General features: G+C 45.0%; 5 protein-coding genes across 7 annotated transcripts; all 5 read right to left on the reverse strand.

Annotated features, from left to right (window-relative positions):
- Positions 1-24517: 24517 nt before the first annotated feature.
- Positions 24518-26221, reverse strand: gadd45ga (growth arrest and DNA-damage-inducible, gamma a). The gene is made up of 4 exons (XM_056418229.1): positions 26085-26221; positions 25884-25985; positions 25541-25751; positions 24518-25352 (listed from the first exon to the last, which is right to left on the reverse strand). Exons 1-4 carry the CDS (start codon positions 26135-26137, stop codon positions 25239-25241), a joined length of 480 nt encoding a protein of 159 aa, XP_056274204.1. The 5' UTR covers positions 26138-26221; the 3' UTR covers positions 24518-25238.
- A 2814-nt stretch (positions 26222-29035) lies between these two features.
- creb3l3l (cAMP responsive element binding protein 3-like 3 like) lies at positions 29036-35529 on the reverse strand. Its single transcript, XM_056418220.1, has 10 exons — positions 35435-35529; positions 33931-34071; positions 33369-33768; positions 33118-33218; positions 32895-32987; positions 31884-31990; positions 31556-31624; positions 31360-31444; positions 31157-31250; positions 29036-30996 (listed from the first exon to the last, which is right to left on the reverse strand). The coding sequence occupies exons 2-10, from the start codon at positions 34069-34071 to the stop codon at positions 30608-30610; spliced, it is 1479 nt and encodes a 492-aa protein (XP_056274195.1). The 5' UTR covers positions 35435-35529; the 3' UTR covers positions 29036-30607.
- Positions 35530-37231: 1702 nt separating this feature from the next.
- Positions 37232-44034, reverse strand: nim1ka (NIM1 serine/threonine protein kinase a). The gene is made up of 6 exons (XM_056418221.1): positions 42497-44034; positions 41787-42154; positions 40908-41020; positions 39678-39799; positions 39411-39557; positions 37232-38870 (listed from the first exon to the last, which is right to left on the reverse strand). The coding sequence occupies exons 2-6, from the start codon at positions 42089-42091 to the stop codon at positions 38100-38102; spliced, it is 1458 nt and encodes a 485-aa protein (XP_056274196.1). The 5' UTR covers positions 42092-42154; positions 42497-44034; the 3' UTR covers positions 37232-38099.
- A 5688-nt stretch (positions 44035-49722) lies between these two features.
- Positions 49723-55516, reverse strand: znf131 (zinc finger protein 131). Of its 2 annotated transcripts, none has more exons than XM_056418217.1 (9): positions 55418-55516; positions 53550-53703; positions 53361-53462; positions 53073-53217; positions 52793-52901; positions 52476-52670; positions 51996-52371; positions 51735-51865; positions 49723-50666 (listed from the first exon to the last, which is right to left on the reverse strand). In XM_056418217.1, the coding sequence occupies exons 2-9, from the start codon at positions 53692-53694 to the stop codon at positions 50139-50141; spliced, it is 1731 nt and encodes a 576-aa protein (XP_056274192.1). In that variant the 5' UTR covers positions 53695-53703; positions 55418-55516; the 3' UTR covers positions 49723-50138. The 2 variants fall into 2 exon arrangements, with proteins under 2 accessions (XP_056274192.1, XP_056274193.1); XM_056418218.1 differs by lacking the exon at positions 55418-55516 and adding an exon at positions 55185-55226.
- An 8754-nt stretch (positions 55517-64270) lies between these two features.
- Positions 64271-67871, reverse strand: LOC130196257 (uncharacterized). Of its 2 annotated transcripts, none has more exons than XM_056418223.1 (3): positions 67312-67871; positions 65817-65928; positions 64271-65580 (listed from the first exon to the last, which is right to left on the reverse strand). In XM_056418223.1, the coding sequence occupies exons 1-3, from the start codon at positions 67522-67524 to the stop codon at positions 64619-64621; spliced, it is 1287 nt and encodes a 428-aa protein (XP_056274198.1). In that variant the 5' UTR covers positions 67525-67871; the 3' UTR covers positions 64271-64618. The 2 variants fall into 2 exon arrangements, with proteins under 2 accessions (XP_056274198.1, XP_056274197.1); XM_056418222.1 differs by lacking the exon at positions 67312-67871 and adding an exon at positions 66018-66500.
- Positions 67872-70417: the final 2546 nt, after the last annotated feature.

The raw sequence follows: 70417 nt of genomic DNA on the forward strand, positions 1-70417 counted from the left end.
GCAACGGCACGAGATGTTTAGAAGTGAGAGAAAACCGTGTTTCTTACCCTGCAAACACGACGTAGCCTCAACTGCAGACCTCGCACATATTAAAGCTAATATTACTAACTTTAGACTTTCTGCATGTTCACGCTGGGCTTTAAAATCTGGACAGTGAGGGCGCGGTCACACCAGACGCAACTTCTAAAAGCGCAGCCGCGCCAAAAACGCCTCGGCAAAGACTCGCCGGGAAAAACAGTGTTGAGCGGACCTGCGTGCGCAACCAACGCTCACGATATAAATAAAAAAAGAACGGAAAGAGTACGGCGAATACCACCATCTATTCCCGTGAATTGCGTCTCGATGACGAGCGCTTTCAGTTGCACTTCCGACCGAGCGGGAGTCAGTCGGAGTCGTGTTTCTATTAAAGTTGAGAATATTTAAACTTTTAAGCGTGCCGCGCTGCATTTCAAAGGCGCGTCTGAAAGGCGGGAATAGGGAATCGATGGTTTTGCTAGCGTCGCGTTTTTGAGAGGCGCGTCTAGTGTGATCGTGCCCGAAAGGTGCGTTCACAACAAAAGCGCGACCGAATCCCATGTAAAGTCAACGTACAGACGCGCCTGGCTGCGATAGATGCGATATTTACCCGGGCGGCGCGTTTGGGGCGACGCTATGTGAGCGACGCGTTTTCAGCGGCGCAATTTTCGCCCCGAGTTGAAATATTTCAACTTTGAGGCGGTCGTCTCGCAACTCGGGCCAATCAGCTCTTGAGTTCCGCTCTCGTAGCCCTGGAAGCGGAAGTCTTTCACACGTAACAGTAACTTCATCGGTGAAAGTGACCGAGCTGAGTGAGCCTACGGGTGATGTCATGAACCCAAACACGAGGGCGTCAGTGTGTGGGACGTCCACGACAAATATAAAGCAGAACTAGTGGTTAGTTATTCTGGTGGATGAAGGAGATGATAACGGTCTTTACGGAGACGAGACACGGAGATAAGCCCCGCCCCTCGCGGAGCGTCTCGACGCTCATGGCGCGAACGCGGTGGATGGTCGAGCGAGTAAACTCACACGAAAAAAATCTCTTCGCTTTTGGCGTGAACTTGGCTGGAGGAGCTCGTTAATGGGAGCGGCCCCTGCTGAACTCGACGGAGCCACCGAGCGAGTGTGAAGCCGCTCGCTGCTCATTTCTACGTGTTAAAGCCGTCAACGCGGTGGCAAACATGTCGCTCCGCGCCGGCTCGGTATTTGACAGACCCTCGCAGCACTTTCCACAGGAGACGTGTGACTGAAGGGTCTGTTGTCAGTTGGTTGCCATAAAAAACAACACGCAATTCTAATTGGACAACATGTATTGCATGACATTAATTTTTCGGCATATTCAATATTATCAACTCAAGTGGCGTCACCTTCTCGTCACTCTTCTGTTATTACTCACTTATTACTGTATTGTGACGTGTGTGTGTTTGAATGAAGGCTGTAGATTTGTACACTGTGTCGCTTTTGTATTTTAACATGCTTAACAACACAATGTTTGACTCTCTATATAAAAACACGGCGGTAGGAGTTTTAACGATGTGTTTCAATTCGTTCATTAGAATTTATCACAGCTCCGATTTGTTGTGTTATCGGTTGCATTTTATCTATGGCAACATTTTCAATATAATTTGTGTTTAGTTCTTAGTCACTTCCAGTGAAATTTATCATTTAAATGCACTGTATTGGCTATTATCATCAACTTTAACCCTCAAATATTAATGTGAGTGATGTTGGCATTTGAAATCCAGTTGACCTTTCAACATAAAGTCAAATGGGTTCATACATTGTATGAAGTGGTTAATAGAAATAAAAGTCCTTGTACATCTTACTTCCTGATAAAATGTGTACGTTGTTTCAAGTAAGTAAGACTTGTTTGTATGACTCAGGTCTGACATAACTCTGTTTTGGTCATAACACAACACGGCGCAGGTCACCGGGGTCGGCGTGGCTGATCAATGAGAGTAGCTGAATGGAAACATGAACTTAGGTAGTAACCTTTCAGCTTTCTGCAGTAACCAACTTTCTTAAAGGTTAGGGACAGGTGACCGAAACAGACTCTCCGGAAACAAGTGAAGACAAATAAGTTCCTCTCGGAGAAAAACAGTGAGTGAGCTCTGATTGGTTGTGTGCCCTCAGGAGGACAGAGGACCAATTTTGTTTTTTTTGGCCTGCATGCAGCTCTAATCTTGATAATAATGTAACATGTGTATAGCCATGACTTAGCTTATACGGTTATCTTACTTAAATGACTAAATGAAAACTGTTGGAAGAATTTGCGATATTCTCAAAACAGGTTTACAACTCACAACTCCACCGCCTTTTAATATCGATTATGTCACTGTTTAACAATACTTTAAGAACGCAGCATTTAGCTGAAAGCAAACAACGTTTTGATTGTCAGTATGCTCAGATATGGGTTCAGAAATGTATACGCAATGATGCAATGACCCCCCCCCCCCCTGCCCTCGCAAGGGGCTGCAGAAGCAGACAGACAGAGCTTTGGACCTGACCCTTACACAAACACAGAGTATACAAGGTTTTATCTAGATTTTGACAAATCTTTTAAATCATAAGAGGTTTCTATTCATCCGGCTGCACACTGAAGCAAAGCACTGAGGGATTATTAGAAAACTAAATCACAGATTGCAAATGTAGCATGAGCTTAAATTGCCTCAGGGGAATTTGAATTAAATAACACGCCAAATTCTGAAGTCATTTCATATATTACATCTGCTCTTTTATTGGGCTGTGGCAATAGACGCTCAAGGACTCAAGGAAGACAGATAACGTGGAATAAAGAACCAGAGAGTCCCCGTGGCCGAGGACGATGGGGGGAATTGTGAAGCCCTTTGAGGCAAATCTGTCACTTTTGATGTTGGGCCATATAAAATAAACTGAATTGAACTGAATTGAGGGGTCAAACAGACACAGGAGAATGTCAATGTTGACCTATTCACGTTGGCCTATGTAGTAACGCATAGATGGGTTTTACATTGTAGTGACTCGAATAGCCCGGTGTGTCTCCTACAGGCGCTGAAGGTGTGTGACGGTTTCAGGCGGCGACTGGTTACGTCACGAAAGTGAACCGAAAACTCAATGTGCCGCTATCCTGCTATGACTGCCATTAGAGACCGTTACAAGCGTAATTCGCACCCGATGATCTCATATCCGTATGCAACATATTCGGAGGATCATATCAACCTGCAGCATAGAACTTCCCTGTCTCCAGATCTTTGTGTTCATCTGATGCACAAGCCTATACGCGTGCAGACACATGGCGCAACAAGACAAATGCTGTTTGTCTAAGAAGCCGTTCCAGACACGAGCGTTGCTCTTCCCCTTGACACTATTCAACCCTCAGAGGATAATATCCTATTCATAGGTGGAAACATGACATCACCTTCTTCTGGCTGCAGTATCGGTAATCTCCCTTAACAGGAGATACAAGGGGTACAGACAGGTCTTTCTTCAGAGATAGGTAGTACAGTGCAGCAGTCAGAGAAAGAACACATCGGAGTTCTCCTCACAGGGAACGCTCACAGCTCGTCAACTCCCCGTATGAATCAGCCATTATCTCGCCAACCGGCACCGTGTCCTGAGACAAGAGCCTATTCTCTCCACATGCGTCTCGGGACGGAAAAAGAAAAAAGGCCGCACACTCACAGTCTGTGCAGACACTCACAGATTAGGCCGTGTGTGAGGCTGTTGTGTTGGTATCAGATGATGCTGACCGCATCACAGCTGGGAGCTCGTGTGTTTGGTATGTTGTCGGCACCGTCGGAATCCACTCACCTTCACAAAGCGTTCAGAAACCTGTCCGAGGAAGACGGCAAAACTGCAAAATAATAATACGATTTTTGCAAAAGTGGATAATATAATTATAAATGAAATATATATATACACTACCGTTCAAAAGTTTGGGGTCACCCAGACAATTTTGTGTCTTCCATGAAAAATCACACTTTTATTTATCAAATGAATATAAAATGTAGTCAAGACATTGACAAGGTTAGAAATAATGATTAATATTTGAAGTATTAATTTTGTTCTACAAACTTCAAGCTCAAAGGAAGGCCAGTTGTATAGCTTATATCACCAGCATAACTGTTTTCAGCTGTGCTAACATAATTGCACAAGGGTTTTCTAATCAGATATTAGTCTTCTAAGGCGATTAGCAAACACAATGTACCATTAGAACACTGGAGTGATAGTTGATGGAAATGGGCCTCTATACACCTATGGAGATATTTCATTAGAAACCAGACACTTCCACCTTGAATATTTATTTACCACATTAACAATGTATAGAGTGTATTTTTTATTAATTTAATGTTATCTTTATTGAAAAAACAGTGCTTTTCTTTGAAAAATAAAGACATTTCTCGGTGACCCCAAACTTTTGAACGTTAGTGTATATAAAACTATTTTCTGTACTTGTTCAACCAACCATGATACCAGGAACCTGCAAGAGCATATTCCTGAGTTCATGGAGGTTAGATAATGCTCCTCCTGTCCCTGACAGTCAAACTGTCCTTTACTCACTTGGAGGGCTCTGGCAAGGGGGGGGGGGGGGGGGAGAGAGGGTCGGTTGGGGTGAGGGGGGGGGGTTAACAATCCCTTCTTTTTGTTGCACATCTCTCACCAACTGTACGAAAACCACCAGAAACCAGATCCCTTTTCAGGCAGCTGTCGCGTGCAGCTGGTAACCCGAGACCCGGCTCACCGAGAGGCTTTTAATTCCGCACATGTGGCACTACCTGTCCAGTGTGGATTTGAAGATTTTATGCGCGTGGGGCAGCTGCTTAGGCTTGTAAGGCTCGACGAGAGGGTGGGGGGGGGGGGGAGGGGTTGTAAAAGTACCCCTCTCGATCTCTTAGATCTCGAACTGATATCTCCATTTGTATCCTGTCGCCGTACAGGCGGTTATCCGTCTATCCATTCCTGGTGATTAGCCACATGTGTTTGAACATGTCAAGAAAAAGAGAGAGAGAGAGCGAGTAAAGTGGAGCTCTCTCACCCCGAGTGTGCCTGTGTTTATGAAACTTTACCACTGGCTGCTGCCACACAGTAGGTCCTCCAGAGACACTGCACAGAGGGCTTAGTGAGCTGATGGGGGGGGGGAGGGCAGGGGAGGGAGGGTCGGGACTAATGAGCTTGTGCTAGTATTGGCGAATGTGTAAATGTAATGCATGTGCGGCCCGCGCATGAACGATGGACGTATAAATGGACTCTGAGGTGCGAGACTCGCTCCAGGGATCTTCTGGCAGATCGGTTTCAAGGACGTTTACTGAGGTTTCCTGGAAAACTCATTTGGATACTTTGTTGCATGTTGCCACGAACGTAACGTCTCAAAATATTAGTTTTTGTCATAAGAGGGCAGATTGTACGGAGACATGCACGTCCACACCGCAGAGTGGATTAGCTGCAACACCAAAGTAAATATAGAAAGATAATGCACAAAGAACTGGACGACTTCACTTCCAAGGTTTTTATTTGACGAGAACATGTTGTTTGTTTGTTCTCTTCCCACGTTAGAAGGGAAACATGTCGCACTACCCGGAAAGCAAGAGACGCGGAGTGCTAAGATAGTAACCTTACCCTCTCGGTTGCACTCCTGGGCCCTGAGTCGGCCCCTCGGGTCGAGGACACTGCCACACTGGAGATGGTTTATTCTCAGCGACATTAAAAGAATCCAAAAAAAACGAGAAAAAAAACCTTTGATGAACTGAAGTTTTTGTTTACGGAATTCAGGGTAATCCCGGGTGAGCAATTGATATACAAGTGATCATTTTAGGTGTCAAGTATTCCTAAAATGTTAAACTCACCTCCTCTTCAACGGAGCGTTTTCCGATCCAGGGTGCGTGCCGCGCTTTCCGAAATGACGCTGTCGTTCGGGGTTTCGGAGATCAACCGCCGCCGCCGTGCGACAGCCATCGCCTCCAGGGGGCGCTCACACGCACTTGAAAGCGCGCTTGTCCTCGTATATATCGCTCCTTTAACTCTGACCACTGCTTACTCACTTGCATCCCCCCGGCGTGTGTGAGGCCACGCACAAAGCGCTACTTAGACTGTTAAGGAGCGTATCAAGTTTATATGGGGCGGCAGGTCGAGACGCAGAAAGAATCGGCGTGCAGTTTTAACTTCCGAGCCCTTTTCCTCATCAGATTACTCGCTCTGCAGCTGGTCGTGGGTTTCGCCGTGTGTGCACTCAGCCGCACTCGACTTCCCTCGGCCCTCTTTTTCTTTTTCCTCAGAACAGTTTACAGCCGGGGGTCTGGCAGCCACTTCAAACGAACGCGCCTGCCCCCGCGTGCCACTGAGGAGGTGAACGCAGGTGACTGAAGTAAATGGTAAAGAGTGTGTGCCGACCCCGGGGCGTTTAACGCAGTTCTCTTGAGCAGGCCCTCTGCCTGCCTGTGGTCATAGAGCGCCGGTTACACTGTGTGACCAGTGTACAGAACACGCTGCTCAAGAGGCCCCCGACTTTATGACCTTCTGTCACGTCAACAAGCTGACCTCAAAGGATCTCAAACCATCCTTCCTTCTATATAGCTGAGCTTTTTAATATATAAAAGAAAAGTCCCTCCAAATGAGTTTCGAATGTGAAATCCAAGTTCAGAGCATTACTCACACAACAACAAAGGGTTATTCACGACAAACAACATGAGCCAAATGTTCCTCTCCACGGTGTGTCTGAACAGAAACACTCTCAGTCTAGTTTGACAAAATACTCTTAACTCAAGGACCGAATAACTCCCTTTTTATTTTTGTTATAAAACTGAGGGAATACATTTGTGATGGAGACCGTTCTGATGTCATTTTTTAATGAGTATGACAAAATAATCTAATGTAATCAGGGGTTTTTTAGCTCACTAAAAGTTGAATTTCTGGAAATGATAAGCTAACGGTGACGCTTTTCCTTTCTGTGCTGTGACTCCATCGCTTCTCTTTGTAGAAGAGTTCTACATCCTGTTCTCCGCCTGTGGAGGAGAACAGGATGTAGGTACGGTCCGCTCTGCTGAGAAAAAAAAAAGGACGTCTGGCTCACATTAGATGCGTGTTCGCCCGACAATTACATCAAAGTCACGTCGCATTAGCCAGAAGGAAGAAGAAAAAAAATCAAAGGAAGAAAAATCTCACTTCAGTAAATTGGCTGCATTTAATGTGTTTGTGTTTGCACGTTGAGTTTTTTTGGAAAGCCGAAGCAGCACATGTTTTGAAATAATAGTTTTCAAAGTCTCCACGCCACTCAAAGGAGGCCCTTCACGTGTGATGGCGCTCCAGCGGCTTTGTGCCGTGGAACAGTGTTCGAGCTTATCTGCCCTTTAATGTGATTAATCCCCCAGCAAATGTATCATCTGATCAAGGATTACACTCCATCGCTTTGTTGTCTTTTCACTCAGAGAAGATCTCCCGAAGCTCTAATACGTCAACTAATCTGTATCCAGAAGTAAATCAATGACAGACAAAAGCACTATATTCCACTGTAGCGCCGCGTGACAGACGATCACCGGAGTTATTTTAACTCACTCATCTCTTTAACAAAGACCAAAACTCCCTGACGCATGATCAAAGAACTTGTCCTTCTCGAGATCTTCTTTTTTCCCCTCCCGTTCAGACTTCAAAGCTCTCAAACATCTTACGATCTGCTGATGAACACCCCAAAAAAAACGGAGGGGGGGGGCTTGCTGTCTAGCTGGATGGTGAAAAGCTGGCAGCAAACATGAACACAACCTCAGCTGGTGGTGTGCTTGCCGCATGTCTGCTTTCTTGGTCTGTCTGTCTTTCTTTCTCTTTCTCTCTCTCTCTCTGGTGCCAGAATCTATGCATTTGTGTGCAGGTGACAGAGTGATGAGTCAGCATGGACTTTCCAGTCTCTCCTCTGATCTCTTTGGAAGTCACCTTGCAATGCTTTTTTCCTGGCAGCTGCTGCAAACACACACACACACACACACACACATTGACAACCCTTTCTCTCATTTCTGTGAAAGACCAGATTTTCACACAGGCATTCATCACCCTCTTTCTTCTCCTCTACACGCGACCTCTTCCCTGAAGCAGGGGGCTCGCAGCCCCGCGGTCAGGCCAGCGGAATCCCCCCTCGCGGGTTTCGAGGGTTGAGGCCGCCTCACGTCTCGGAGGAGCGCGAGGCTGACCTTTCACCCTTTCCCTCCTCCTGTCTCGGCTTCGCGGTCTCGCGTGGACCGGTTGAGTGTACCGTTACCTAGGTGTGAGAGTGCGCCAACGCCGAGTCCGGTTTCACACCCGGACCTGAACCCTCGCCGAGAAATACTGCGCGTTTGTCAGATATGGCCGAGGAAACAAAACACCCCGCGCCCGAGCTGCAAGAAGCCCACGACGCCTCGAGGAGATGGTGTTGAATCCTCCGATGCACTCGCTCACCTGTCACATGTGCTCGTGCACCGTGTCGCACATGTGCCGTACAGGAACAAGTGCACGAGCAGGTTCGGTTAACGACCGCTCGCACATTCCTCGCGGGAAAACACTTTCAACTTTTCAGAGGCCTTTTCTTCTTTTAATCCGCTTCCAAGAACCCCCGAAGGAATGCACACTAATTCATTTCACCCCACGTCTGATTGCGCAGATGCGGCGGTTAATTGCCGTTACATTGTTCCGTTCGAGTTATCGCTCAGGTTTATGAATCATGTACCCAGGTGCTCAAGCAAAGCTCACGTCTCAGAGTGTTCATGCGGGTGGAGCCGGGGGGAAGCTGAACTCTGCACTCAGCACTTCTCGAAATCTTTGCCTGGAAACAATCTCGGTCCATCAGCACGAGGCTTTATGAAAAGAGCCGCTGCCCACCTTCACCTCCTTGTTTACACGTGTATATCAAATGTAGCACTGTATTGATTTTAGAGCGGGGTTCGGTATGTGCACAGCTGGGTATGCTGTTCAGTGTTTGCACCAAACACACACACACACACACCTGGCTTTGTTGCGGGCAATCTAACGCAACATATTTTGTATTAAGACTCAAAATGTTGCCTCGGGGCACTGTAAACTCAGCTAGCGTGTCGGTTTTGTGTTTGCGCGTCTGCTTCTCACTGTCTGTCTACTCCTGCCCGTGTGATGCCTCCAAGCTTTAAAGAAACAGCTGGACTGAGAACACTTTTCTTTTCTTTGTTCATGTGTGTAAAGGAGCCGACCACCACTTGATGCTTTTTGAAGGACATGGAGAGACAATTGTTGCAGATTGTTTCGGGATTAGAGGCCATTTCTGACAACGGAGAAGACACGTAGCGCGAAGACAACGCGGAGATACGCCAACTTATTTTTTTCAAATCCTTACGTGTGCCTTCCTTGTAAGTTAGATCATGATGAGGTCATCCGGGTGAGGTCATGCACGTCGTCAAAAGGCAGACAGTTGGTCCGTGCTGATTAGATCAGCCAGCCAAAGCACAACGCACAAAGAGCTGGCGGTGGATTGAAGACCGCGAGGGACAGGAAAGACGGGTTCTCCCTCCAACTGCAATTAGCCGGTGTGTTGCTGTACATTCACAAGGGCGGGCTCTTAATGCACGTGTCTTGTTAACTCTGAGCTTTTAGCGGTTGAGACGGGTACGGAGACGACGACGCCGGCTCGGCAGCAAGCCAAGGCGTCCGACAGGTAGACGCAGGTACGAAGTCAGGTGGTGAGACAGACAGGCAGATTGTTATCAGCCATGATGAAGCGACAATGTTGTGGGTGCAAACAGTGCAGACGGCGGAGCGCAATGACAATCACGATCCCTTGGCAGCGCAACACTCTGCATCCATACGTGTGTGTTACAACACATACACAAAAGCAGAAGCGTGCCTTCTATTTGTCGTGAACAGGTGTGTGTGTGTGTGTGTGTGTGTGTGTGTGTGTGTGTGTGTGTGTGTGTGTGTGTGTGTGTGTGTGTGTGTGTGTGTGTGTGTGTGTCGATACCAAGCTGACAAGTTTGCAGTCGAAACAGACGGCGGAGTGTGTCGGGAAAATGAGACCAGGTGCCCGGGTTCCTCTGTGTCAAAGGCCACCACTGAGATGGTTTCTCTCTGCTTGTTAATCATCATTCCGTGGTGAATACGGGCGTCACGTGATCACGCTTTTCATCAGCATGGTGATGGAAATGGAGTGGCACTAAGAGATAGCAACGGGTTTGTTATTTTTTTCTTGTGTCAGTATCTGAATCAAGAGAGCGGTGGATTGTATGTTAAACGACCTGTTCTCAGAACGTCTGTCTCGTCACTCCTTGAATCAATCATCGTAATCATAATAATAATTATAATAGAGTGCACACTTGCAGCTGAGGAGGCCGTGTGCAAAGCGGCAAACAGCAGAATGATTTCTATTTGCAGGTTGTTTTCATGAGATTATCAGAGGATGGCTGAGGGGGATATTAGTTCAAAGGTTTAAAAAAAAAAAAATTAAAAGACACAGTATTATATTTGGATTGTACAAAATATGCCGTGGATGAATGACTGTCCAGGTAACTATTCTTGGACACAGCATGTGAGTTCCAAACATTTTGCATTGGCACAACTATACTAATATGTTGGTAATAACTCGTTAATAACTTAATAACTATAAATTACACAAACGTATAGTTTAGATCTCGCAGCTAATGTAAATACAGCAGAGTCATGCACGATTGCGTCGAGATTGTAATGTTTCTATTTCAATATGATGAATAATGCAGCTCCAGCAAACAGCCGGAAGAAAGGTCACCGCATCTCTGAGCATCCATGCTGTATCTTTTCATCGGGGTCCAGGTGACTGAAGCTGCCAAACAACTTTGGGATTTTTGTATCCATTTCTCTCAAATAGTGTACTTCCTTGCTTTTAAACTAAACGTGCACACAAGAGCACAATAAACACATTAATACATGCTTTGCCCTGTTTACTTTATAATTACCTGCCGCACAGTTTTCGATGGTATCTGCCAACCACGCAGAATATTTCCTTTGACAGCTGCCGGTGGAATTAACCTCCACTTACGAATGTGTTTTTTATAAAAATCCACCTCAATGGACATAGCTGTTCCAAACCTCGCTCTATTCAAGATCCAAACTTTTTGAAGAGCACGGTCAACTATGAAGTGAAGACTCGGCGGCGACCGGCTCGAGGCCCGGAGGCTCGAGGCCCGGACCCCAACGAGGACGTGATCGCCGCGGCGTTTCGTCGCGCTGCACATTAAGTTGCTCCACAACAACAATAAAATGCAACGTTGACACGCGGTCTGACGCCCGTCGTCTCGTTCCCCTTTTCCGCAGGAAGCTTCCTCCCAGCTGATCGACCCGCCGCTCCCACGGCAGACTCCGGATCAGCTCGGACAAACCCGACAGTTGCTGCTGTTGGTGTAACTTTGAACACATTCTCTGGCATCCCCTGAATGAGCCATTCACTGGCGGTCATTATCCCGCTCTCACTGCCCATGAGGGGTCAAATAACCTCATGTAACACATTTTCTTTTCTTTTCTTTTTTTTTTAAAGGAAGCATTGTTCTCCATTTACTTTTCCTCGCCGAGTTACGCGTGGAGACAAACGACTTTTTGGTCCCTGGCTAATAGCAATGTGTGCGGAAAACAAACGGGCAGACAAAGGCCGCGTAATTGAATCAACCGTCGTTCTAATTTCTGGGGCATCCCTCACCCTAATTAAGCATCGCTCGTCCCTCAATAGAGCTGACACTCCGGATCAGACTGACGTGTTGCCTTGGCAACCAGGGTCAGTGGTTGAGGAGGGTGAAGAGGAGGAGGAGGACAGGAGTGTGGAGGGTGTAAAGACAATCTACATCCAACAGTCAGCTGGCAGTCAGCTCTTGCGTTAGCCTCTGATGAAAGCAGCTCCACAAAGCACGGGGGGAAAGACGTTGCACAATCGTCTGTGAAGGTCACGGAGCCTCAAAACACTATTTACGATGTGTCGTGCATCGTCTCTACGGTGAGAATCCCATCTCGTCAATCTCCTTCACGCCGTTAATCTCCATTACCTGTATTTCGCAAACATATGACACAATGCTCCTCGAAGGCTTTTGACCTCCAGCGCCGTGCGCTGCTCAAACTTCTTCTGCAAAACGGGGCTTTTTTCTCTCGATCGGGCCCTCGCCGCTGTGCAAATATCGAGTTTTCCGCGGACCCTCGGATGACTCCTCTGCGTCGACACACTGTGGCTCTGCCGTTATGTCTTAATAAATCAACATGAATACAAACCGGGCTCTGGAGGCAGTGAAAGTCTGTGGGCCTCCCTCCTATCGGTCCAGCCAGACTGCTCTTTTTTCCCCATTTGGGGTGAAGTGTGCCGCTATTTATGTCTTGGCAGAAATCCACACCCATCTATTTCAAAAGCCCTTTATTTATTTTTTCTCCCCCAGCACACACGCGCCCGCGAGCGCACGCTCGTGCAGGAGAAGTGGAGCCCTTATCCTCCGTCAGAGCCTTGTGTTTTTGAAAGGGCCTGGCTCAGATATCCTATAGGCAGGAGGAACAGCTGTCGCTAAGCCACCGTCGCTGGCACCCAAAACTCTCCGTGTCTGTCCGCTGTCTCCATGCTGCCGTCTAGCCTTCGGACCGACTGTCGCTGGCCACTTTCCCCGTCTGTCTTCTCCTTTTATCTCTCCGACTCACCCTCATTCCCTCAAATTACACCGCATTTAACGGGGTTTCCTTTGGTTTTTACATGGGGGGGGGGGGGGGGGGGGTTACGAGAAACAGAAAAGAAATAGGGTATGAATAAGAAAAAGACACAGAGATGGGACAAAGAAGGGAAGAGGTCCTCCTCTCCGTTCATCGAGCGCGAGGCCTCAGCCTTACGTCCCCCTTACGGCCACACACACACACACACACACACACATACACACACTCCACCCCAGCCACCCTCTAATCTGCACTGTTCCACCCTGAGGGCCTGAGGCTGGGGCAGCTGCTACTGATGGAGCCAGAGAGCCAGCTGTCCTCACACACACACACACACACATACACAAACACACTCCTTCACTCATTCATTTAGGACAATGGGGCCGGGATAGGGGGGGGCGTGTGTGGCTCATGATTTTGGAGTGTGCCATAGTCATATGGGGGGGGGGGGGGGTCTCACAGTCAGTAAAGTGTTTTTTATGTCCGCTTTGTGTCTCGGCAACAGTTGGCAGCACGTGTGTCAATGACACGCCTCTCAGCTTTATTGTCCATGAAGTCGGAGAGTTTTTGGGGTGACCCGGGATAAAACACCCACTGACACACTTACAGAAGACATAAGAGGATGCGTACAAGCAAACAAAGGAGCGCGTGTGGGGAGACAGTTACAGGACACAACCCTCACAAGCATAAAAATAAATGAAAACATGCCGTTTGCTCTGCCGGTTGCTGTGATTTCATCATCTTGCAACATCTGCAGGAGACCTGTTTGTTTTCAGTAGCCTTGAAGAAAAAGGAAAATTGCTCTCTAACACAGAGCTCATGCGTGAGTTTGCTTCTCCCCGTGTAATAACGGCGAGAAATTAAGGAGGACAAAGCGAGGGCATTAAGTTAGTGCATGTCTGACTTTAAAGATGAACTTCTCAGCAGAGCTTCGGAAAGCAACACATCAATTGATTCGGTCTCCTGGTCCTGATTGGTTCATCTCTATCTCCAACTGCTTCAGTTTCTGGCTCCGGCTGCGATTGGTTCCCCCCGCTCTCCCCATCTCCGATTGGCTCAGCCGGCGATTGCGCTCAGCTTCTGGCGGAGCATCCGTCTGGAGAGAGCGCTGTGATTTGCCCTTGGCTGTGCGCTCATCAGAGTCAGAAGGTTTTTTTCTCAAAACATGCAGCTGCTTTGGAGACATGGTGAAAGCCAAGCGTGTGTTTGCATGGAGGCGGATTTGCCTGAGTGGGTGCACGAGGTGGGTGGATAGCAACTGAAACGCCATATGGCTGATGACACATCGACACTCGCTTGTTCTCCTACACGCACACCTGACGGCCACCTCACACCTGCCGCGCTCACTATGGATGAGTAAGATCCACATCAAAAGGAAGCATGCCCTCGGGTGTGTGTGTGTGTGTCTAAAACCATGTGTGTGTTTGAAGAGACATTCAGTGCTTCTTAATCTACGGGCAACAAAGAGTATTTGTTTTTGAAAGAGAGACAACTCATGTCTGGCTTTGTCTGGATGGGAGAGCTGAAAGGACGAGTAAGCATACTGCACGCACGCTCACTAAATATAGATTTTTATAGTACACTATACCTGGAGAGGAGGAGGAGGAGGAGGAGGAGGAGGAGGATGGCAGCCTGTGTGGGGCTATGGTTGCTTTTAAGTGTGAAAGGGAGCCATGTGCTGCACTCAAGAAAGAGAAAGAAAGAAAGAATGAATCAGGGCTCCTCACTATCTCGTGGATCTCCGCATTACGGCCTTTTAAATACGTCTGCCGAGACGCCCCTTCATCGCTCGTAGGAATGAAAGTTCCCTGACGCTCGTACGTGACTCCACAGCCGCCCACCGACCTACGCGCACACACACACAGACGCTCACATACGCAATCCAAGCGGGGCGCTCAGAGGCAGGCTTCTGTCGGCTCGCCCACAAAGACAACAGAGTCTGCCTTTGTCACTTTCCAAATCGGACGTCAGTGAGAGTTTGCCTTGCCCCAGGGCTGTGAATAAAACGTGCCCACACAGAGCTGCATAGTAGTGACCACACACACACACACACACAGTGCACACAATACAAGATACTGTAAAAGATATTATTATTCAATAACGATAAACAGCTGATGCCAAGCTTCCTAATTCCTCCTCCTCACAGGCATGCAGTGCAGTGCTTCTGCACATCGGCACCAACAGACTCACTCGTTCATCCGAAGTGACGACGTGACAGATTCCCCTTTGTCTCGCAAACCCGAGCGAGCTCGCGACCTTACGCACGCGTCTGCAAAACAGACGGGCTCAGAGTCGATGGCCAGCCGTTGCTGGGTAGAGTTAAGGAGGATGATGTGGTTGGCTTAGCCCCCTTTTCTTTGCGTCCTCAAACGATAGATGCGACACTCTGATGTTAGACCCGGGAGAAAAAGAGCCTGCTTTGTTTATTGGTGGGTTGTTTTTTTCTCGCTTACATTCTCTACGACAAATGCGGGACAACAAACTGGTTGCCGGGGGCAGCAAACGTCTCACGTTTCTGGCGTGGCTTTAACGAAACCAGTACCTTGAATCGGGAAGAGACTTGTTTTTGGTGATTCTCCAGACATCACCTGTATAGGTTTCTGTCCGGACCGCCGCTGTAGATCGACTGTCACTCAATTACTCCGTCGGCCCCCGGTGTTCTCGTGGTTAAGCGAAACGTGATTGCGCTCGCATGCTTTGTGTGGACGGAAAGAAAGAGACGGAGAGAAGTGTGGATACACTGATTAGATTACCGCTATCCGGCCCCGAGGGCGCATTCATCTGACGAGCTGCTCGATGATTTCAGACAGAAGGAACAAAGGATGGACAGAGATAACAAAGACGCCCCTGTTTTAAGGAAATAAACTGGAAAAACACAGACTCACGCACTATTATGAAGCCCCTGTTTACTCGCCGCAGCTGCATCCTGTGAGGCAGGTAGCACGTGGCTCCTGCCGTGTACGTCGATTCTCACACACACACACACACACAGACATACAAACGTGCACATGAAAACACGGACACCGCATACACTCCTTTTCAATCTTTACACCTCTGCAAATATATGAAGATGTTTGCAGATCGCTGGTACAGCTAAACAATCACAATGAGTCCACACTTGGCTTGGATTTTGTTTGTGTTGGCCACAGTTTTATAAATGGGTCGACGGCCCGGCTTCTGTTTTCTGTGTGCGCTCACGGTGATAAAGTGAGTGTTGACTGGAAGACAACGGGTTCCTGGCGGTAACGGAGTCTACAACAGGTGACGGGACCAGCAATCAGGCCCTGCCATAACAATAACAGCTGTGTAAGGAAAACATGCTCATGACCACATGAACACTCGCGCATGTGCAAACACGAAAACACACACACACACACACACACACACTCACGCACGCACAGCCTCTACAGGAGCCGGAGGTCGAGAAATGAAAATGATGAAAACGTTTCTGCCACAAAAAAATAAATAATATTAGACCTTAAGGAGCACGTTGGGTATTCATCACAAACAAAACACACACACACAGACAAACAGATGCACACACATAATAAACTCCTCACAGACTCGGAGATTAGACTGTTGGGTTGTAATTGGCTCAGCGGCGTGTGTTTGTTAGATCCATGGTATTATTGCTCAGTGTGTTTTATTTTTTGAGAGTGCTGATTAAAAAATCCCTGTCAACACACTGCCAGATAGATACCACTGTTTTATTAATTCACACATGTACACACAAACCCTCACACACACCCCCACACACACACACTAATCCCCGTCCTCCCATTGGCTGCTCCGGGAGCCCTGTTTCCAAAGCAACATTGGAATGCCTGGTGTGTGGCTCCGCCCCTTTCAGGAAGGAACTGCATGTAAACAAAGCCGACATGTGCGGCTGACTCCCTGGTAAACGCTGTGTGCAGACAGACTGAGGCTGACCGCCTGTTACATGCAATCCTGCTGCCTGTGTGTTGTTTTCTGAACATATTGTTTGTGTGTGACTTCATGACTTTAAACAGGCTGTAAAAACTGTACTTTGTTATCATTGTATTATTGTGGTTATAGTATTCTTCTTCTTCTTTTTTCACTTCTACTTCTTCTTTCTTCTTCTTTTAATTTGTAGTAGTAGTAGTAGTAGTAGTAGCAGTAGTAGTAGTAGTAGCAGTAGCAGTAGTAGTAGTAGTAGCAGTAGTAGTAGTAGTAGTAGTAGTAGGCCTAGTAGTATTAGTAGTAGTAGTAGGTATATTATCATTGTTATCAATGTTATTAATATTAAATGCATGATAGGGAACCAGAATGTGTGCCGCCAGTCAACAACAGTCCCACGTCAGTGTTGGACCTCGGGTTCCGAGGGTCAGCGACCTGTCCGTCCCCCCGGCGTCACACCGCCCCTCCACCCTCGTCAACTTACGGGATTTTCAGTCACATTGGTGTGTTTACTTCTTTCTGCCCAGATAGCACAACGTGGCCTTTCCTCTGCAGGCCGCCGTGCTACACGGTATCCAAAGTTCAGGAGGCTTGGTACAACAACAGCGCAGACGCCTTCGCTACGGCTTCAGTGGCTGGACCATAAAGACCTCCCCTCTGAGTGGAAACACAAGGAGGAAGAATAACAAGGTTATTGAAGCGCATGACAGCAGATAAACACGTTCATAGCAGTGACCAAAATACCCACACAAGCCAAAACGCCTATCCCATGGAGCAAGAACTCCCAGCAGCCAATCGTATTTCTGTTACCAGCAGCAACAACCTCCTGTTCACGCCGGCCTGCAGCGATTGGCCGGTGCCCGAGCCTAGGAGAGCAGCCCCTTCCCATCCTCACACCCCCCCCCCCCCTCCTCCTCTCCACCCGCTCTCCCCCATCTCTGCCTGTCTCTCCATGGCTGCAGATTAAGTAACACCGGGAAAAACAAAAATATCTTATTTTTGTTTTGCATCGATGACGGCGCGTGCACAAACAAATGTGGAGATGGGAAGGTGTGTGTGTGTGTGTGTGTGTGTGTGCTGTGGTGGCACGGAGCAATGCAGAGGTGCAGAGATAGGAGAGTGGGAGAGGAGGCGGGATCGAGGGGAACCGCTGTTGCCATGCACCCTCAGTGTGTTACTGGGTTAAGTATGGTATGTTGCTATGAGAAGAAAAAAAAGTGCAAGGATGAGGGGCAATTGCATCACTCCCTTGAAAAGTCCTTGAAAAACATGTCTCTCCCCCCTTCTTTGTGTGCCCGGTGCGAAGATTCTGATTGCACTTTCAAATCGTCCTCTGGGAGGAATCTCATTGAAATGCTGCACGTGTGCAAACGCGCTAATGTCCTCCCGCGCACGCAGGAGACTCGGACGCAATTCCTCGGTGTAGTTTTTTCGGTCGTGACTCAAAAATCGTTCTTTTCGGTGCGTGATCTGTGTTCGTCAGCTGCGATGAGACCCGTTGTTCCTCTTCGCTGCCGGCAGTTCAGTCCCAAAAAAAAAAAATGTAAAAGAGGGAGAACTCTCAGCCAGCTGCTGCTTGTTTTCGATCTGCCAGTGCGGCTGTATAGTCATACAGTCGAGCATTAGATAAGATATGCTTCCAAGAACATGGTCAGCCCAGGTCTGGGATTATTATGCAACGCCTCAGTGGTCCAAGAAGCATGCTTTTTTTGTTTTGCACCTCCTAAGAAAACATTTGAACCCAAGGGGCGCGCAGGGGAACCCGAAAACATGTTGTGGCCCAGTCCAGTCTCTCTCTCTCTCTCTCTCTCTGGGTTTCTAATGAGAAGGGAGGCAGTCACACTGTTTGCTCTGTGCTCTGGGCCTCTCACCCCCTCTCCCTCTCATGTAAAAAGGTCATGCTGCCTTGACACCTCTCCACTGGCTGTATACCCAGAGCACTATGAACTTCCTCAAAAGAGGGAAAGCGCAGCTTCTCTTTACAGTTTATTTTTATTTTTGTCTTTTACGACTAAACAATTAATGCACAAGAAGACAGAGTCTTCCTGTTTCTATTCTTCTTCTTCTTCTTCTTCTTCTTCCATGTTTCCGCGTGTGCATGCACCACATGTCGGCGTGCTCCGTCGTTGCCCCTGAATGAAAACGATCCCCGCGATGCGTTGCGTTGCTATTTCAGACGCACACCCCTTTGTTTCGGCCCGACGTGCTTGTCCCGCGTCGGCGTGATGGAATGTGGAATTTACGCCATGCATGCGATGCGTCTATCTCTCTTTTTTTGGGACACTTTTTCCTATCTTGTCCTTGAATCAACCCAGTCGCCCCGGTCTGCCCCTCTCTACATGTCTGCGAGCCCGGGGGACACGGCAGAGACCGTATATCATCAGATACAACAACAACAACAAATAGTTTGCAACTTCCCTACATTGTGTCGGTCTGTCGGGCAGCACTCGTCTCCCCTCTTTCTTCTCCAGGCTGCACTTCTATGGCCATGCCTTCCGGCCTGCTGCTCGATCCACGCGGATTGCAATGCTATGAGATGTGTGTGGGGGGGGGGGGATTCCTGGCATGGCTCTGAGTACATGTGCTTCTGGGAGGATAAGCTCAGCTATGTCAGTAATGCGTCGAGGTTGCAGGCTGCTCCCCATATTTGGCAAATCACTTAGCGTCGCCCCTTCCTCAGCCAGACGGGCAGCTACAGAGCAAAGCAGAAAATATGAATAGAATGCCGAGGCAGATAGTGGGCGAGAGGGAAACCGTGCGCGTGAGAAACTCACGCCGGCATTCATTAAATGCCGCGCCCAGTGGATGATAACAAAATGCGTGGTTTATTTTCAGCCACCCCGATAATTATATTTGACTCGTTTTCTGTTCTTTTTTTCACATTCTGTCCTCGTCTTCCCCTCTTCTGTTCTGTGTCAAATCAGGTGAGACGTTAAGACTCTGAGCCGCTTCGAATGTCCTGAAATAGCCTTTTGCCTTTTGCCTTTTGCCTTTTGCACTTAACTAGTCGCAGTTTATGTAAAGGGACGCGCTCACATCAAATGACTCCTTTTGGACTTGGCTCGCATTCTTTGGGGTTTACTTGTGTAACCCTTCTTTTTTTTGTTTTGTTATTTCACCATTTGCATAATTGTTGTGCTGCTTCAGTTCATCTGAAATATCCGGAAGTGGAATCAAGTAAGAATTCTGACGCTTGGAACATGTGGTCTAAGTTTGGCTGTTGTCGCTGCTATCATGGCTCCTATTATACGCAGGATTTGTTTTTTTAAACCCGGCGACCACAGCTTTATGAAGAAGGAAAACGCAATGAAGGCACACACATAATCTTGTTTATACTAACAGTGAATAAATTGCATTCAGATATCCCCCATTTCATCCAGTCAAATCCACCCAGTTGCTCCTGAAACCAGCACCATGATGCAATCCCAGGGCAATTTTTTTGCAGACGTACCAATTTGAAAACAAACATCCAAATGATGATGTGCTGCACAAACACTCGAGGGATTATTTGCCCAATTTAAAAACGCACTGCATAGCGGAGATACGATTCTCTCAATGGTTTCAAATGAAGAGCAATATTTCACCCTAATAGCAGTCAGTGTGTGTCATGACCTAATCGACAATGACCTGCTGTGTGTGTGTGTGTGTGTGTGTGTCACTCTACTCCCCAAGGGGACACGGTGTATAAGTGTAGGTCAGGTGTGCGTGTTGGTAACCTGGTCACCCTCCCCTTGGCTCACACACACTGACACACATACACACACACACACACACACTCACACACAGCTGTTTGCCTCTGATTACAGGCTCTAAAGAAACACAACCGCAATCACTTCTTCTGAACTTGATCATGTGATCCCAGGTGCCTTGTGTGTGTGTGTGTGTGTGTGTGTGTGTGTGTGTACCTCAGTACCTCGCAAACCACAAACGTCAGAAACCAACCTCCGTCAGATCACACACGGAGAGACTTTGAGTGAGTGATTTATTTGTGTGTGTGTGTGTGTGTGTGTGTGTGTGTGTGTGTGTGTGCGTGTGAGAGTGTGCGTGTGCGTGCATGCTGCTGAACTGGAATCAACCTGATTTCCCTGCGCTGTGAATCTCAGAACCTCTGAAAGTTGCACATTGTGCTGGCTCACTACGTGAGCTCACTGTAGAGAGTGACACATACTTTAGATTAGAGACACCCAACACCAGCCATCCGTCCATCCATCCATCCATCTATCTCTCTCCTCTGCCTGCCAGAGCCAGCTGAGCCATGAGCTCATGGTACCAATGTGACCATCGAGAGAGAGAGAGAGGCTCAGAGCTGCCGGCCAGCTCATCGTGTAATCTCATCTCGCCGTGGTTACTGTAAGTGAGATGGAGAAGGGAATGGGAAGAAGGGACCACAGTTCCCATGAAAGTAATGGCTCTGGGAAGGGCGGAGGATCACTCCACCAAAGTCCCTCCGAAGCGTTTAGGATTTACTGTTCAAATCAGCAGTCTGGGAATCATGTCCCAATATGGAAACACATACTGTAAAAAAATGTTTGCCCCAGGGTTAAAGTAAACAGCAAACATCATGTCGTAATATAACACCCCCAGAGCAAAACAATTTAGAGCCGAGCGTAGTGAAAAATGTCTTTCAGACTAAATAATTGCTCAGACAGAAAACAGCGGCCAAGAATGAGTTTATGAGTTCATTCGATTCAAATCGCTCAATAATTCTGCTCTGAAATACGACAGAGGAATTGTTAAATAGTTTGGGAGGTTAAGCTTCGGCCCCTGTAAAGAACTTTGTTCTTTCTGTATGGATTAAACAGACATATAATCGGTCTATTTGTGAGATTTAAAAGTGCTGGAAGGTGTATTTTACCCGGCTAACTGTTTCCCACTGTTCCCAGTCTTCCGCCCCATATGACCAGACGTGGGTGTGGTATCACTCCTTCTACCTAAATCTCGACAAGTGTGAGTGGATAAGCCCATATCTCCCGAATCGGACAACAATGCCGTTAAAGAACGCAAATGACCCGTTGCCTTTAACGCTCTTGGTAAATGTTGTGTCTGTAGTGGTCGACCCATCGGGGGTGAACTTAAGATTCTGTCTGGCCCTCATGTGAAAGTGAGGAAAAGTCATTATCAGCGCTTAGAAAAACCGTCTGGTGGAAAGCGCTCTGGAGGAAAACTGCAGCGAGATGTTTGCCATCTTTCCGTGCCACGGTTGAAAATACACTCATGGTTCCAGAACAGATGAGCACACATCAGTCTGGTCTCCCTTCCAGTCTGGGGAGCTGCGGCTCAGACAGCCGCGCTGCCACAACAGTCTGGGCGGCTTCTCCAGGGGGACAATATGTTTGTTAACTGCATATAAATAGAAGAAGCAGCAGTGGAGGTCCAACCTTCTCTTCCTCCTCTTCCTCTTCTTCCTATTCTTCTTCTTTTACATTACATTACATGTCATTTAGCAGACGCTTTTATCCAAAGCGACTTACAATCAATAATGTTTATATGGATGTAAGAACGGTGAACTCCTTTTTGGTTTTCAAGGGAATTATTTATAAAACAATTCTTGAGAGTTATAAATGTAATTAAAAACGTATTAATATGGAAGATATATGTGGTAGTATATATAAATATATTTTGTTTTTTATTTTCTTCTTTATTTTATATTAATTTTCTGATTTATTTTGATTTCAATTTAGGATAGGAATTTATAAGCATTTTTTTGCTTCTATCTATATCTTTTCAGTCTTTCTCTTTTGTATATTATATAGGATATTATTGTATTGTATTTGATTTGATTGACTGAATAAAAAATACAAACAAACAATACAAACAAACAATAAGTGCATTCAACCTAGAGTCTTCTTCTTCTTCTTCTTCTTCTTCTTCTTTTCTTTTTCTTCTTCTTCTTCTTTGGGTCTCTGCCGGCCCACACAGGCCCTACACCTGTCGCCCAGAGGAACATAGCGTGAACAACAGGCATGTGGTTGTTGTTGTTGTTGGTGTTGTTTAGTCCTGCATGGGCCCGACAGGAGCTGCTGCTGCCTACGGAGAAAACAAAGGAGAATTTGATCAATCACAAAGAGCTCAAACGTACCGGTTCAGCAAAGTAGGTCAAGAACGAAGTCAACAATACACTTAGCCCTTTATTTTTATTACCGTACGCTGGGAAAACGCTTCCTTCAACATTCATATTATTGAAGGAAATGGCTCTTATCTGGGTCATTAAAAATAGGTCCCCCCCCACCCCCCCACAAAAAAAAAAAAAAGGTCAAGATTAGACATGATTGCCTCGTGTTGCTGAAACGACGGCCCGAGGGACGTCGTCCTGCCGAGACAAAAGAATCCCGGCAGCATATTTTGGATTAGCTCATTTGAAAACTTGCAAAAAAAAAGACTTTCTCTTTTCAGTTTCGGGGGTATTTTAAAACGTGTTCTCGGTCCACGCCGGACGAGCCGGTCGTGGAAAACCTCCGTGGAATGTTCACGACAAGTCGTGTCTTAACTTTTCTTCATCTTCAACTGTCAACAGCCTTCGTGTCGGAACAGAGCAGAGCCTCGATTGCAGCGCCGCAGACAAACATTCATCACGACAACACACGTCGGGCTTCACGTCGGCCGCTCACCAGAGCGTTAATCACAATCGCAATTACAGTTTTGACAGCACATGTGAGAAGATGACTATAGTTTTGTCTTATGCCAATTTACTCCAGTTTCCCAGAGGCCTTATACCACTGCAGATATTAATTTAGGTGGAAAGTCCCTTTATTGATTCTCTCCAACTGATTCTTGTTGTGTGTGTGTGTGTGTGTAATTCTGTGTGAGGAAAGTTTCCTCTTCTCTTAGAATGCTGAGCAATTCCCTGAAATCAGTCTTAGCAGACAAGGACTGCCTCCTTTGCTGATCTGATCTCTGCCGTGAGTGAATGTGTGTGTGTGTGTGTGTGTGTGTGTGTGTGTGCATCCAGGTGTCTGTTCAGACTGGCGCGTGCACCTGCATCTCAGGTTTGACCAGCGGCTGGTGGGAGACTGCCAAGAGGAAATAGAGTGAGTTCCTCTGAAGTCGGCTCATCCCTGTGATGAGGGCCGCCTCTTTACCGTCAGCCTCGGCTCAGAGGCGACCGCAAACGCTCACACGCTTCCTCCCGAGCCGGCCGCGGATGATCTCGTTGACCCTCATTCTGCTGCAGCTCTTAACCCCTGCAGTGCACACTCTGTGCGTGCGGTTGCCCGTGGCCGTGTGCGCGCATGTCTACCGGAAGACATGACAAAAGCTCTACTTTCACCTGAATGCGTTGCATGAATTTCCCCTCACAGGATTTACACAACTGAACAGCAAAGTGTGTGTGTGTGTGTGTGTGTGTGTGACGTTGTAGATCTCCCACAAGGCCCACCTCTGGTTTGCAGAGTTCAGGTTGAGTTTCGGCAGAGAAGAAGCGGGTGGGTTGTTGACACCACGCTGTCTCCTGTTTCCACTTGGCTGCACAAAAACTTCTAACGGACACACTACCCACTGACACACAAACACACACAGACCTCTCCAGACTCAGCTGCCGGTGTGCAAGAAACAAAAGAAAATCGCTCTCCTGCATCACTCCCCCCCTTCAGCTTGGGTCCAGGCTGCAGGGGTTGTGCAAGCTGTTGTATAAGGCAGCTGGTGGTATGAGCAGTATAAGGTCAGCGCCTGGGAAGAGCACATGTCACTAGCACCATTATGTTGTAACTGCTTCGCTCTATGTTTCCTTTTAATCGCTCTCTTTCTCTCTTTCTCTCTCTGCCACCAATTTACTGTCTGCCAACCACATTTTGCACTCTGCTTCTCTTTAACTGATGTTGTGCAACACTTCCGATACTTAAAAAATATATATATATATAATCTGCTGTAACATCCCACACTGCTGCATTAAAGCTAGCCTCAGGTTCTGGAGGGTGTCCGCGTCCTGCAAGGAATCACATAGGAGAAATAACATTTCTGACGAAGAGGATGAGTTTCATTTCAATTGTTTTATTTAAAAAACAAAAAATTCAGTACAATTCAAACAATGTTGCATATTTGAAAGTCTAAATAATTGTCCGTGAGTAGCGGTCACAGGCTCGGACACAGCGCAGATCGGGATTTGCAAGCAAAGTAAAGTCTGTGCTTTATTCCAAGAAGTCCCCGATAGCTGTGCTGGGAAAGAAAAGTCAAAGTCCATTGAGACATTTTCAGACGCCTTCTTCCGGACCGGCATCCTCATCGTCCCCCTCTAAATGAGATTCGGTCCATCCTCGGCACTTTCATAAGTCCATTTCTTGCAGAGTCTCTGTGGCCTCCGTTCCCCATCGCCTCGTTTCCTTTACAGGGCGCCGCTCGTCATCTATTCATGCACGACGCAGTGAATTCAAAAATCCTTCCCGGTATCCGTCGGGGCTTTTCAGTCCACTCCGCGGTCACCTGACCCAGTCCACACTTGACCGCTGCACTTTGGAACCCTTCCTCAGGGTAACCCGGAACCAACGAGCCGACCCAGAATGCACAGGGTGGGGAGAGAGGGGGTAGGGGGGTGGTTTCACAGCCACGTCCTCTTATTCCTGACGCGCGAGGCAGAAAGGCTCAACGCCTCAACCCGTACCCCAACCGAGGCTCAGCTCCTTGACTTTCTTTTCATCGTCTTCTTCATCGTCTTCTTCATCATCACGTGAAGAGTTGTCGGTGGAGGGTTCACTTCAGCGCTCTGGGAGCGTGATGGTGGGCACCCAGTCGTACACACTGCGGCTCTCCTCACAGAACAGACTCAGCTTGTCCAGAGCGGGGTCTTTCCACGGGTTTGCACTGGGACTCTGAAATAGGAATTTAAAAGAAGAAGGAGACATTTAGAGTCAGGACACCAGAGGCAGACATGCGCGATGCAGACATGTGACTTGGCAGCAGCAGAATGCGTGCAGACAGTGACGCGTGCATGAATCACCGGAGAGTGGGTGCTTCCGGGAGGATGGTGGGGGGGGGAGGATGGGTGAGGGAAACATACCGTGACGAGGATGCAATGCGCGTCCTTGGGCTCGCCGGTCTCGCCGGCGCTCACGAGGTCAGCCAGGCGCTCGATGTCGTTGACGCGCACCACGTTGATGTCGTTGTCGAAGCAGAACGCCTGGATGAGGGTGAAGTGGATCTGGAGGGCGATGTCGCACTCGTACTCCTCGTCCGTGGCGAGGACGCAGAACGCCACGCTGTCTGGGTCACTGTGTGTCGGAGAGGGGGAAGACGCGAACGTCAGAATGCATTCTTTTTGCATACAAATAAATGCAAATAATACACGTAAAAAAAAAAAAAGCACAGTTGGAAGTAAACATTTCGTGGATTGCAATACTTACACATTCATGACTTTCGCAGATTCATAAACTCCAACTGTCAGGTACTCCTGCTTCTTAGCGGCCACCAGCAGCTCCTCCAGGGCTGCGCCTGCACTTTGCACCCTTTGACAAAGAGAGAGACGCACGGTTAGGACACTGCGCGCAGTTGGATGAGCAAGGCATTCAAAGCTCGAGCACTGCGGCCGTGCGTCAAATAATTACCTGTCGACGTGTTCCATTGCGTTCTCTTGTCCGCGGATCTCTTCCAGAGTCATAGTTAATAATCCAAGCGCGATCGGGATCGTTGCGAGTGAAACAGAAGCGGCTGCGTGTGTCTCTGTGGTGTGAGAGGAGAGTCTCTTGCGTTATTCTGAGCTCTGAGCAGGCGGTGGGTGGATTTATAGCAGAGCGGCGTAGTTTCTCGGCAAAGGGCGGTCTCTTCCGCTCATGCGTCCTACCATTGGCTCAGAGCATCCGGGAAGGGTGGGTGGGGGGGGGAGATGAGGAAAGCAAAAGTCCCCGGGCAGTTACAGTGAGCTTGTTGACAAGCCCACGTGGGGCAAGATTACAACCTTTCAAGAAATACCCCCCTCCCTCCTTCTCTCTCTCTCTCTCTCCCTCCCCACCACTGATTCCTGTTTGCCTCGTCAACATCCAACATCACCACATTCAACACACAACTTAAAGTCCTGTTTACTGCAGATAGCAGCCTGGTGGTCACATGCATCTCTGAATATCACACAGTGTATGACTCAATCATATTCTGGCATGTGCGTGTGTGTGTTTATGTGTGTGTGTGTGTGTGTGTGTGTGTGTGTGTGTGTGTGTGTGTGTGTGTGTGCGTGTGTGTGTGTGTTTGTACCTGGTTGTATAGTGAGCACATGGGCAATATAATCGCACATTTGGAGGATGGAAAAGTGTTTTGGCATCACAATCTCTCGTTTTAATAATCTCGTGTGTTTGCATCGTGATGGTCTCAGGGGGTCACAGTTCATTCGCCCTGTTATTTACCACTTCATCGCGGAATACCAGGAACCCTGCAGGGCTTTTGTTTGTCGGTAATTGGTCAGCAGCATGTGATGTTGTTCCCATGACAATTATATATATATATATATATATATATATATATATATATATATATAGATACACACACACATTATATATATATATATATATATATATATATATATATATATATATATATATATATATATACATAAGTCTGTATAACCAGCGGACAATAAGCCGTCCTGTGACAACAGTTATTGAAGAGATGAGGTCTCAGGAGAAGGAACGTTGTTCATGGGAAAAAACACAGCCGTGGACTATTTGATGAAAAGAATCTCTGGAACAATCTTTGCGAGGACTGGACTTCCCCAGCGCGGGGGAATCACTGCCTATTTATAGCCCAACTAAACTTTCCTCCGATGCCTCTATCGCGTTGCCCTCAATAAGCCGCTTGTTGACCGTGTGCACATGCACGCGCGTGCGTCCTCGACATCAGCGGGTTACTTAACGCGCTGCGGTGTTTGCAGTCTGCCCGGGCGGCCGGAGGAGCCCACGGAGTGAGCTACAGAGCCCCAAACACACGCACACGCACACACACAATCACACAAATACAACGAGGGCGAGATGTCTTGATTGACTGCTGATCAAAAGCAGCTTGTTGCCGGCACACGCCACTTTGTGTGCCCCTTGAAAAGAGCTTTTTAAATGTCCGGTGCGTGACGTGACGCGTGTCGCTTCTCCCCCAGAGAGAGAGAAAAGAGACGTTGTGTGACAACAATGCGCACACGTCCTCCACCTGCCTCCGGCTGCAGGGGTGAGAGGGAGGGTTTGTGAGTATAGGGCCTATATGTGTGCGCCCCATACTCTTTATGACCCCCCCCCCCCCCATGCTCCATTCAATGCCCTGCAGCAGATGCTCGACAGATGCGCGTCCCCCCCCCCCCTCCATCCGCCACGCGCCACGGCCAATAAGTCTCTCTTTCCAGGCCAGTTGATGTTATCAGTGCGGGACACAGTGCGTGTTTACGTTCAACACCGCAGACAGATGCCGAAGGCTGTGCGTGTTGACGCGTCTTAAAAGTAGGTCCGATTATCGGATTATTTGAATATATGTTGAAGGTGAGGCAAATGATTGCAGAAATGAAAATAAAATGCTGTGACATTTATTCATGCGAATTGAGAACATCGACCTGATCGTGGCGCCGCCGAGACAGGCATGTGGACGGACGTCGCCCCCTGCTGGTCACTGAGGTAGATGACCCCCCCCCCCCCCCCATCACTGTACTTGTCTGGACACGTTGCGTGAGCCCCGTGACTCACTCCAACCTCCCAGCGTCGAGTCACCACCAGTCTGTTGTTATGCAGGTCATGTGAATGGGGTGAAAAAGTGAGAAATTAAAATAAAAACAAACATTTCTGAATGAGTTGTTTTAACCCTCCTGTTTCCTTCAAATTTAATAACACATTTTACCCTTGAGGTAAATTTGAACCCAGCAATTAAAAACTTCAGAAAATTCTTAGAATTAATATTGTTTCCCAAGTTTAAGTGTCAGGTACTTTATGTTGGTTTGTTGACTACCTAAATAGCCCTTTAAATAAATAAAAAAGTTGATATTTATGTTTTACAAAGTGGAAAAACAGCCTGGGGTCAAATTGACCCCAAAGAACAACGATGCGTACAAGTTGTGTTCAGGACAGTGAAAACATATATGAATTTTATGTTTTCCGAGTTGTCCCCTATAAATTAGGAAAAGTCATGAAATATGAAGCAAAATGATGTCATTCATTTATTTAGAGACGTTAAACATTGAATGGGATCAAATTGACCCCGAAGGTAATAGGAGGGTTAATTTATCCAAACGGGTAAATTAACATTTACAAAAAAATGTAAAACGTCCAATGCATGATGAAAGGTTTTGGAATTTGTATGGCTTCTGTGAAATGTAAGTGTGGGGCTGCTAGAGAAATCCTTTCTGTTAGAAGAAAGATTGTGGAAGCTGCAACGAGGATCTTATAAATAAATAAAAACGTTCCTAGGTGAATGAGGTAACTTCTCAGGAAAATCTAGCATAATTTAAAAAACCTTTAAATGTGTCCTTTGTAACGTCTCATACGGTCAACGGCCTCCCAAAGTAACGTGATTCACCAATAACACAGACCAAGAAACCGTTGTTATGATTTATATATATATATTTATATATATAAAAAGTTTATTCATATTATAGATGTCCAGACAGGTCTTTTACATAAAGAGTTGCAATGTACAGAAGAGCCACAATCATGTAAGCGTATTAACATTTCATTCCTGGACTGCGTGTCAAATGCCCGTGCATTTGTTCAACACGATCATGAACATTTAAAATCTCACCGACAGTCGATTATAACAAAGAGCGGGTCCAATACCGTGAGGGTTCCCCCCAACTACTGCCGGTAACGTAAGAAATAACAAGAACTAAAATGCCTCGCCGTGATTACAACAGTTCATTACATCTTTTTTTTGTACATTTCTACTCCAACATGGTTCATATATAATACACAGATGTATATAAAACCCCTTTGTTCGGCGCACACAGGTGCTCAGGTATTTCAGACACTTTAGAAAAGAAAGAACTGTCCCACGAGACGGGAGGGGGTCGACTACGTTTGGTGGACAACGACAAATCCGAGGGTTCGGTGTCTTGTTCCATACTTTGCATTATGAACATTATATTTCTTTGCTTTACTGTACAACATAAAAACAAAGCATTCCAGAATTGTATTTAACCCTCCTGTTACCTTAGGGTCAATTTGACCCCATTCAATGTTTAACCCTCCTGTTACCTTTAAATTTACTAACATATTTTACCCTCGGGGTCAATTTGACCCCAACAATTAAAACCTCCAGAAAATTATTAGAATTAATATTGTTTCCCAAGTTTAAGTGTGAGGTACTTTATGTTTGTTTGTTGACTACCTAAATAGCCCTTTAAATATATAAAAAAGTTGATATTTCTTATATGTTTGACAGTGAAAAACAGCCTGGGGTCAAATTGACCCCAAAGAACACCGACATTAAACATTGAATGGGGTCAAATTGACCCTAAGGTAACAGGAGGGTTAAAGAAGCATGGATACCCTTGTTACAAGAGAAATACTAAAACAACTTTACAAGTCTTCTAAGTGGCCAAATGTCCTGCAATGGCTTTAAGCATGACGGTGGTCCGACGACCGCTTTCAAATCAAAAGCTTTTCCCCGAGTATCAAGCCGCCTATTTTCTACGATGCGATGGATGCTTTCTGGCCCAAACGTTTGGCACTATCTAATTTCACATTCAAAATTCACAATGGGAGTGTCATTCATGTGCAGATAACGTTAATATTCAAATCCGTCGGAAGTGACGAGTCAAGCTTAAGAATTCTTTGATAAATAACAGTGTCAAGTGCGACGTCTCCTACGTCATCGGCGCCCTATTGTACGTTAAAAAAAACATGAGCCCCTTTGTGCCTCTCGAGGTCCTCGTCTTTAGGTCGTTTACTCTGCTGAAATATGCAAATCTCGCTCCAGTTCTTTTCGCCTACTGGAGCAAATTAAGTAACAGTAGTACATCAGAAGGTCGTTAGAGGGGCAGAAAGAACTGATCCATATCAAGATAATCACCGGTATATTCCCTTCATCCTTTTGTAAGTTTAAGCTTCCCTCTGGTACCTCAGACATTGGGACTCTGACTCCCTCTGCTGGGCCGATCAGCACCGCCCCGCTACATCTCATCGGAGCGGTGCTGCTGCAGTATGACGGACGGGGGGTTCCGGTCGATCCAGTTGTCCTTGGATCCCGTGACCTCGTACGCTACAGCGGCGTCGACGGACCCGTCCGGCGAGGGCGGCGCCGGCGTCATTTCGCCGGCCTGCGCGGGAACGGGGAAGTCCGCCGAGGAGTTGCTGCTGACCGCGGTTTCGGAGTCGGGCTGCTCCATCCTCTGGTAGTCGGGCGTGTTGTTCTTCAGGCCGGCGCCGCCGCCGGCGAAGATGGCTTTGGCGTTCTCCACCTCGGCTTGGGGAACCAAGAGAACCTCGTCGTCCTCGGGATCCAGGTAGGATATGGCGTCCGTGCCCTCTTGTGGCAGCGAGCGCAAGGTCCGGGAGATGACTGCAACGAGACATGGTTACCAATGGTTACCAAAAGCTGCACCAAGGAAGGAATTCATAGTGGATACAATAAATGGAACAGCACCCGGCGGCAGACGTGATGAGGAAATCAAACAAAACAGACTCGTCAAGAAAAGAAACATGACAAAAGACCGACTTACCGGAGGAGGGTGTGTAGAGTTCCTTCTGTTCTCGGTTTCCGCCGAATGGATTGACTGACGGGAAGATGATGAGACAGAAAGAGAGCAGGAACACCTGGAGGACAACCAAGTCAAAAGAGTGAGAGAAGGGAAAAGAAACACACAAAAAACAAAACATACTGGACACTTTTTATGGGAGAGGAAAAGGTAGCCGGCAAACGTACCATAACACAGGTGCTGGTTGTGCTGACCTTCATAGTCGACATCTTCATCATCGTCTGGAGCTTCTTCAGTTGCTCGATCAAGGAGCTGTGAGATGCAAATTCACCATAACGTCCATCAGCAGATCAAATAAATGAATACAAAATTACTTATTACTTATAAAATATTACTTATTAATGCAGAAGAGATGTTGCTTACATGTTCTGTTTATGGAGCAGTTGGACTTTCTTCTGCAGCTCCAGGTTGTGTGCGGTACAGACGGCGACCCTGTGGGAGACAATAATTCAGTAAAGTGCACAGACTCTCTGACCAACTGTCAAAAAAATAATAAACGCATGCTGCGAAGATTCATCAATTAGTTGATCTATAGGAAATCAATTGTCAACTCTTGATGTTCAAATGAGCGTGTTAGTCACTTTCTCAGCAGAAATAGAGAGCATGCCCTCGTTCCTAGAAATGTCTGTACCAGTGGTCAACAGAAGGAATTCATTTCTCATCGATAGTCGTTTTGGCCTCTTCATCTCACCTGTTTTCCAGTCCGTCAACATACACCTTCTTCTTCTTGCGGCTCTCCTGAGCCGACTGCTTGTTGCGGATCTTCCTCCTGACCCTCTTCAAGGTCCTCTCCTCCGCCTGTTATTCAGATAGAGGGCTTTCACCACAGCGTTGACATGACAATATATATATATATAAATACATAAATATATATAAACATATATATAAAAATACATATATATATAAATATATACACACACATATATATATACACACACACACATATATATATATACAGGACTGTCTCAGAAAATTAGAATATTGTGATAAAGTTCTTTATTTTCTGTAATGCAATTAAAAAAACAAAAATGTCATGCATTCTGGATTCATTACAAATCAACTGAAATATTGCAAGCCTTTTATTCTTTTAATATTGCTGATTATGGCTTACAGCTTAAGAAAACTCTAAAATCCTATCTCATAAAATTTTAATATTTCCTCAGACCAAGTTACAAAAAAGATTTATAACAGCTGAGTGTTTGTCAAGGCTCAGGAAACCCTTGCAGGTGTTTCGAGTTAATTAGACAATTCAAGTGATTTGTTTAATACCCTACTAGTATACTTTTTCATGATATTCTAATATTTAGAGATAGGATATTTGAGTTTTCTTAAGCTGTAAGCCATAATCAGCAATAAATCAGAATAAAAGGCTTGCAATATTTCAGTTGATTTGTAATGAATCCAGAATGCATGACATTTTTGTTTTTTTAATTGCATTACAGAAAATAAAGAACTTCATCACAATATTCTAATTTTCTGAGACAGTCCTGTATATATATACAGATACACATATATATATATATATACACACACACATATACATATATATAAATAAACAGCCTTGAGCCGTTGTGCCGCAAACATAAAATCTATTTTCTGAATATAGAAAAAATTAACATTAAAAATGCCCGATTGTGTCACAACATCTCATCCTGCACGATGCTGCCAATCAGCTCAAGCAAACTGTTTCTGCATTAATTACCTTTGTGAGCGGCATGTGTGACGGAATAGTTGCTCCCTCCTTCCCCAAAAGCCGCTTCTCCTCCTCGGTGAGCACAATCTCTTTAAATATGAACTAAAAAAGGGGGGGGGGGGGGAGAGATATTTTGATCTCCTGTACAAGACGGTGCTACAATTGCAACATGCGAAGAATCAGCAGATAATGTCACAAGCGTAAATGAGGCGTTTAAATGAGGAGAACGGACCTGGTCTGCTGGAGTTGAATCCTGTGCCGAGTCCTCCATGTCCAGCGTGCAGGGCAGCTCGTCTGTGAAGTCTTCCTCGATGTCCTCGCTCACCAAGTCGTCTGACAGGAGAGAAATAACTTTAATCCATTTGTTGATAATGCACGCAGCATCCCTCTCAATGCATGTGTGTCATAGGTCTTCATCAACAGGTTGGAACATATACCTTATAGCCTAGAGAACTTAGAAATAATGTCTTGGCCTTAACGTACCCAGATCAATGAAGACATCCGTGTCCGGCTTCTCCGCCCTCACACTCTGCAGGACGTCCATGTCCCCGCCTCCACCCCCGCCCTGCAGCAGAGAGTAGCTGTGATCCGCCTGGACGGTCAAAACCTCCAGGCTCTCCGTCGGCATCCCTCCAGGGGCCAGGGCCGGGTCCGAGTGCGCCGGGCTGGGCTGGGAGTAGCAGGGACTGGGCACAACGTCGCTGTCGCTGCCCTGGGGACTCGGGCATCCCAAGTGGTTGTTGTTTCCAACCCCGGTGCTGCTGTCATCGGAAATGCCGCTGTCGCTGCCGACGGGAGAGTGAGAGGGGCCGATGGCCTCCATGTTGTAGTCTCCCTCCAACAAGCTGGATAGAAAGTCTTCCGTGTCCATTCCCGTCAGCATCTGTGAAAAGTAAATATTAGCTTGAAGACCAGGACTACATCGAGGTTGGAAATACACATCGAGTCAGACAAAAATAAACAGGACCAATATGAGCCAATGTTGTCTTGATAAGCAATCGGATCGGACCCAAAGTGCAGATTTCTACTGCGAGTGAACTCTCACATCTTGCTCCGACAGCCAGGATTCAATGAGTCCGTTCTCATCGGCGAAGAGCGGCTCGGTGGACCCATCAGCTCCATGGTTGAACAGCAGCCCCAACAGTTCAGCTCCATCCATGTCTGGAAGGTCCTCGGTGACTGACATCTGTAGCAACACAGCCGCATGCAGACCACAGCTTTAGCGTCTATTTACACACAATATTGGTTAATACAAGCATGTCAGACTAAGCGTCGTCTGGGAATGGGCTTTGCAATTAAATGTCTTTTTTTCTCCTTCTCATCGGCTGCGTAACAGTTACAGTATGTAATGCTGAAAACTATTTGCAGATTAATTAGTTAGTCGATTAATATATATATATAAATAAATGTATATATATATTTAAATATTGATATACATTTATTATTTATACATTATATATTAATTATTATATATTATATTTAAAGACATTTTAAAAAATGGCTTGGTGCTTTTTTCTGTTTTATATTGTTGGAAATTAAAAGAATAATCAATAGGTTTGGCATTTTTAAATCAGTCAAAACAAACAATTGCAAGATGAAATCCCATTTTATGAATTAATTGGATGGATTGAAATGAATATTATTTGCCATCATTTGAGTACGACTATCCCAAACATCGGCTTTGACTGAATGTCGTATAAAAGTAGTGATAAACAAAAACATTTTAAAAAATCACTACATTTTAGATCTCGAGTCAAATGTTGTTATGGAATCCAAAAATCACCCCGCTATGGCATCTGTTCTGATAAATCAGTGTGTTAAAAGTATATTAAATGCAGTGAGATGTGCACACTGTTGTGACTGGAAGCAGTTCAGCAGCCACCACATTCTTGAGTTAATAACACGTTTATATATATATTGTATATATATATTGTGTCATGATGTATATTCTATAACACGCACACTGAAGTGCCGCGTCGACGGCTTCACGTTGCATCATTGCCACGCTCCCATCATGACATCATCTTTTTATTGAGCCCCGCCCCCACGCGCCTGTGTCAAGAAACAATGTCAAGAAAAATCAAAACAAGTAAGATATGTAGCCTTTAGTTTATTCACGGAAAGGGATATTTATTGAATGCAATGCTTACCACGGTAGCAAAAGAAAGGAGAAGAATAAAATAAATAAAAAGAGAATGCGGTCCCGGATGCAGCTGGGTTTCTTTGTTTGTCTTGCAAAATAAGAGCATTGAACGTGTCACAGACCAAATGACCTAGTTAGTGCACCAGCAGCGGACACATACGAGCAATGGGATTCATGAGCATTTTATTTTGAACGAGCAAAAGGGGGAAAAAACGACTCCATTATATCCAACAGCAGAAAGAAGGTGCACGTCTTAAGGCCAACACCGACGAGCCAGCTGTTAGCGTTAGCTTCATAATCCTTCTACGGTCTTTATCGGGGAAGAGAGGGCGCGGTGCCTCGTAACATTAAAACAAACACACTGACGGACACGCCACGCTGTTAATGTCGACGTTACTTTGCTCACCGTTCGACGACAGGCCCAGAAATACCCCTCGAGAGGGAGCGTCCGGTGTCTTCGGGGTTCTCCGCTCGGCGTCTCCGCTGATAACAGGAGCCTCCTGTCACGGCGCTTCCTCCTGAAACTACCTTCCAACGAGGCAAAAAATGCGTCATTACGCAAAGGGCGGGTACGCGCACGTAGGCCGCTCGGGTGACTCTGGGTAGTGTAGTGTGGCAGCAGTCAAATACAGCTCACGAACAGATGAAGATGAGCCATTAGTATTATCAGTGGCGGCTGGCCCATAGAGGGCCACCTTGAGCCACACTATATATATATATATATATATATATATATATATATATATATATATATAATATATATATTATATTCATACCTGCAAACTCATGAGGGATGAAAAAGGTGACAACGGGGGTGCAGGTGACTTTTTTGTTGTTGTCTCCATACCACATCCACGTTGTTTTTTGACTACAGTCTTTTGATTGTTTTGACCGCAAATCTAAATAATAATAACAAACATTTAAAGAAAAAATGTCCTCTTAATAATTCAGTGATCGGGCCCTAATAATAGTAATAACAACTTTACATTATCATTATATATAATATGGTTAAAGTCATTCATGAACCAACTTCCTTTTTTTACTCTGCTGAGCTTTGAGCCTGTTCCATGATTCTGTTCCATAATTCTGTTCCATAATTCTGTTCTATGATTCTGTTCCATGATTCTGTTCGAGGAGCCTGTTCCTTCGACGTGTCCAATCAAAGATGTTTTATTGCGAAGATCACCACATCGCATGTTCTCCGTGTCTCACTCCAATCTCATAAACGCCGGCCGTCCAATTTACCCCCCCCCCCCCTACCCAAAACAAAAACTCTTCGGATCTACACTATTCACGTGGATGACCTATTTTGATTTCAAAACGGCGAATTTCGCCAAAAGGTGACAAGTTTGCAGGTATGTATATTATATATAATATATATATAATATATATTTCAAAAATATATTATTCATTATATTTATGAATTAGACAAATTGTCAATATTTGTGTTTAGGAGATATGAATATACCCAGTAATATAAATAAATATACATATAAATATATAATATATAAAATAGGATATCTGCGCAACATATATTATTTTCCTGCATTTCCTCTCTGCTTTTAGATTAGATTTTTTAGATTAGAGTAGATATTCCTTTATTAGTCCCACAGTGGGTAAATTGCAGGATCACAGCAGCGGATGCACAGAGCATTAATAAAAGATTCAAATAAAACAAAAACAATACGAAATACTAAAAAGACCGGAAACAAAATGCATACACAAGGCAGTGAGCAAAGTGAATTTTCAGCAGGTTAAAGCGTCCAGGATAAAGTGCTGAGTGTGCCAAGATCTCCAGCGATCTACTTTCTGCACCTCTCTGGTTGTCTCAGTTGAGCTGGAGCCTAATCGTTTTGGGCCAGAAGAGATGGATCGAAGAAGTAGTTTAGCCTATTGCTGATTAAGATATAAATAAGTGATAAACAATTTGTTGACATAATCGCAACCTAAAATAGGTTCAGCTTTGGGTCAAAGTCTTATGGGCTGTTTGCTGAAATTGATTGGATGCCCCTACCAAAGATAAATGCCACCAGCTGCCAGTGAGTATTATCATTATTTTCTGACACGGTTTGTCAAATACAGTAGAAATGGTATAAAATAATGACCTGCTTGTGAGAACAACTTCAGTGATACTGGAATAATTGCTCACACAATACCAAAGCACACAAGCACCATCAATAGTTTACACACACAAAAAGTTGAATGCATTTAAATGTTTTACATTTATTTCAATCAACACATGAACATGACATCAGATCATACAAAAATGATAATTACTGAAACGCATACCGAAAAAATATCCGAGTTTATCTGGAAAATGGATTTTGCCACATGAACAACTAATAACTTTGTGGTTGGTGTGTTGATATTTGTAGTTTAATGACAATTATCGGCTTTTTCAGGCCACAGGTAAAAATAGTCATTCAGGTAAATCATTGTAACGCATATTATAATTCTCTACTCATGTTATCAGAAACAATAAGGAGTGTAATGAAACCTGTCTGGCTGATTTCACAACATTAAGAAACCTAAGGCGTCGAAGAAAAGTGCAATTGAACTCGAAGACGCCACGTTTCATGTCCGGACTGCTTCACCACTTTATCAACTCTGCATCATTTTGTGAAGTTCTAACTCTTTGCCTTTAGGTGTAAGCTACATGGAGTTCTCATATAGGGCTTATTGGTGTTTTACAGCACACCTGAGCATCGAATGAGCGTATAGGCTAGAAATATCTGGCCTGCGTGACACAGATAAAAAAAAGTTATATTTGCCATCTAATCATTATTTATACATGACATTTCCATATCTCATCAGTATTATAGGTCCCTGCCCAAAAGAGAGACAACAGTGATTCAGCTGCATCGACATTCTCACAGAGACTAATATTACTTACTAGAAGAAAGATACTAAAGTAAGAAATCCCAGATTTCAGAAGCTCAGTGGGCTGTTTCACCATGATTTAAATGTAAACTGCTGTACTGAATAGCTAGTTTCTTTTTATGTCCTAATAAAGGCATTCTCGCCCTGGACTATAAAGCTCATTAATTCCCAGAGCGAAGCCGAGCACTTGGTCACAGAATCACACAGAGTTTGGATGTGTGCCTCAAGCTGCGGTACACGTTCAGCCGTTCTTTTTTACTCTTTGCCGTAGGTCTGACGACCTGCTTGACCGCGGGCGCCCGCTCCGCCGCCCGCTCCGCCGCCCGTTTCTTGTGCCCGCGGTGCAGCAGGATCCTGTAGCACCCGGTGATGGAGCTCCTGCAGTCTTTCCCCTGGTTGTTGAGGATGTGTTCCGCGCTGATTCCCAGCGTCTCCAGCGCCGCTTTCACCTCCACCTCTTCGCCCCCGAGTTCGGACGGATCGCTCTCCGCTAGGTAGGACGGGTCCAGTTTGAAGGGCTCCATGGCGCACGGGAAGTCCACGGGGAGCAGCCACTCGCAGCCCATCATCTGCTCCACCGTGCAGCGGTCGGACGGCACGGGCTGGAGGATTCCCCGGATCAGCCTCTGGCAGGCCTCTGGCACCCACGAGGGCAGGATGTAGGCTCCCTCCAGGATGCACCGCTTCAGCTTGGGCACGGTGTCGGCCCGGAACGGCATGGTGCACGACACCATGAAGAACAGCATCACCCCCAGGGCCCAGATGTCCACGAAGACGCCGACGTAGTGCTCGTCCCGAAAGAGCTCGGGCGCCGCGTACGGCGGAGAGCCGCAGAACGTGTTGAGGGTCTCGCTGCGGCGGCTCAGCGTGCTGAAGCCAAAGTCGCCCACCTTGACGCAGGAGCCGCTGGTGTAGAAGACGTTTTCCGCCTTCAGGTCTCGGTGGATGATGTCGTTTTCATGCTGTGGGAGAGCGAGGAGAAACTGCATTATGTCAGGCTCCGGTAGGACGTGGACGTTTGAAGCCTCCAGTGCAAATACTCGTGAAGAATATTTGCATCGATTCCGGATTCGTTAATGGGGATATACAAATTTTACAAAACGATCATACCATCTCTCACACGTACATATTCTGAGGTATTAACCCTCCTGTTACCTTTAGGGTCAATTTGACCCCATTCAATGTTTAATGTCGGTGTTCTTTCGGGTCAATTTGACCCCAGGTTGTTTTTCACTGTGTCAAACATATAAGAAATATCAACTTTTTTATATATTTAAAGGGCTATTTAGGTAGTCAACAAACAAACATAAAGTACCTCACACTTAAACTTGGGAAACAATATTAATTCTAATAATTTTCTGGAGGTTTTAATTGCTGGGGTCAAATTGACCCCACGGGTAAAATATGTCAGCAATATAAAGGTAACAGGAGGGTTAAGATCATCATTTGATTTAATCTATCATCATTGAGTTTAACATTATTTGAGCTCGACATGGACCGACCATGTGCTTCACGGCAGAGAGGATCTGAGCGAAGACGATCCTGCTATTGGTGTCAGAGAGCTTCCCCTCGGTACTGATCTTGGTGTAGAGCTCCCCTCCGCCTGCGTACTCCATCACCAGGTGCAAGCGTGACAACGTCTCAACCACCTAAACAGATGAAATCGTGTGACCAGAGTGCAGAGTTTACCAAGAAGCAGATCAGATGTTGGGGCTGGGCTCCGATACCATTCGCATGTAAATCGGTGGGCGAGCGTGTGCGAGTCAAACCTCATAGAGGCGAATGATGTTGGGATGGTGCAGTTTCTCCATGCTAGAGATCTCTCTGGACAGCAGCCGCTGGGTCTTCGGGTCCAGCTTGGTTTTGTCGAGGATCTTTATGGCCACTTTGTCTGGTAGATGCCAGGAGAAAAGATTACTGGAAACTACGTATAATTGTAAACGCGAGTCAGTAATACAGATTTTAAAAGCTGCAGAGAAACATATATTTTTGTACATGGTCGAATAATAAATGTAAAAAATCTTCGTCGATTTTAAGTGCTTGCAATGTGCCGATCATAAATATAATCCCACTTCTCTGAGAAATGGTGCATTACATGTGATACATATGTGATAGAGGATAGACCATGTGAGCCTTGATCACGTGACCTAGTCTGATCTCCTCCAGATGATTTGATAAGGATTAGCTGCCCTCAGAAACCACTCGTCTTGATTATGTTCTTTCAGGTGGGGGGGGCGAGGGGTTGCTCTTTTTCTAAGTGACTTCAGGTCTGAGCACATATGGGGGGGGGTGGGTCCGGTCAGGGGAATAGTAAATACGACAGGAGCCCAGCATGTGGAGTTGAGCAACATTGTCCGTACCACCTTGCACAGCCAATAAAGATCTGGACACTTTGAATGCATCCATGTCGCACAACCGATGCCGTTACTGTATTCTGTTAAATGATTCACAAAGAGAAGTGAAATAGACCCCAGGTAACTGAAGACAGAAACGTTCTGAAGAGGCAAAATAGTGTTGAGATATCTAATTGTGCATCAGCATGCATTATTCAGGCTGGTATTGGGCTCCTTTTCAGCTGACATAGCTTTCAATAGGAGCCACACACACACACACACACAGCAATTTCAGCCGTCGCTAAGGAAACTGGAGATCTCTAATCAATCCATCTGTTTAAGAGCTGCAGACAGTTTGTCTCTCGATGGCTGAATCAGCGATCTGGACGGGCACACATCCCTTTGGAAGCTAATTGCTCCGTAAGGACACACTTGTTAGTGTTGCAGCCCCATTGATGGGGACAGCTCACCGGCCAAATCATCACTTGCATCCAATACAATCCCCCCAAAAAGTGGATGTGCAGATATTCTAGTGCTGGCCAACCCTGTATATCTATAGAATAGCATTATAGTGCGCGGGGTTGCTGCTCTTCCACAGATGTTTTCCCGTACCCGAGTGCAGGCGTTTCTGCAGTGGCATTTCAGGCCCGTCTTCTACTTCCCTACCTTTGGTGAGTGCGTGGATTCCGAGCTTGACGTGGGAGAAGTTCCCGCAGCCGATCTCTCCCCGAATTTTGTAGAAGCCGATCCGTCTGCCCACCGTTAGCTCGCGCACCACCCTGTGACCGGACCACACAGCAGGAGACGTGACACTGTGTGTTCTCTGTGACACGCACTACAGCGGCACCGTTGCTGGCGAGTAAAACATATATCACTAGAACGGGCACTCGGTAGAGCGCATACCTTCGCATATCACAAGATTGGGCATTGAATTATGAACATGTTGGCATTAGTTGCATGCCAATTGGATAAAGATTGACCGCGCTATGGTAAAAATAAGATATATACTTTATTAATCCCCAAGGGGAAATTAGTTCTCTGCATTTAACCCATCCTTAGTTATTCAGGAGCAGTGGGCTGCAGTGATGCGCCCGGGAAGCAACTGGGGGTTCAGTGCCTTGCTCAAGGACACTTCGACTTGCAACTAATGGGGAGAGCGGGGATCGAACCCGCAACCTTGGGGTTGCAGGACGACTCTCTTACCCCACTGAGCTACAGCCGCCCCAAGATGTTGACCTTTTCATGACCTTGACTTTGACCTTTGACCCGATCAATCCCAAAATCTAATCAAATGGTCCCCGGATGATAACCAATCATCCCACCAAATTGCATGCGACTCAGTTTAATACTTTTTGAGTTATGCGAGTAACACGCATAAAAATAAATAAATAAATACACGGCGATCAAAACATAACCTTCCGCATTTTCAATGCGAAGGTAATAAAATCAAATAAAAATAGAACAAATTGTGGTTCCAAAATGAACCTGGGCCACCGAAGGACGTGTGGAATAAAGTCGATTACCGCTTCGTCGTTTGACCCCTACCTATCATCCTGGCACATATCCAGGTTCAGCCGTTCCAGTGGCGTGAGGCGGCAGACGGCGGCTCCCTCGTCGTCGGTGTTGATGTCGGAGCCGTCCTGGCGGCTCCAGTGCGTGTGCCTCGCGCCGCCGCCGACCACGGCCGTGCCTCCACCCGAACCAGACTCCCCATTTGTCCCCCCGGTCTCTGGCCCGGAAACTGAGACGCTCCCGGCGGTGCTCGCTGCCCCTGGGCCCCTGGCGCCTGCTGTCCTGGCCCCGGCCTCAGCCCCTTCCGGGCTGCTCTCGGACGGCCAGACAGCAGTCATCCTGCAAGGGGGCTCCCAGGGGGCTCAGCCTGGGCTTAACTCATGGCTGAGGCTGGTGGAGGACTGGATGCCCAATAAAGAAAACAGATATCATTTGTGTAGCTCATTGCTTAATGCTCCTACTATTGCGTCAGTGCCTGTGAAAACTCCTCTTTTTAAACTAAAAAAGGCATGAGAACAAGAACTAAACCCTCTTTAGCTTCCATATAACTGCATGGCTGTAGGCATCATACATTTATGTGAAGCCCACTACTCTTAATTCTTGATAACTGGATTTGCAAATGTTTAATAGCTAGCAGCAACACACTCAATTCACAGATGATATTCTCATACATCCAATATCATTGATCCAATGTAAAAGTTGATTTGGAGCAAATAAAAAATGGAACAAAAGCCCCGATTTACCTTTCGATGTGCGATGTCAGTGTCCTGGCCCAAATGTCAGGGCTGCTTGGAAAACAGCGAAATGGGAGACAGCCTCCAGTCCGAGGACCCGAGCTCACGCTGCATTCAGACGTCCGCTCCGCAACGGAGTATCAGTGTGTCGTCTGCCGCTTGACGGACATCCAGGTTTCTCGGTATTTTACAAAGTCCAGCAGGTAAAGCTTAACGTCGGTTTCCTTTTTGCGCCCGCCGTCAGAGAGAGGGCGCCGAGGCTGGAGATCCGACCGCCCGGGGATCCATGCTCACTGGCGTCTCTTGTGCTTGGAGAGGTCTGCGGCGCTCTAATGGGCTCTTTTGAGTCTCCAGGGTATAAATAGGCCACAGGTTGAGGAGGAGCTGGATGGGTAGGGGGGGTGGGGGGAGAGAGGCTGAACAGACGATAGTGTCAGGGTGCAGCCAGTGAAACAATCTGACAGATACAAAAAGACGTTTCATTTTTGTTAGATTTGTCGCTCTTGCCAGAACTTCACTTCCTCTTTTTGGTTTTTTTATTATCTAAATATTGTGCTTCAATAATCTGTTTTATGGATGATTTTTTTCAATCCTTTTTGTTCACGTTTTTTTTGGCACCCACCATCCTAAACACACGTGCAGCATCTGCTCGAGTGTCTCTGTGTATTGTAATCCATATTTAATTCAGCGCTCGAGTCCAGCTGCGGGTTTACGTCGCCATGAGAGCCAAAACAAACAAATCAGAGCGCCGTCTCATCACATCCCACCGAGATTAGACCCGCGGCCGAATTTATTCCACTTCGAATGGAGAGTATGGGTGATGACTGTCACTCCCGTGTGTGTGTGTGTGTGTGGTACAGCATGTATTAGTTTGTAATGAGATGATAATTGCACGTGCTCTGAAAACACCCGAACAATATCCCGTGAGAGGAAGCAGAAAGGATGACGCTGAGGCGAAGGTGAAACCAATTTTGCAGACATATATGTTTTCTATAATGAAAGCTCAAATCAGCCCAAAGAAACCAAGTCATCATCTTTTGGTGTTTGACACAATTGTAGTGTGCATAATTAAGACTTGCAGCCAGCTGAAGTCAACTGTTCAAAATGCAGCCGACATGTGAGCTGAGAAGGTAAGCCGTTGCCAAGTGTTAGAAATTGCTTGATGCTTATTTAAAAAGTACTTGTTTTGATCTTGTTTGACACTTTACCCGTTGCTGCTGTCACCCTGTACATTTCCCCACTGCGGGACGAATAAAGGATTATTTTTTTCACCACAATAGCAAAGATGCAGTGTTGAATTAGTCATATACTATACTATTGTCAATGCTAAACAATCGGGAAGGATAACTCTATGAATTAAAAGTAAGATATGGATATTGTTTTATGGATAATGAAATATGGATATTACTTCCTTCCCGCTGATGTCAGGCTGCACAACAAACTGCAATAGATCACGAAAAATCTTAACACACTCAACACTAACCTGCTGAAATTCACTTTAATCACTAACTTTATTTTTATATATATACACACACACACACAAACACACATACTAAACAATATATATACTATATATATATATATATATATTTATTATTTAGTACATATATTGTATTCCTTTGTATATTTAATATTTTTATTCTATTTTGTATTTTATTTGTATCTTTTATTACTGCTCTAATGTGCACTCGCTGCTGCGATCCTGCAACTTTGGGACTCATAAAGGAATATCTAATCTAATCTAGTTATAGTTCACTGAAACACAAGTGCTATAAAATTGTTATCTCCGAATATCCAGCTTTACAGTTTCTATCTTAAATAGAAGTGACATAACACGGTCCGTCTATAAGGCCGGAGGACAAAGGGTTAACTTAGTGTACCATGGTGTTTTCGGAGGCGGTCCCTCATCTCGACAGCAAGATGAATGAATCTATATTAAAGCCTCGGTAGCAAATCAAAGCGATTGTCTTTTGGGAGACCGACAGTCTCACGGCCTTCAAACACCTTCCTGCCGGGCCGCCGTGAATATCGAAGCATTGATCTAAAAAGGACTTGCTAAGAGCGGAGAGGCTTCCACTTTACAGCACAAAGCGATGAGCTCCTGAATGCCTCACCAGCCTTTTACATATGTAAATAAAGAGACTAAAAGGGACAGCCATGCATGAGATGAACACATCCGTAACGAGAAGAGAACAGACTTGAGGAACCTTACCCTCATCGGGGAACTGTATCTTTCAATCTTAAACGTTTATTGTTGTAATTGCTTCGTGCTTAATGTGCAATGTCACGGAGCTTACCAGACGCCCGTCCCCTTTCTTTACATTACATTACATTTAGCTGATGCTTTTGTCCAAATTTCTTTTAAAAAAAGAATAATTTTCAGCCTCTTTTCACTTCACAAGAGGAGCGGTAACTGAAAATAATCTATTTAATCTATTTGTCAAAACAGCTTCAATGATAACAATTAAATGTGTGATGAATACATCTGTGTAATGTGTAGACTCATGCTGGCGTGGCTCTGATTTCACGTGTTTTTATGATCCATCTTTGTTCCTAAATTTTTGAGTAAATGTAGATGACCTGCTTAACACACATGTGACCTCCTCTTTGTTTACTTTCTATTTATTTATTCACGTCTTGTGGGTAATTCCCTTGGGCAAAGTCTGTAAAAAAAAAATGCTGCGCTAAGGAAAAGGGTTCATAATCTCTGGGAGAGACAATTTGACAGTGAGACAACCCTAATTCACAACAGGTACATACAGGCAGAGCGTCCATTTGATTGCATTGTAGAGATAATAATGCATATATATGCACATTAATAAATAAAACCCAGCCACAACCGGCACCATGGAGGACAAGAGCAGACAGCGTTGTAGACTGGGAACAGGCCACTTGGACCCCCGATGCCCTGCCACCAGGCAAACGGATTGGCATGGAGAAGCACATGTAATGCTTTCTAAATCTTCATAAATAAAAGGACTCGGATCTCTTTATTAAGAGAACGTGAAAAACATAAAAATTGACCGCGCTATGGTAAAAAGAAGATTTTGACATTTTCATGACCTTGACCTTTGACCCGATCTATCCCAGAATTTAATCAAATGGTCCCCGGAAAATAACCAATCATCCCACCAAATGTCATGTGATTCAAGAAGATTTTGACCTTTTCATGACCTTGACCTTTGACCCGATCAATCCCAAAATCTAATCAAATGGTCCCCGGATAATAACCAATCATCCCACCAAATTTCATGCGATTCGGTTTAATACTTTTTGAGTTATGCGAGTAACACGCATACAGATAAATAAATAAATACACGGCGATCAAAACATAACCTTCCGCATTTTCAATGCGAAGGTAATAACTAAGAGGATCTCCTGAATTGCATTAAGTGGCGAGCGTCTCCAAAGAGGTTGCAATGGACGAGCGACGGTTAGTTACCCATTTGCTTTGCGCTGTGCCTCCGTTGTGTGACAGAGCTACCTGGTCGCTTGGTGATGAACTTTGGCCGAGCTGCGTTTGTTTGTCTTTGTTTGTGCCACGCCGAGGCGAAGGCACACCGTGTCATCACAGGGGGATGTCTCCGGCTGTACAGCGCTGCACTGAGCCCCAGAGTGCCCGTGTGAGTCATGTGCATGAGCGGACTGATGGATACGCACACAGCACAGACGGAGCCAGAGAGGACACCCGTGAAAGAATTACAAAGAATAAAAATACAGGGCCTTGCTCATACCCGTCTGATTATTTATATATATACAAAATATACTATAATTAGATTCTATGTCAAGAATAAATCGCCAAGATGAGTTGGCTGCAGCCTCGTAAAAAAAAGAAGCTAAATTTGCTTTGAAATCATTCCACAAAAATGTTGGTTTCTAGACCTACGTAAACAAACGTAAACGTTTTTTAAAAAGTTCACTTGTTACCTTCGCATTGAAAATGCGGAAGGTTATGTTTTGATCGCCGTGTATTTGTATGCGTGCGTGTTATTCGCATAAGTCAAAAGGTATCAAACCGAATCGCATGAAATTTGGTGGGATGATTGGTTATTATCCGGGGACCATTTGATTAGATTTTGGGATCGATCGGGTCAAAGGTCAAGGTCATGAAAAGGTCAAAATCTTCTTTGCATCGCATGAAATTTGGTGTGATGATTGGTTATTATCCGGGGAAAAAAATCTTATTTTTTTTTTAAATCTTATTTTTACCATAGCACGGTCAATTTTTATCCAATTGGCATGCAACTAATGCCAAAATGTTCATAATTCAATGCCCAATCTTGTGATATGCGAAGGTTTGCGCTCTACCGAGTGCCCGTTCTAGTTTCCCGATGGTACAGCAAGTCCACATTGACAAACACCGGCCTCTATCGTCATGAAGTTTATTGGCTCGAGATTCTACAAAGTGAGTTTCCTCCGCATGGGTATAGCATTAGAAGATTCCTTGTGATGGTTTTCTAGGAAACCCCAAGGTATATATACACCCGCAACAGGTTGAGGAGATTATTTATCTCATCTGGCTCGGGAACATCCCTGGATCACGAGCTCTCGTCACACAAAGTGTGTTAATTGAGATGCTGACACGAATAAAGAGGTCAACAGTGAAAGCGCTGCGACAACGAAGACTATACGGGCCCTTGGAACAGAGAGGCAGGCGTCTCTGGAATCTATGGGGCAAATATGTATCTCTAAAAAGAAAAAAAGTCTGACCTCTAAATAGTTCGTTTTTACATTTATTTTGTACATATTCTGACTTTTCTTTTTTTAAAGGGGGAACAAGTTCTGCACACTGTTATTCCCTCAAGGTGTACAGACATTACATCTTGTGGAAAGAGCAAGAGAGAGAGGTGTCTCTGAGGCCTAAACAAAGTAACCATGACACGTGTATTCAGGGTGTGCAACAATCATAAAGTGTGGACACTTTAAATCCTCCATCTATTTATTTCTGCTTTAAAAGAGACCCGAGTGTGCATGTTGTTCGCCGTCAGCGCTTCAAATGGGGTTTGCATCAAAGAAAGAACACACGAAGCGCCATGTTTCATGTGCTCTGGCCATCAAAAGAATTAAAATCAGCATTGCATTCAGACGGAAGTAAACATATCCCCTCCCCCACTGATAAGAATGAGTGGAAACATTATATGCAATGCAATAAAGATCACCTGCCTAATAGGCACTTAGATCATATAGTTAAAGACAACATGGAGCAATCTGGTGGCTATTTGCAAAGACATGCAATGTCACCGTGACATCCAAATCAAGCTGCTGAGTCAGACGATTCTCCCATTCAACATGCAAATAAAGTGAGTGCATCCCATAATATAAACCCTGCTCTCTTGGATGATAAGCAGACATGCGAGCATCTTGTAAAACTAAGCGGTTTGTGCAAACCATTGCGGATGAAACCAATGCCCTCACTGCGTGAAGGCAGATGAATCCCCAGCAGAGTGCAACAGGTGCATGGTCTGACCCCCGCGTGCGTCGAGGGGGGGGGGATCATCAGTAACCGCGGTTGATATGCTAAATTGCGCGCGCAACTGCCAGGTGATGAATTGTTTTGCGCACTTTAAGAAAGTGATGCGATGCAACTGAAGTGAAATACACTATTTAAAAATGCACCACGAGATTCTGAAATAACATATGCTCGGTCCATGGCATGTCGGGCTCGGCCACCTTCAGAGAGTTGTTCAGTGACAGTCAGCAGTTAGAGAACACCTCCCCGCAGCCAGCAGGCCGTTTCCCGTCTAATCTGAGACCGTGTGTTACCTGTGCGGATTATCCTCACGAGCCCCGCGGCGACCGGCTTCACCGACCCCGCTGTGACGTCGTCTCTGTGCGGCAGCCTGGTGACACTGAGCTGCCTGGTTCCGCAGCAGCAGCTCTTCCTTCCCCCCCCCCGAATCAGTCAGTTGTGGAAGGAAACGCTGTTTGTCTGGCAGGTGAAACGGGCCAATGGGCGGCAGGGCTCGGTGGTCGGAGAGTGCACCTCTCGTCCAATCAGAAGCAAGAGCCGCGGGATCACTTTAGCATGGTTCAGCACCACAGGAGCTGTCCACGAGCAGGTGGCGTCGTAACCTAAAGCCGCGCGCGCCACGCAACGTGGTCACCTGGGGGGGGGGGGGGGGGGGGGGCGACGACAGCACAGCGGAGGCTCAAGCCGGGGTCAGGGGACCGGCGGAAGGTCCGTGACAAAGAGGTGTCCATGTCTCGAGCTCAAAGTTCTGTGTGTGTGTGTGTGTGTGTGTGTGTGTGTACCTGCGCCAGTCTGCGTGACTATAACACATCACGGTCCACTTAGCGCTGCGTGGGTGTTTCGTTATTATGGAATTATCGCGAATACAAATTGCCCAAAAGTTCCCATGGTGTCACAAGCAATACAAACTAATCAATGAAGTGGATGGAAGTGGGCCTCGAGATATATGTGAAAGACACACACACACACACACACACACACTACTGTTTACAGTTAGATACAGCTCAGTGACCTCCAGCTTTTGTAGTCAGACTATAGCTTCCAAGGTAAAAAGAAAAGAGGAGCGTCCACTTTCAACAGATCAAATTTGGATCATATAGTGTAAAGATCTGATGTACGGATTCTTGACAATCACAGGCTTGAGATTATATTACTATTATACGATTATAAACACCTGCTGCGAATACTGTAGTTATTGCAGAGTATTTGATGTGATTCAGACATTTTAACCCCTGGGGTTCCTCGTCCACCACGGCAGCAGATGAAGCCTCAGTGGCAAAACATCTTCCACTCTACAACTAACAGTTCAGGGAATTTTATTAATGCATTTGAAACAAAACAGCTTTCAAAATGCATTAATCTGCATTTGACCAACTTTCTCAAAACGACTTTGATTTTTGTTCTCCACCTGGGGGCAGTGAAAACAAGCCGAGACAACAACATTTGCACTGTAGCAGTCACCTGTGAAGTGGCAAAGGCAGAGCGGTTGTCCGTTTACACATCCAGCAGATACGGCGCAGGGTTAAGGAAAGGAAGAACAAACTGATTCCAAAGGTAGACTATAAGTGTCTCAAATGGAGTTGATTTTTTAAAAATATTATCGACTCAGTAGACGGATGCATGACTAGTAGCCCACGCTGTAATCCAATTCCACCTTATTCATAAATTCCTCAAATCAGTTTTTCCTAAGTAAACACCAAAAGTCAGAATGAAAAAAGCTTTAAACTGGAGCATTAGCGCTGAGGAAAGTTCTGCACCCAACAAATGTAGCAAAAAGAACCTTTTATTCATTGTCAAATTGTCTTGGCAAGCAACTCAAATTAAAAAGAACATAACACCACTGGATGTGAAATAAGGAAACACAGGGAGAAGAAAGAAACTGATACAAATTGATTGAATCACCGAAGAGTCGTGGAAAAAATGTGATATGATGGCAAACGGCTTGAACATAAATACAGGATCAGTCGCGGGAAAATGATACGTCGGCGTCGCTGTGCCCATAAATTAAGGAAGTGGGAGGCGGAGTCTTCGGCGTGACGGCAGGACATGTTGAGGGGACGCACATGCAGTGTTTATTGATGTAAAAAAATAAAAGTCTGTTACCAGGACAAAGCAGCCCCTCAGGACCGTCAGAGCGTCCCGCACGTCCTTTACGGCACAGCCCTGCCGTTCTCCGCATTCTCAGACAGAAACCGCTTGCTCCGCCTCCTCGACGCTCACCACTTCGCCCTCCATCTCCACCTCCACCTCCACCTGACGCCCGTCCACTTCCGTTGTGGTCACGTGCACCACCTGGATCTGCACCCCGGCCTGCTTTAGTCTCTCCACGTCCTCCTCGCACATCTCCGCCACCCCTCCGTCCTCCACCAAGACCGTCGTAATCGTCGTCGTCGTCTCCTCCTCCTCCTCCTCCTCCTCCTCCTCCTCCATCTCCATCTCTTCCGCCGGCTCGACCGTGACGTGCTCCACCTGGATGCCGTCGTCCAGCAGAACCGTCTCGGCTCCCTCTATCGCGATGGCGGAGGCGCTGAGGACCAGTTCTTCCGCCGAATTGTCCTCGGTGGAATGGATGTGTTTGAGGTGGGCCTTTAGTTCTTTTGGGTGGGTGAACCACATGTCACACATGGTGCAGTGGTTGGGCTTGTCGCCTGTGTGGCTCACGAGATGGTCTTTGAATTGGTCCCAGCTGTTGAAGACACTGCTGCAGACCTGATGGAGGAGAACACAGTCGAGTCACTATTAACACTCGAGAAACCGGTGGAAAAACCCCACCACAGGCCTGGAGCCCAAACAAGTCCAAAACCAAACTTCTTCCATTTACTCATGGAAAACCAAAGAAAAGTGACATATTATTTCGAGAATTTGGAGTGAAGCATCAATTTCTTGAAATGTTTGCATTAAACTTGTCTTCAGCATTTCCTTATGAATTAATATCAATATTAAATCTATCAATTAATAGAATCCTTGCAGCTCTACTCCATTCATTTGTTTACTTAATGGTAAGCTGTGATGGAAACAAGAGCTTTTTGAATACAGGAATACACCATTCACCTGTGAAGCACATCTGGCTTAACGTAGATCATGTAGACTACCTGAAATTGGCCAATAATAATAATAATAATAATGATAACTAGAACGTGCACTCGGTAGAGCGCATACCTTCGCCGCAGCCACTTTTTTGGTACCTTTTCATGACCTTGACCTTTGACCTGATCGACCCCAAAATCTAATCAAATGGTCCCCGGATAATAACCAATCATCCCCCAAATTTCATGCGATTCGGTTTAATACTTTTTGAGTTATGCGAATAACACACAAACACACAAATAAATAAATAAATACACAGCGATCAAAACATAACCTTCCGCAGAATGCGAAGGTAATAATATTCTGCACATAACCATCAAAATAATGTTCACTCCCGCCATACGTTTTCCCTTGTAGAGACCCTGTGATTAGTAAAACATCTAAACTCATATCCTACCGCAGATGCAGCGTGGACTGTCAAACCCAAAGAGATCTACCTGTAAACCCCGATCGGTCTAACGCTCGAGACACCAGAGTTGTCTCCAACATACATCCCATTCAGTGAATTATGACTTTTTTTTTACACACGCTAAAAACTCCATTCCCCTAAATGTAGCATGCTAAATGTAAGTTCGCTGTTGACAAATCATTTATTGCGCCTGAAGTGAACCGCTTCTTCATCGCTGTATCATAAAGTATGTTTTCTCCGGTGGACAGCGCCCAGTGGCCGGGATCCTGGACGAGCTGTACCTGGCATTCGTAGAGTTTCTTGCGTCCTTTCTTGGCTCCAGCCCCGTTCTGACAGGCCGCCATATGGCACTTCAGTGTGCTGTTCCTTGCGAAACGCTCGTGGCAATCTGGACACTCGTACGGCTTTTCACCTACAGACGGACATATAAAGCCAGGCGTGTATTTCAATACTAGACGAGTAACAACAAGTCAACGATACAAAATGACGAAACACTCCGCTGAACACAGCCAGCATGCTTTCCCCCCCCACCCCGTCCTCACCAGTGTGCTTTCGTAAATGCTCCTTAAAGTGGCCGAAGTGGTCAAAGTGCTTTTTGCAGAATTCACAGACGTGGACCCTCTTCTGGGGTTTCTGGTTCCGAGACAGCTCCTCCGCTTCAAAATGAAACGTGCCGATGTGCTGCTTCAAGGCGCCCTCCCGCGTGTAGGCTTTCCCGCAGTGGTCGCACACGTGTGGTTTTTCCATCGAACCCAGGTGGGTTTTCAAGTGCTGCTTGAGGTGGTAGTACAGCTTGAAGCTGCGGTCGCACTTGTTGCAGCGGAACATGCTGTCCACTTGGGAAATCTGCACCTCCACGACCTCGACATTCTCCAGCAACTTTGAGGCCGTCACCGTTTCCTCCTGGTACACCATCTCCTGTCAAGCGCAAACAAGGGGTGACGCCTTTCATATCGAGAACTCTCACTGTGTACACACAGTTTGCCTATTAATAGACCAATAGAGCAGCCACGTCGGTGTACCTCTTCTATTTCTTCTTTCTTTAAGACCTGGTGCAGAGGTTCCCCTTGCTGATACTTGCTCGTTATGTCCGCCAGGAGAGCCAAAGCAGAGTCGTCGGACGCTGCCTGAGCATTCTTTGCAGCGTCGACCACCTCCTCCAGCCCGGTCTCCTCCAACTCGATGGTCCCCCCTTCCCCAATCACCTCAATTTCCACCTGGAGCACATGGAAAATGTTCAGTCCTGATCATTAAAAAGGCGTGTCATATATTGGGCAGTTGTGACAACTTGATGTCGGCGATGTACGTCTTTGAGTGTGACCGCCATGGCCGTACTGACCTGTTCCCCTTCCACTGAAGGTAGGGTTTCTGTAATGACATTAGAAGTCTCCGCAATCTTCCTTTTTTGACCTTTGCCCTTGGCCGTCAGCGAGGGATTCTCATTTATCCTACAAGAGAAGACAAGCTGTTGGCGACAGGTAACAACGTTCACGCCGAGACACATTCCTTTCGAGCTCATGATGAAAAAGTTTGCCACTGAATTTGGAAAGCTCATCGTTTATATTCCGACAGGGATCATCTGCAGCGGCGGGTGACGTGACGAGCGAATCGAGACTCACTTTATGCTGAGCGCTTTGATGGCCTCCTCCATCTGGAGGTATTCCGCAGCCTTCCAGACGTCATAGGCCTCTTCTTCTCCGACGATGACTAGCGTCGCCGTGTACGTGAACTCCATCAGCTGGCTAAAGGCCGTGTTGCTCACTCCTAACGGAGTGCAACAGATTGGTGAGCAAAAGCTGCCCGACGCAACATACTCACGAGCACAAGAACACATTTCTGCGGCTGAAACATTCTCCGCTGGAGAAGTGCGGAGCTTTACGTTAGAGTTCTAATTAGGCACAGAATACCTTCGATCTCCACCAGTGGCTCCTGCGTGAAATCTTGGAAGAACTTGTGGAAAAACTGGCTGCATGCTGCCAACACCGCTTTATGGGCTCTGAACTGGTGTCCTGAAGGATAGAGATAGGAGACGTGGACATTAGAAGCATTGTTTCGGTATTTCCCCCCCGAGACATTCTTAATACACCCCTACTTACCATCCACAATCAAGGTGATGTCTGTGAACTGATCCAGCTGCCGTTGTTCATTAAGTTTGTCCATCATGACTTTGTAATGTGCCGGGTACTCGTTGCCGTCCTCCAGCTCCACCTCCAGCTCCACCTCCACTTCAGCCGCCATCATTGACCTTCTCTGCACAGAACGGAGGAAGACAGACATACGAGACTTAATATTCTTTCAGAAAACTAACACAGCTCTCAACTGAAACAACCAAACACACAACACACCTCACAATGTCACTTTGATTGACCCAGACTCCAGGAAACAGTTGTATCCCTTGTTTTTATGCATTATTAGAGACAGTGAAATAGTGCAGAGAATACTCACTCCAAACGGCAAAAAAGATAACACGCCTTTTTGGTTTTTTAAACACATGTTCACACCTGCAGTCATTTGTTGGTGATGAACAAAAGAGAAAATCTAGTTATATCATTATTTTGAGCTGTCTTTTCATGACTGCATATCTTGACTGCTATTTAAATACGGCCATAGAGTCCCATCCACATCTCCTCTACAGAGCTTTACAGCTATCACCTGCAAATGAGAGACATGGTTATAATACCAGACAGGCACTAAATGGTCACTTTACTTTTCCTCTACCCAGAACCAATGCACTTAAGAAATCAGTAATGTACAGAGCCATTGCATACTGGAATGTGCTCCCCTCATATGTGACTAACAAGAAATAAATGCGATTTCAAAAGGAAACTTAAGGCATCAATAATCAGAAAGGAAATTATAGTAGATTAGGTTATTATTTTAGATATTTAAGGTATTTAGGTATTATTATTTTACTTTTAATGTAAATGTTGTTTTCTAAGTCAAAGTGTTTTTGTGAAAATTGATCATGCTGTACTGCATTTTATGTATTTGTATTGTAATGTTTTTTTTCCACTACGGTGTAGACTAATGGGGATCCTTAATAAACTAAACTAAACAGAGGTACTCTCCCAGGTAACAGGTGCATCTGTGTCATGGCAGCAGTGATGTCAGCCAAGGCCAAGTCTGTGACCTCAGTGAGTGCGACCTGACAAGATGTATGTGTGTACCCTCTGCCTCTGCATGATATTGCATACACGGCGAGGGAGGCGACACAGAATAGGAACACGTTTCATCAACGGGAACAACTTTGTAAATACTGTCAACAATTGAAGTTTGGGGGTCAGTTCATACAATCATAGCTTTCAATGTGATAAATATGTCAAAAAGCGATTTTTTAAAGTCACTGCATCACTGAGTTTGCAGTTTTAGAGGACAATTAGCAGCCGTGCATGTAAACAAAGCAGACAAACTCCAATTCAACCGAGTCTGTCTGGGGTGGAGGAAGTGACATGATTTGAGATACGAGTTGCTCTTGCAAAAAACGAAATAAAACATGAAATAAAAGTGTACGTTTTAAATAACGCACCCTGGCGTGGCACGCGAGGAGACCAGCATGTAACTCAACGAATGACCCCACACGCGTGTTCGTTTAGCTCACGTTACCACCTTTGCTAGCTAGTTCGTCTCGAAGTTAGCTTAACTAGCACAACATGCAACCCGGGCCCCGAAAGAACTACACAATAAGTAATTTCAAATCCCCCAGATACACATGTAACCTACGCCAAACTCACCGGGACTAGATGCACCAATGTAATCATTTCGATACTGCAACATGAAGGAAATAAACATGCAGTAACCCCACAGTGTCGAAGGTAACAGGCCTCCTAGCACGCTCGCCATTTCGCGTTTGACAATCAACATTACGTCATCAAACCGCGCATTAAAATAGACTTTTCCCACACAGATTTCCTAATTATCACCGCTGTGGGTCAAAATACACGTCACAAACCATCGGTATACATACTTCGAGTTTCGCTGGGTTGCTTCAGAAAGTTGCTTTACGATAATATTTCCCTCGACGCATGTAACGCTGTTCTTCTTTCGGTGCTCCAAAAAGGGCGGTCGTTTAGCCATCGGGACTCAGTTTCCCAGAGACCCTTGCGAACTCAAGGACGCTGAGGAGCGTTGCTAAGTGACGACTGTCTTCATCCGGTGTTCTGTTCCTCTGAACAATGTACAATGAAAAAGCAATTACATAATTACCAAAACGGATAAAAGGGTGTTCAGATTTAATTTGCATCAGATTTGAATCTATTTATTTAATAGTACTAAGGCCGCCAACGCAGACCACCGATCAAGATACACATATAATAAACAATAAAAACATCATAATGTACCAGGCCTTGTTTATCCAGAAAGTTGCAATAACTTCAAGTAATGTGTAATGCAGTGTAGGTTTACTGTCACTGTTATTGAACAGAAAAAAACACACTATTAAAATACAAGAAACAAAAAAAGCCCTGCATTCAAATATAAGTAAAGAGTCTGAAGAGCAAAATACTTAAAGTGAGTTCTCGTACGGTGGCAGAAAGCTGGAGACCAGGTCAGATGTCATAACACTCCAGCTTTTGCAAGCCATTCGCTTATCATCACCAGGAAATATGTGAATATGCAAACAAACTTTTCTCAGTATTCCTCACTTGTCTATCTGTAGAGATAATACAAGGCATAACCAGACAAATGATAGTATATTGTAAAATAAATATACACATAAAAAGTATATACAGTACAAATAAAATGGTCACAGTATAACAAATGTTGACATGTGGAAAAATAGAGGTGGGGGGAAAGTATCTTACACAGGATACTGGACATTGTGTTACAACCTATGCACCAAAGCGTGACGCATCTCTGAGGATGTTTTACTGTTATTTCTTATATTATGGATTCATATAATCGAGTCAGATCTCTTGAAATGCCCTGATCTGTACTCTTCGCTGCAGGTCAGTGTGCTTCGATAGAGCACTTATGTCTCAGTGCCAGACACCGTCAATGAGTAACACGGTGCCACAGAAAGCCACTCCTGAAAGTTAGGATGTCATGTTCTTCTGCGTCAGCTGACTCTTTTTTGTCATGTTGCGGGTCAAATTGACCCGTTTCAAAGTTTGAAAATCGAGGAAAAATATTTCGAAGTACCTTTTCTGTATACAATTAATTTACTTACCTTATTTAGAGTAATCAACATACAACACATATCATGTAACATTTGTTATTAAAACTGAATATCTTGTGTCCAGAACTAACTTACAACCAAAATATTTATTTTAATTTTGATGACCTAAACTAATCTTTTGTTCATCATTCTTTACTGTTCTCAATGTAGAGAAATATGATGCATTTGGTACACCTCAATGTTGAGTCATTAAATACATACATTTTGTCCCGATGTCCACGATAATTGGCATTCATAAAAGGACTTTTAATTTAATAAACAAATAACTGAAATGCTTTCAGAACTAAACATATCATTCCCGACATGTTAATAACAAGAACATATGTGAATATCATGGTAAAAAAGACAATAATTAAGCAATATTTGACATAACCTTTAACTTTCACTAAAATGTGCTGACTGATCTTGTGTCAAAAGTTTCAGGAAGTTGTCATCATCCCACGCCTACACATGTGGTATCACTGGAAAGCCCAGGATGTCCTCTTTAGAGTGCAGCAGGACTTGATAGGATAACTCAAATCAGTCAAAGAAGAGATGCAAAAACAAAATGTCCACCACAGAGGACACAAATCAATGGGCTGGGTCTCAGGAAGATGAGCAAAGTTTGCTTCCAACACAAATCCTTGATTTTGAGTGAGCGGGTCAAAATGACCCTGAACAGCACAGGTGTCACATCTCTATTCATCTACATCACCCCCTACAAAAAAAGTTTCAAAATGCAAAGATAATTTAGGAGATCATACATGTTATGGGAGACTAATGCAATTAATATCACCATTTTTCAAATGTACTGAAAAAATAGTTTGAACATGTATTGTTCCTTAGGATTTTATTTGGTTTCTGACAATTTTTGGATGATTCAACATTCACATTCAAATTTGATTTGATTTGCAAGGCAGAGGCATGCACTATCCCCAAGGGATAACATATGACCAATAATGAGGCAACTGTTTCTCCTTTTCCTGAAGGAATTTGTCGAAGAGGCCGGTTGCAACGAAACATATTCTTAAAAAAAAAAAAATGATGGTTTGAATCCTGACAACAAAGGTTTTTATCCAAAAAGCCTTTTTCTTCTTGAGAATTATTTTTGCATCAGCACACAGCTGGGGCTGAACTTTGTCCGACCACCAGATAGAAAAACAACAAGCACAGTATAAATGGGGTGAGAAGCGAAGGAAGAGACTTGTTGTGTTCAAGGAGCGGCAGCAACACGAGCTGAGCAGAGGGAAAGCGATACTATTCTTTGCATCGTATCGAGTTGCCTGAAATGAAGTAAACACTCCAGAGAGCGACGTGTATTTCTGCATGTCCTGCATGCGCTAAAACATTTCAGGGAGTTTAAACTGTATTCTCTCAGCAGTCAGGCAGGCTTGCTGTTCAACTATGTGTGCCGTGTCTTTGTGTTTACTGTGTATTAGAACCTCAAATAAACTGCTCTGCTCAAATTGCAGAGTCTATCATCGCTATATACGATCAGTTTTAGAAGGATTTGTAGAATGTTTGAAGTTGTAACCCTGCTCTGACCTTTTGTACAATCCTCTCCCTCCCTCTCCCCCTCCCTCTCCCTCTCCTTTTCCCTCTCCATCTCCATCTCCATCTCCCTCTTCCTCGCCTTCTCCCTCTCCTTCTCCTTCTCCTTCTCCCTCTCCACTCTCTTTGTGTGCTCTGCAGATCTGGGCGGTGCTCCACGGGGATGTGGGCGTGCCTCAGCCTACTCGCCACTCTCTGCCTGCTCCATGGGGGCGAGGCGAAGAGTGATGGGGCTCTGTGTCAGACGCCTCCGTCCTGGGGGATAGGAGGTGTGGAGCCGATGAAAGGCACGATGGCCCAGGTGACGGTGGTGGTCCTTTTACATGCCGGCATGTCGTTCAATTTGAGTTTTGCAGCCAAATAGTTATTTTTCCACTCTTACGCATGTTTTCAGGTCACATTTTATGACTAGATAGAGATAGATAGATATATACTTTATTAATCCCCAAGGGGAAATTTGTCGTCACAGTAGCAGCACCAATAAACTAAACACACGAGAATAAAATATAAAATATAAAATGAAGTATATATATATATATGTATATAAAATGAAACATATATGTATATATATATATACACACACACAAACAAATAAAATACAATGACTGTGCAAAGTATACAAAGTAAAATATAAAATACAAAATAAAATATATTTGTATATATACAACATATATGCATACACAATACAATACTAATGACTGCAGTGTAAAAATTAAATTAAATATAAAAATATTAAATATAGACAGAGTGTGCAAAATGCAAAGTGTGTGTATGTGTGTAGTGTAAATAAATGAAATGTGTGAAGTGCAGATCAACATAGTGTAATTATGAAGTTATTATTACAGTTATTACGATCTGGCAAGAGGTGATCTGTTATAGAGCCTAATAGCCGTCGGCAGGAATGTTCTCCTGTATCTGTCCTTGTGGCAGCGGAGCGTGAGGAAACGTCTGGAGAAAGTACTCCTCTGTCCCTGGAGTAGGTGGTGGAGACTATGATGGAGCCATTAGATTTGTCAACATTAGAAATGTGCTCTGGACGTTTGTGGTGAGTATGCAGCTGCTCATGCGGCGCTTTGTGCCTTTACAGCATTCATGTATGAATCATTGTTTGTGTATTTTAAGTTGATCAATCTTACAATTGCTTTAAAGATTTATAACAGCCTATAATCAAGTAAATATAACTAAATCTACTTTAATGTTTAATACATGTTAATATAATGTTTAATACATTCTCATTATTAAATGTAGAGACAATTACACATTTAAGATCCTGATATGTGTACATAATGCAGCTGCATTGTGTACATGTGGATTTGCATTTTTAGTTTTAAATGTCTCCATGGTTGTCATCCTTATCCTTATTAAATAAAATATAATATAACTACAATGGGCACTCGGTAGAGCGCATACCTTCGCATATCACAAGATTGGGCATTTGATTATGAACATTTTGGCATTAGTTGCATGCCAATTGGATAGAAATTGACCACGCTATGGTAAAAAGAAGATTTTGACCTTTTCATGACCTTGACCCGATCGATCCCAAAATCTAATCAAATGGTCCCCGGATAATAACCAATCATCCCACCAAATTTCATGCGATTCGGTTTTATACTTTTTGAGTTATGCGAGTAACACGCATACAAATGAATAAATAAATACACGGCGATCAAAACATAACCTTCCGCATTTTCAATGCGAAGGTGATTATTGTCCAAACAAAGCACTTGTTACACCCAGACCTTCTGTGTAGTTCAGTGTTCACTGTCTGTTTAAGTTGTGTTGTCTGTCACCAGGGTTGCCAGGTCTGTGTGACAAAACCAGCCCAATGGCCAATCAAAACCAGCCCAAAACCAGCCCAATGGCCAATGAAACCAGCCCAAAAACCAGCCCAATATCAGAATTCAAAATATGCCCGTACCAAACCATATACACTGCTTTTAAAGTCCAACAGCATTGCTATCATTGCCAAATGTATTGTAATATCTACAAAGTAACACCAAATGTTTAGTATGCCAGCATTAAAAGCAGTATTCCCGAAACAGTTATTTCACCTAGGTCCTAAAATGGCCTTGTGTAATTAGATACAGAATATTATCAAAAATAAAATGTGTATGTGCTGATCTGGAGTCAGTTTGGTAGGATTTGGGTATGAATACATTATTTCATTTAAAATATGGATTTTTATTTAAAGATATTCATGTAATTTGCATGCAAAATAGGTCTACCCGAACCAGCGGACAAAAAATTCAACCCGCGGCAACACTTCAAAAGTAGCCGGATTCCGCGGGAAAACCGCGGACCTGGCAACACTGCCTCACTCAAAGGGGAACATACGGGTCTCTTTGCCTCGTGTCCAGGGGGGAAACAGCGCCCCCAAAGACTTGTGGCCAAAGATATATCGCATCGGAACTACCATAGAGAAGTCTTTGAAGCGAGCATTGTGACGTCACTCAACCCACCAGTTCTAACTGGTTCTGTGCTTTGAAGTCACCTGTGACGTCACGGAGCAGCGAACCAGACTATGTAATACTATTGATTTCCAGCAGGCGGCACTGCTCCTTCTTTGGAAGGAGTGGGGCGGATCTGTGAGCCCCGTAGGAGGCAGTTGGCGAAGGTTCTAGGGCAGGGGTCACCAACGCGGTGCCCGCGGGCACTTGGTCGCCCGTAAGGACCAGATGAGTCGCCCGCTGGCATGTTCTAAAAATAGCTCAAATAGCAGCACTTACCAGTGAGCTGCCTCTATTTTTTAAATTGTATTTATTTATTTAGCTATTCTTGTTTAAATCACACTTACATGTAACTTACAAATGACAATATATATATATAAACACTTAAAATGTAAAATGTTTTTTGTGTTTAATATAAATGAACTCTGACCGAGTAAAGTTCAAAGGTCAGTATTGTGCGCATGACCAAAACGTAGCGTTTGTTGCGCTCTTACAAACAAGCTAACGTTAGCGGACGCAGCTAATATGAGGAGAAGAGTTACCCCAAAAAATGTCAGAAAAAAGAAAGAAAACATATCATTTTCACGACGAATGGGAGGTAGAGTTTTTTTTTACCACTGTGAAAGGATCCTGCGTGTGTTTAATTTGCGGGGCAACTGTGGCAATAGCAAAGCGGCACAATGTGGAGAGACATTTTACTACGTGTCACACAAGCTACCATGCTAACTACCCACCGGGCAGCGCACTGCGCGCAGAAAAAGCCCGCGAGTTAAAGGCAGCTTTGTGCAAACAGCAGTCTTTTTTCACTAGACCGGTTAAAAACTCCCAAAAAGCAACCGAAGCCTCGTTTAGAGCTACGCAATTCTTGATGAAGAAAAAGAAGGCATTTACAGACGGGGAGGTTGTCAAAGAAGCAATGATGATAATTGCTAAAACTGTGCTTGAAGACGAGAAGTATGGAACCGATGTACTCTCCAGTCTCTCCGATGTTCAACTCGGGGCAACTACAATGGTAAGAAGAGTGTCGGCGATGTCTGGGAACTTGACCGACCAGCTGGACCGTGATCTGGCGAGGTGCCGGTGGTTCAGCATCCAGTGTGACGAGTCGGTGGACAGCAGCAGTACGGCGCAGCTGATGGTCTTTATCCGGATGGTGTTTGATGATTTCTCCACAAAAGAAGAACTTCTGACACTACTGCCCCTGAAGACAACTACGAGGGGAGTTGACATTTATAACGCAGTGAAGGAGTTTTTGGTGGAAAAAAAGGTGCCGCTGGAAAAGCTGGTATCAGTGACTACGGATGGGGCTCCTGCTATGATCGGCCGACACATAGGATTCGTTGCTCACTGTAAAGCTGACCCAGAGTTCCCAAAGTTTCTGCAGTACCACTGCATCATACACCAGCAGGCCTTATGTGCAAAAGTGATCTGCTTTGAGCACGTAATGACTCCCGTCGTGAAGATCATAAACAGCATCCGCTCCAGAGCTAAACAGCACAGGACATTCAAGGTACTTTTGGAGGAGCTGTCAGCTGAATATGGTGACCTGCTACTACACACAGAAATCCGATGGCTCAGCAGGGGACGAATTTTGCAACGTTTTTTGTCACTTTTGGGTGAAATCAAAGAGTTCATGCAGTCCAGAGGTGAGGACACCGTGCTGCTGGAGGACACTGAGTGGATACTTGACCTTGCATTTTTAACGGACATTACTGGAAAACTGAACAGTTTGAACTGTGAGCTGCAAGGCAAAGGTAAAACTATCGCCGATATGATAAGTGCTTTAAATGCATTTAAAGCTAAGATGAACCTTTTCTCTGTGCATTTACAGAGTAAAAAAGTGCTGCACTTTCCCTCTGTGCAGATGGTGCTGAAAGACAATGCTTCTGCATCTGAGACTTTTGACAAAGTTGCAGAAAAGTACTCTCAGGTCATAAACAGAGTTGGGCAAGAGTTTGAGAACAGGTTTTGTGACCTGGATCAGCTTGAGCCATGTGTGTCGTTCATTTCTAATCCTTTCATGAACGTGGACATATCATGCATTGCTGAGCAGTTAAGTGCAACATTCAGCCTGGATGCTGAACAGGTGGAGATTGAAATTGTAACACTGCAAAATGACCTCCACCTCAAAGCCCACCAGGCTGCACCAAACTTTGGTGCCTTGTTGACACAGAAAAGTACAGTGGTGTATGCGCAGCAGCTATGAAGGTTGCAAGCCTGTTTGGTTCAACTTATCTTTGTGAATCAGCCTTTTCTGACATGAACTTCATCAAGAACAAACACAGAACACGCCTCACTGATGCACATCTGCAGGACTCACTCAGAGTTGCAGTGTCAAGTTACACACCAGAGTACAACACACTAGTTAACAGCATGCAATGCCAGGCTTCCCACTAACTGACAAAGAAACAGATAACAAATTTGGTGTCCAGTTCAAAGTGTGACATGATTTATTTAAAAATTTGAGAGTTGACTTTTGTATTTTACATGAGTTATTATTTGTACAAACATGGTGCAAAGTAATTCATGATTTGTTAAAAATGTTAGTGGCTAGCTAGTTAAAATGGGATATTGTGATTTCACAAGACTGTCTTAGAAGTGATCATTTAAATTGTTCAATTTGAAAAATGTGCACTTAGAGAAAATATAAAAATAAAGTGTTGCATATTGATATTTATCTGTTTCTATATATATTTATTGTGAGAAATCATGAAGATGATCAGTGTTTCCACAAAGATAAATATCATTAATTATTAATAATAACATAGAGTTAAAGGTAATTGAGCAAATTGGCTATTTCTGGCAATTTATTTAAGTGTGTATCAAACTGGTAGCCCTTCGCATTAATCAGTACCCAAGAAGTAGCTCTTGGTTTCAAAAATGTTGGTGACCCCTGTTCTAGGGATTTGCCTGCCCTCCCCTGAGTGTCGGCCATTGCCGACACACGGAGGGGGTTTGTAGGCAATTTTCCTACACTTTCCCGGGTGTAGAATCGCCTACACCTTCTGCAGGTGGGGGGGGTTTCGGTTTGAGTCACCTCGTGTGTCTCTGCCATAAGAATCCCTCACACCCCCCGCTGGTAGGGAGGTTTGGCGAGATTCACAGAATGGTTGATGGGATTTGTGAATATATATATATATATATATATATATATATATATATATATATATATAAACACAGCTGAATTCTAAAATGAAAAAAATAAATAATATAAAACAAATGAAATGAATGAAAAACTAATTAAATACAGTATATATATCCATGCATATATATATTTATCCATATATATGCATATACTGTATATCCATATATATATGCATATACTGTATATCCATATTTATATATATATATATGGGATTCACATGTTCATTTCATTGGTTTTATATTTTTTATTTATTCATTTTAGACTTCAGCTGTGTTTTATATATATATATGGATATATATATTATATATATCCATATATATATTATATATATCCATATATATATATAAAACACAGATGAAGTCTCAAATGAACAAATAAAAAATATAAAACCAATGAAATGAACATGTGAATCCCATATAAGTATAAATGTACATGCATACATAATTATTACATTATACATATAATAAAACAACCATATATATATATAGACATATACATACACAAACACACACACACACACACACACATAGAGTAGTGTATTCAAAAACATATTTATAATATAAGTGCTGAAACAATCAGCAACATGACCTGGTTTTAGCTTCTCAAATGTCAGGATGGATACACATTTTATATATATTTACATTATTATATAATATTTATATACAGCAATAATTGTATTTATTCTAGTAAAATATCGATATTTATTCCAAAACAATAATTATATACATTCTCATGTACTGGACATATATATTTGCAATCAATATCAATGCAATAATGCTGCTTATATTTGTCCAATAATTCTTATTGTATCATTTAATTAGTATTACTAATACTATATGTGTGTGGTCTCTTCTTCCTCTCTGTGACCTATCTGTCTCTCTCCGCCTCATAGAAAGCGGACTGTGTGAAGTCCCCCCAGGCCATCTCCTTCCCCATGCCCTGGTCCTTGTACAGGGAGAACACCCTGGAGGGGCAGTAGACGTACTTCCCCAACACCCCGGGGACGCAGCTGTGAACATGAGGGCTGCCGGGGCCTTGCCTCAGCGGCACAGGCGACCTGTCGGCAGCGGCTCCGCCGACTTCCTCTTCTTCCTCTTCTTCCTTCACCTTCTTCCACTCGGCCCCCCTCTGCTTGGCGGCCTCCAGCTCGCGCTCAAAGAAAGGAGACGCTGCAAAGTCCTCAAAGGACATGCGGGGGTCTTTCAGGCCTTCGCATGCATACGTCTTAAAGACCTTGGTGGAGCAGTAGAAATCTTTAACTGTCTTGGTCTGGAAGAATAAATGAACCGAGGAACCGTCGGCAAGGTAGCGGGACTTTGGCTGAGCGCAGGCCGGACAGTTCCTCGTCAGCTTCTGCTGCGGATGTTGCTGCTGCTGCTTGTCCAGGATCTCAGCCACCATCTTCTCCACTGCATCCCGGCTCAGTGACTCCTCCTTGAGAGGAGCCACAGCTGGAGGGTTGACGGTTGCAGGAGGCATGGTGATGACCGGCACACTGACCGTTTGGCTGCCGGTGGTCAAGCTCTGCCACAGCTGCTGTGTCTCCAACACCTTCTCTGGGCTGGTGTTCAGAGAGGAGCTGGTGGGTTTTCTGTTGGCCAGATGCTTGACATATCTGGAGATATGTTGGCATGTGGTCGGATGTAACAAACTGTGAGGGTCAGTGCACCCCCTCTGGACCATGGCGGCGTAGTCGTCATCCACCTGCTTCAGCATGCGTGGAGCTCCGTGGTGTTTTATCAGAAGCCCGTCGATGGCACCTTCTGTCCACCGGCCGTGGTCCAGCACCTGGACGATGCCTCCTGTTTTCATCGGTCCGGTGCGAGCGGCTATATGGAGAGGAGGATACGGGCAGCAGTGCTGTAGCTAAATACAGCGTATAAAGCACATGTTGATTACAGTGTTTCTTGGGAGAATACAATTATATGGTGATGTGTTTTTTATATTTTCAGGATTATTGTAAATAAACAAGATATTAAGACGATTGTCTTGTTATTCTGTCTTTTATTTACACGGCTGGTTCTCAGTGCAAAGTCCATATGAGGGTGGTCGGGGTTTAATTTACCTGGAGCAGACGACGGCCTCCAGGGCGGCTGGAACTTTACGTCAGACCCCTCGTGGAAGGACAGGATGGGCACAAGACTGGATGGAGCTTCCCTCACAGTGGCACTGGTCTCCTGAAATGAAGCGTCACACGGAGAGGACAATAAGTATTCACAATCTGATCATGATTATTGATAATTGACGGGTCATTTATCTGGATTACCTGATGGTCTGTGGCCTCTACAGCTGCAGGATGCTCCGTCTCCTTGGCGACCGCAGCGGCTATGCTTGGCTGTGTCTTGTGCTTGTCCCAGTTGAGAGGAACAGGACGACAGCAACGCTCCACATAGTCCAGACCGAATCTCTCTCCTGTGTCTCCGTTGGTGACCTGCAGCGCTGGATATTTTGCCTTTGCCGTCACCTTTGCAGACAAATTGTTCAGCTCTGCTATCAACACGGGGTCGAACACGGCTGGCAGCTCCACACCGGGCAGTTTCAGGTCAACCAGTCTCCGGAAGTTCCAGCGCACCACCCCTGTCATGGCCTGCGCCTGGAATAGTTCACATATAAATAAACATACAGTCGACATTGTATTTAAAAGCTTCATCTGTAGAGGTCCAAAGCTCTGGAGCCAAATTCCGGACGAGGTCAAATCGGCATCCACCACCAAGGCATTTGGTTCTCGCCTTAACCCTTGTGTTGCCTTAGGGTCATTTTGACCCGAATCAATATTACACCCTCCCCCCGCCTTAGGATTAATTTGACCCCATTCAATGTTTAATGTCGGTGTTCTTTCGGTAGTCAACAAACAAACATAAAGTGCCTCACACTTAAACTTGGAAAACAATATTAATTCTAATAATTTTCTAGAGGTTTTAATTGCTGGCGTCAAATTGAACCCAAAGGGTAAAATATGTTAGTAAATAAAAAGGTAACAGGAGGGTGAAACATTGAATCGGGTCAAAATGACCCAAAGGCGGGGGGAGGGTGTAATATTGATTCGGGTCAAAATGACCCTAAGGCAACACAAGGGTTAAACGCCATCTCACTTCATTTTGAAAGTTATTAATATTGATATACAGCCTGGCGGCACAGTACAATAGAGGAAAGATATTTAAAATAAAATGTATATACATAATTTGATGTTCGTGATATTATTATTTTTTTCTAAGTTATCAGAAGTTCGCATTTGCCGTTATTATTATTTTTACTATGTCTCTTTCTTTTTCGTTTTCTTTTGGTTTTCTTTTTCCTGTTCTGGTTTTGTTGTTGTTGTTGTTGCTTGTACGACATTTTATATTTTGATCCATATGTGTGTGTACTGTCTGTGTGCCTGTAGTAGTTGGGAGGGGCGGGGCTAAAGGGTTAGGGGAGGGGCCGTCCAACTCCTCATCTCAGAGGAGCCTACAGACCTCGGTCTTTGGACGGTCCTCCATTCGTAAATTTTTTCTGTTGCTAATGTCTGTCAGTATGTACACGTTATGTATGTACTTATGGAAAATAAATTACTTACTTACTTCACAGGAAACCCGGTTCCCTGTGACCCACTGGGCTTGGTGAAAGTGGAAGCCCTCCTGCTGAGAGGGGCCTCTCTCAGGGATCCAGATGGGTGCAGCAGCTCCCTCTCCCTCGGTGTAGTTCAGCTGCAAGGTGCCACCAAACCTGTACAGGGTTCCCTCCCCCACCTCAGGGTCGCTCAGGCAGCCTCTCAAGATGTGCACCCGCTGCATCCTTCATATCTTTAACATGGAGGATTTGTAGAGGAGCAGGTTGACATCTTTTGAGATGTAGAAGTGACGGAGGACGTCTTCCACCCTCTGCAGCAGCTCTCGGGGCTGTGGCACCTTGGACCTGCAGCGCTCTCATGTGCAGCTTGGTGGGATTAGGAGGAGAGATCCCACAGAAGGTGTTCGCCTCCTTGAGCCTCTGGAGATCTCCCTGGTCCACAACGAGGAAGGCTGCAGAGAGGAACTGGCAGAAAGGTGGAGAGAGAGTGATGCTCCGAGACTGAAGCGCCGCATGCAGTGGAACAAGTCCAACTCGATGGTTATATCGTTGTTGAACTTGGTCCTTGAGGCGCTGGTGTTCTCCAGGTTCCCAGACGATACCTCTGAGGTCCTCCAGCAGTCCCACAAGAGCTGCTCCTGAGCTCCAGCCTGCAGGACCCTGAAGGCAGCACAGCAGTCCCTAAAACATGGGAAATAAATTCACAGCTAAAAACATCTCACAATTTATTGAGTACAAATTGAGCCTCAATATATTTTACAATATAAAATAAATCAACCTGAAGTGTTCCAACTAACTATATCTTTTCATTAAAAAAAAACCAAGACAACTAAACTATATAACGTCCAAGTCAAAAACTGAAAATTATGTTTTAAACTGAAACTAGTTCTTCATGCCTGTCCACCCGCTGGAAGCCGGCCTTCTCCACTCCAGCTGCAGTGTAGCGTTGACTCAGACCCTCATACATGGCATGAAGGGACCGGTCCACTCTGACTGCAGCATCAGCTCAGGATCATCCAGTTCTCGTTCATCACGGCGTATGATGACATGGTGCCGGACCACAGCACCACCTTCCTCGCCACTTTGCGGGTGTGGTCGGACCTCAGCGCCTGTCTGAAGCTCCCCTGCAGCAGCAGAGTGAGGTGGGATGAAATCTGCCATCTGAATAATTTCCCCTTGTATTTACCAAACTGCAGGACGTACTCCCCCATCACCTCCTGTCGGTGAAGGAGCGCGGTGAGAGCATTGGTGCTCACGCGATGCTGGAGCTGAGCAGGAGACTTGTCCTGAAGCGAGGGATCTGTTTTAATCCTCATGGCCTCATCGGAGGCCCGATGGGAACGACACCGCCTTCCTGCCTGGGAAGAAGTTGGTGGTCTTCTTCATCATCTCCTGTGCACAGCAAAACACAACGCAGCGCATAGACAGAGTCCCTCACGTTAATAGTGATGAGCATTTGTAATAACTAGGTAACAGCTTCATTTATTACACAGATATAGGCAGACAGACAAGGAAACTAAGTGTTTTCCACCTTATTATTCTATATTCTGCTTGTCATAGAACTTGAACCCATCTTAAACGTGGGGAACTGTAGTAATTACCCATTCAAACTAATATTATTCATAAAGACAAGTCAATGATTTCCTGTTGATGCTGACCACGTTAAACACACAACAATATACATTAAATACGTCCCATTCAATACTAACCTTACGGTGCTAAAAACACACAGTGTTACAATGCTAACCAACACAAGTAAAGTAAACTATAGAAGCAGTTGACCAACATATACAACTGAGAACCGTTCATTATGTAACTTCATTGACAAAATGCGGCGTACTTACGTATAACTGTTGGTCCGAAAAAGAGCCGCGAAAAGACGCTGCGCGAGGCTCAGGTGTGTGTGTGCTGCTGCGGGTCGTCTCTCACTCAGGGTTGCCAGGTCTGTGTGACAAAACCATTTTAGGACCTAGGTGAAATAACTCTTTCGGGAAAACTGCTTTTAATGCTGGCATACTAAACATTTGCTGTTACTTTGTAGATATTACAATACATTTGGCAATGATAGCAATGCTGTTGGACTTTAAAAGCAGTGTATATGGTTTGGCACGGGCATATTTTGAGTTCTGATATTGGGCTGGTTTTTGGGCTGGTTTTATTGGCCATTGGGCTGGTTTTGGGCTGGTTTTGATTGGCCATTGCGCTGGTTTTGTCACACAGACCTAATTATTATGTCACTTTAGGAAAATGGCATGGGCTTAAGCAGGCAGAGGACAGTGAACGTGTGTGTGTGTAACTAGGAAGAGGGGACTGAATATGGTTGTGTAACTTGGACAGTGATGTACAGGACAGGGGACATTCTATTCATTTTTATTCAGAAATAACAGTTTCTCAACAGTTCCATCTTATCACCTATCCTTCTCTCCTCACTCTCCTAACTCTCCAAACTATCTCTCTCTCTAAACTCTCCAAACTCTCAACCAACAACCCATATTTTGAATGGAGCCTGAGGGGTTTATATTGCTGTCAAACCTCCCGGCAATATCTGAACCACTTCCCGAAGCAGTCACGTGGTACAGCCGGGCAGCGAGGCTTCGGACGTCATCATTTTTGGCTCCTCCCCTAAATGAAGCAAGCCTCGATACGCGCTTCGAGGAAACGCCCCCTCCATTACTCGACACACGCTTCGAAGCGTCGGCACATCTCGTAACAACACTACGTAACAGCACTTGAATCATCCAACAGGATAACATTGGTAGTCTTTTTTAAATTAACTTTGACCCCATATTATGGAATTTTACTTTTAAGTGAAGTGTTAAAATATGCCTATTTAAAATAGTTTGTTTCTTTATTCACTCACACTTGATTATCTTTTGTACAATACATATTTTCAATGTTGCTATCAATTTAGGTTTTACGTGAATAAAGCAATGACCACTGGGTTAAATCGCTTCTTAAAAGAAGCAAATAGTTAAGATAAGATGTATTGTTTGAGTATGGATAATAAATCATGAAAGTGCTCCTTAACCAATATTACCAACCGATACACCGTTTTACATTGTATCGGTGCAAACACATTTTAGTTCAAATGAATAAACAATCCTAAAAACCTAGTGG

Source organism: Pseudoliparis swirei, chromosome 7 (assembly GCF_029220125.1).
Source record: "Pseudoliparis swirei isolate HS2019 ecotype Mariana Trench chromosome 7, NWPU_hadal_v1, whole genome shotgun sequence".
NCBI classification, from domain to species: Eukaryota; Metazoa; Chordata; class Actinopteri; order Perciformes; family Liparidae; genus Pseudoliparis; species Pseudoliparis swirei.

Coding starts and splice junctions, on each gene's coding strand:
- znf131 (XM_056418218.1), bottom strand. CDS start 55,211: ATGATTACATTGGTGCATCTAGTCCCG. Junction 52,372..52,475: donor AGAAAGAAGAAATAGAAGAG/GTACACCGACGT, acceptor TGCGCTTGACAG/GAGATGGTGTACCAGGAGGA. Junction 51,866..51,995: donor GCATTTACGAAAGCACACTG/GTGAGGACGGGG, acceptor GTCCGTCTGTAG/GTGAAAAGCCGTACGAGTGT.
- LOC130196257 (XM_056418222.1), bottom strand. CDS start 66,401: ATGAAGCTTTTAAATACAATGTCGACTGTATGTTTATTTATATGTGAA. Junction 65,929..66,017: donor TAGAGGCCACAGACCATCAG/GTAATCCAGATA, acceptor GCTTCATTTCAG/GAGACCAGTGCCACTGTGAG. Junction 65,581..65,816: donor GAGGCCGTCGTCTGCTCCAG/GTAAATTAAACC, acceptor CTCTCCATATAG/CCGCTCGCACCGGACCGATG.
- creb3l3l (XM_056418220.1), bottom strand. CDS start 34,071: ATGTCAGTCACCGAGGACCTTCCAGACATGGATGGAGCTGAACTGTTG. Junction 32,988..33,117: donor ATTCAACTCCAGCAGACCAG/GTCCGTTCTCCT, acceptor CCCCTTTTTTAG/TTCATATTTAAAGAGATTGT. Junction 31,625..31,883: donor GTTGACGGACTGGAAAACAG/GTGAGATGAAGA, acceptor TGTCTCCCACAG/GGTCGCCGTCTGTACCGCAC.
- nim1ka (XM_056418221.1), bottom strand. CDS start 42,091: ATGACTGCTGTCTGGCCGTCCGAGAGCAGCCCGGAAGGGGCTGAGGCC. Junction 39,558..39,677: donor ACATCATTCGCCTCTATGAG/GTTTGACTCGCA, acceptor TCATCTGTTTAG/GTGGTTGAGACGTTGTCACG. Junction 38,871..39,410: donor TCTCTGCCGTGAAGCACATG/GTCGGTCCATGT, acceptor GCTCTCCCACAG/CATGAAAACGACATCATCCA.
- gadd45ga (XM_056418229.1), bottom strand. CDS start 26,137: ATGACTCTGGAAGAGATCCGCGGACAAGAGAACGCAATGGAACACGTC. Junction 25,986..26,084: donor GCAATGGAACACGTCGACAG/GTAATTATTTGA, acceptor TCTTTGTCAAAG/GGTGCAAAGTGCAGGCGCAG. Junction 25,353..25,540: donor CGCATTGCATCCTCGTCACG/GTATGTTTCCCT, acceptor TTCCTATTTCAG/AGTCCCAGTGCAAACCCGTG.